Source organism: Oncorhynchus tshawytscha, linkage group LG11 (assembly GCF_018296145.1).
Source record: "Oncorhynchus tshawytscha isolate Ot180627B linkage group LG11, Otsh_v2.0, whole genome shotgun sequence".
NCBI lineage: Eukaryota > Metazoa > Chordata > Actinopteri > Salmoniformes > Salmonidae > Oncorhynchus > Oncorhynchus tshawytscha.
Genome location: NC_056439.1, coordinates 47,179,868 through 47,251,956, shown reverse-complemented (window position 1 = coordinate 47,251,956; position 72,089 = coordinate 47,179,868). Strand labels below are relative to the sequence as shown.

At 42.8% G+C, this 72,089-nt stretch overlaps 1 protein-coding gene across 1 annotated transcript; it reads left to right on the top strand.

The window, feature by feature from the left end:
• Positions 1 to 32,779: 32,779 nt before the first annotated feature.
• Positions 32,780 to 63,496, top strand: LOC112262222 (brain-enriched guanylate kinase-associated protein). The gene is made up of 4 exons (XM_024437922.2): positions 32,780 to 33,058; positions 52,176 to 52,283; positions 53,003 to 53,086; positions 60,414 to 63,496. Exons 1-4 carry the CDS (start codon positions 32,780 to 32,782, stop codon positions 61,989 to 61,991), a joined length of 2,049 nt encoding a protein of 682 aa, XP_024293690.2. The 3' UTR covers positions 61,992 to 63,496.
• The last annotated feature ends 8,593 nt before the right edge of the window (positions 63,497 to 72,089 follow it).

Sequence of the window (72,089 nt, the reverse complement as noted above, 5' to 3'; positions counted from 1 at the left end):
ATGACAAAGTGATTTTAAATTGGACTGTGTGAACCAACAGTATAGAGCTGCAAGTAGAAAACCACACAACTCTGAGACAGGAGCCAAGTACTTCCTGTAATTTCCACCCATTTAAAGCGCCTACCTCCAAGGCTCAACACTCAATCTGTGCCTAGCCATATGGAGATGGTTCCTCTAGGCAAGATGTTCAATCTTGCCATGGCATGAATGGCAGGGCCGCAGGGCAAACTGGTCTTGATGCTGTTAGAACGTTGACTCTTCATTGGAGAACTCTCCAGAGGGAGCATGTGGCTCAGTGAGATTGATTAGATTGGTTTTCCTTTAAGGTTTTCCAATCTAACCAATCTCATAGAGCCACATGCTTCCTCTGGAGAGGTGTCAGAGACTGATCCAGTTCTCGATGTGCTTGTCACAGCTCTACACACTGACACCTCTACACACTGACACCTCTACATACTGACACCGCTACACAATGACACCTCTACACACTGACACCTCTACACAATGACACCTCTACACAATGACACCTCTACACAATGACACCTCTACACAATGACACCTCTACACACTGACACCTCTACACAATGACACCTCTACACAATGACACCTCTACACAATGACACCTCTACACAATGACACCTCTACACACTGACCCCTCTACACAATGACACCTCTACACACTGACACCTCTACACAGTGACACCTCTACACACTGACACCTCTACATACTGACACCTCTACACACTTACACCTCTACATACTGACACCTCTACACACTGACACCTCTACATACTGACACCTCTACACACTTACACCTCTACACACTGACACCTCTTACTACACAGGGCGGTAGTCATTTAGGCAGGTTACCTTTGATTTCTTGAGCACAGGGACTATGGTGGTCTGCTTGAAACATGTAGCTATTACAGACGTGGTCCTGGAGAGGTTGAAAATGTCAGTGAAGACACTTGCCAGTTGGTCCAGGCATTCTCTGAGTACTGCCTTGATCAGCCTGTTGCATGATGAAGAGGAAGGTCATGGCCCGGTCCTAGATGACTTTGTAGAGTGGTGTGAGGAATCACACTTGGTCCTCAATACCAACAAGACCAAAGAGACGTACATAGACTTCAGGAAGCATACAACACCTACCTCTGCAACATCTATCAGAGGTCAGAATATAGAGATTGTAGAGGAATATAAATATCTGGGTGTCCTTTTGGACAATAAGCTTCAGTGGAGTAAATGTACAGACCTGATCTACAGAAATGGTACTTTCTCAAAAAGCTGGGATCTTTTAATGTAGACTATACTGACTGTGTTTTACAAATCTTTAATTGAGATTATTTTGAACTTTTTGTATTGTTTGTTGGTTTGGCAATGCCACTGTCAGCCAGAGAAATATGCTGAGAAGGATTATCACCACAGCAAGCAAGGTACTTGGAGTCAAACAGACAGGCCTGGATGAGATCTTTAAGGTCAGGGCCCTCCGCAAGGCTCACAAAATCATTTTAGACCCAAGCCACCCCCTGTACCCGAACTTTGAACTACTCCCCTTTGGGCGCAGGTATAGGGCACCCCTCAGCAGGAAAAACAGAACTAGACAATCATTTGAGCCAGGTGTGATATCCCTCCGAAATAGCTCGGGCTAATGTTCCTATCGACTCAGTAAGGCCAGCAGGCTAGTCTTAAAAAAAAGAAGTTTTATTGGTATGTAACTGTTATGAAAGTTGTATTGTCAATTTTGTTTTGTATTTAAAATCCACTTTAAATGTGTACATGACACTGCAACAAAATTTCCCCATGGGGACAATAAAGTCAGTAAGTAAGTAAGTACACGTCCTGGTAATAAAGTTTTAAAGGTCTTGCTTACATCGGCTACGGAGAGCGTGATCACACAGTCATCCGGAACAGGTGGTGCTCTCATGCATGCTTCAGTGTTGCATGCCTCGAAGCGAGCATAAAAGGCATTTAGCCCGTCTGGTAGGCTCGCGTAACTAGGCAGCTTACGGCTGGCTTTCCCTTTGTGTAGTCGGTGTAGTTGGATTCAATCTTAGTCATGTATAGTTGCTTTGCCTGTTTGATGGTTCGTCTGAGGGCCTAAGTGTCCTAAGTGTCCCGCTCCTTGAAAGCTGAAGCTCTAGCCTTTAGCTTGGTGAGGATGTTGCCTATAATCCATGGCTTCTGGTTGGGATAAGTACGTACGGTCACTGTGTGGACAACATCATCGATGCACTTATTGCTGAAGCCTGTGACTGAGGTGGTATACTCCTCAATGGCATTGGATGAATCTCGGAACACAGCCATGTGTTCTGGGATTACTCAGGGTCAGCCATAGGATTACTCAGGGTCAGCCATAGTAGTACTCAGGGTAAGCCATAGTAGTACTCAGGGTAAGCCATAGTAGTACTCAGGGTCAGCCATAGTAGTACTCAGGGTCAGCCATAGTAGTACTCAGGGTCAGCCATAGTAGTACTCAGGGTAAGCCATAGTAGTACTCAGGGTCAGCCATAGTAGTACTCAGGGTCAGCCATAGTAGTACTCAGGGTCAGCCATAGTAGTACTCAGGGTCAGCCATAGTAGTACTCAGGGTCAGCCATAGTAGTACTCAGGGTCAGCCATAGTAGTACTCAGGGTCAGCCATCACACAGTAGTACTCAGGGTCAGCCATAGTAGTACTCAGGGTCAGCCATAGTAGTACTCAGGGTCAGGGCCATAGTAGTACTCAGGGTCAGCCATAGTAGTACTCAGGGTCAGCCATAGTAGTACTCAGGGTCAGCCATAGTAGTACTCAGGGTCAGCCAAAGTAGTACTCAGGGTCAGCCATAGTAGTACTCAGGGTCAGCCATAGTAGTACTTAGGGTCAGCCATAGTAGTACTTAGGGTCAGCCATAGTAGTACAGGGTCAGGGTAAGCCATAGTAGTACTCAGGGTCAGCCATAGTAGTACTCAGGGTCAGCCATAGTAGTACTCAGGGTCAGCCATAGTAGTACTCAGGGTCAGCCATAGTAGTACTCAGGGTCAGCCATAGTAGTACTTAGGGTCAGCCATAGTAGTACTCAGGGTTAGGGTCAGCCATAGTAGTACTCAGGGTCAGCCATAGTAGTACTCAGGGTAAGCCATAGTAGTACTTAGGGTCAGCCATAGTAGTACACAGGGTCAGCCGTAGTAGTACTCAGGGTCAGCCATAGTAGTACTCAGGGTCAGCCATAGTAGTACTCAGGGTCAGCCATAGTAGTACTTAGGGTCAGCCATAGTAGTACTTAGGGTCAGCCATAGTAGTACTCAGGGTAAGCCATAGTAGTACTTAGGGTCAGCCATTGTAGCACTCTGGTAAGCCCCCCCCACCCCCCAGACAAACACATACACAACAAACACACAAACACACACTTACCCTTGGCCTCGTTGTGACAGGCATGCAGTTTCAAAGGCAGGGATGAGGCATGAGGGAGTATTAGTGAGTTTAGTGAGTTTAGTGATGAGTCACCACAGCAGGGGAGAACTATTTATTATGAACAATTTCCTCCCAATGAGCTTCAAGTGTTACAATAACACAATGTGAGGGATTCCCTCCTCGTTATGGTATACCTCTATGGTTTATCTCTATAATGCAGATGCTCATCAAGCATCATCATCCTCCACCTGATCCACAAGTAACTAAATTCAAACATGGCCGATACACTTGTGTTTCTTAAACAATATACCAGACCTGGGTTCAAGTAGTATTTGAAATATTTCTAATACCTTGATGAACGTTTGGTTAAACCTGCCTGGAGTGACAGATTGGGATAGTTTTGCACTTTTGGAACTATGCCTTTGGGTTCCATTGCATTTGACAAATGGATTTTTAAATACTATTTGAACCCAGGTATACAACTGGCAAATCAAGGACTATGATCAGATTAAACAGATGATGTGGGCTGCTTGTCGTGGCTACTCACAACATCATTAATGTTCTTCTTCTCGTGGATAGAGCTTGCTGTGAGGATGTGGTTTCCTCAGAGAACATTCGAAAAATAGAGAGCATATGAAAAAATGCAGATACTGTATGTATATTGCATGATTTATTTGACAATTAAAATAATAAAAATACAACCACACATGTGCATTTAAAAATAATCGAGGACAACAGAAAATAGTTTAGAAACGTATTTCCATTGTGGTCCTCAATGGAGCATCAGATAATCCCTTTTGGGATGTGAACTTTGAGTTGTATTTTTCCCCAGTCATTGCACAGTTCCCTAGTCTCATATTGTTGATTTTTATTTATTTAACTAGGCAAGTCAGTTAAGAACAAATTCTTATTTTCAATGACAGCCTAGGAACAGTGGCTTAACTGCCTGTTCAGGGGCCTTGTCAGCTGGTAGATTTGAACTTGCAACCTTCTGGTTACTAGTCCAACGCTCTAACCACTAGGCTACCCTGCCAATTAGTAATTACTCTGCTGACAAGATCCACAGTGTTGGTTATTGCCTTCGGTGAAGTACACGGGGGAATACACAAGAGAAATGTATATTTCTGGAGTGTTGCATCACAATCCGTTTCTGGAGTGTTGCATCACAATCCGTTTCTGGAGTGTTGCATCACAATCCATTTCTGGAGTGTTGCATCACAATCCATTTCTGGAGTGTTGCATCACAATCCATTTCTGGAGTGTTGCATCACAATCCGTTTCTGGAGTGTTGCATCACAATCCATTTCTGGAGTGTTGCATCACAATCCATTTCTGGAGTGTTGCATCACAATCCGTTTCTGGAGTGTTGCATCACAATCCATTTCTGGAGTGTTGCATCACAATCCATTTCTGGAGTGTTGCATCACAATCCAGTGTTTCAGGAGTGTTGCATCACAATCCATTTCTGGAGTGTTGCATCACAATCCATTTCTGGAGTGTTGCATCACAATCCATTTCTGGAGTGTTGCATCACAATCCATTTCTGGAGTGTTGCATCACAATCCGTTTCTGGAGTGTTGCATCACAATCCGTTTCTGGAGTGTTGCATCACAATCCATTTCTGGAGTGTTGCATCACAATCCGTTTCTGGAGTGTTGCATCACAATCCGTTTCTGGAGTGTTGCATCACAATCCGTTTCTGGAGTGTTGCATCACAATCCGTTTCTGGAGTGTTGCATCACAATCCATTTCTGGAGTGTTGCATCACAATCCATTTCTGGAGTGTTGCATCACAATCCATTTCTGGAGTGTTGCATCACAATCCATTTCTGGAGTGTTGCATCACAATCCGTTTCTGGAGTGTTGCATCACAATCCGTTTCTGGAGTGTTGCATCACAATCCATTTCTGGAGTGTTGCATCACAATCCATTTCTGGAGTGTTGCATCACAATCCATTTCTGGAGTGTTGCATCACAATCCGTTTCAGGAGTGTTGCATCACAATCCATTTCTGGAGTGTTGCATCACAATCCATTTCTGGAGTGTTGCATCACAATCCATTTCTGGAGTGTTGCATCACAATCCGTTTCTGGAGTGTTGCATCACAATCCGTTTCTGGAGTGTTGCATCACAATCCATTTCTGGAGTGTTGCATCACAATCCGTTTCTGGAGTGTTGCATCACAATCCGTTTCTGGAGTGTTGCATCACAATCCGTTTCTGGAGTGTTGCATCACAATCCGTTTCTGGAGTGTTGCATCACAATCCATTTCTGGAGTGTTGCATCACAATCCATTTCTGGAGTGTTGCATCACAATCCATTTCTGGAGTGTTGCATCACAATCCATTTCTGGAGTGTTGCATCACAATCCGTTTCTGGAGTGTTGCATCACAATCCGTTTCTGGAGTGTTGCATCACAATCCATTTCTGGAGTGTTGCATCACAATCCATTTCTGGAGTGTTGCATCACAATCCGTTTCAGCAGTGTTGCATCACAATCCATTTCTGGAGTGTTGCATCACAATCCATTTCTGGAGTGTTGCATCACAATCCATTTCTGGAGTGTTGCATCACAATCCGTTTCTGGAGTGTTGCATCACAATCCATTTCTGGAGTGTTGCATCACAATCCGTTTCTGGAGTGTTGCATCACAATCCGTTTCTGGAGTGTTGCATCACAATCCGTTTCTGGAGTGTTGCATCACAATCCATTTCTGGAGTGTTGCATCACAATCCATTTCTGGAGTGTTGCATCACAATCCGTTTCAGGAGTGTTGCATCACAATCCATTTCTGGAGTGTTGCATCACAATCCATTTCTGGAGTGTTGCATCACAATCCATTTCTGGAGTGTTGCATCACAATCCGTTTCTGGAGTGTTGCATCACAATCCATTTCTGGAGTGTTGCATCACAATCCATTTCTGGAGTGTTGCATCACAATCTGTTTCTGGAGTGTTGCATCACAATCCGTTTCTGGAGTGTTGCATCATAATCCATTTCTGGAGTGTTGCATCACAATCCGTTTCTGGAGTGTTGCATCACAATCCGTTTCTGGAGTGTTGCATCACAATCCGTTTCTGGAGTGTTGCATCACAATCCATTTCTGGAGTGTTGCATCACAATCCGTTTCAGGAGTGTTGCATCACAATCCATCACAATCCATTTCTGGAGTGTTGCATCACAATCCATTTCTGGAGTGTTGCATCACAATCCATTTCTGGAGTGTTGCATCACAATCCGTTTCTGGAGTGTTGCATCACAATCCATTTCTGGAGTGTTGCATCACAATCCATTTCTGGAGTGTTGCATCACAATCCGTTTCTGGAGTGTTGCATCACAATCCATTTCTGGAGTGTTGCATCACAATCCGTTTCTGGAGTGTTGCATCACAATCCATTTCTGGAGTGTTGCATCACAATCCATTTCTGGAGTGTTGCATCACAATCCGTTTCTGGAGTGTTGCATCACAATCCGTTTCTGGAGTGTTGCATCACAATCCATTTCTGGAGTGTTGCATCACAATCCATTTCTGGAGTGTTGCATCACAATCCGTTTCAGGAGTGTTGCATCACAATCCATTTCTGGAGTGTTGCATCACAATCCATTTCTGGAGTGTTGCATCACAATCCTTCTGGAGTGTTGCATCACAATCCATTTCTGGAGTGTTGCATCACAATCCATTTCTGGAGTGTTGCATCACAATCCATTTCTGGAGTGTTGCATCACAATCCATTTCTGGAGTGTTGCATCATAATCCATTTCTGGAGTGTTGCATCACAATCCGTTTCTGGAGTGTTGCATCACAGTCCGTTTCTGGAGTGTTGCATCACAATCCGTTTCTGGAGTGTTGCATCACAATCCGTTTCTGGAGTGTTGCATCACAATCCGTTTCTGGAGTGTTGCATCACAATCCGTTTCTGGAGTGTTGCATCACAATCCGTTTCTGGAGTGTTGCATCACAATCCATTTCTGTGCTTTGCCCACAGAAAATATTGAAAAAAGTTGTACGGAAACTTTTTAAAATTCATGCAATTCGTACAGCCAACATTTCATAATGTTGTTTTCACATTGATATACATATACATTGATTTACACCAGGTGCATGTACTTCTTTTTGGTTTGTTCTCATACTTACACCAGTGTCATTACAATGTAAGTACTGTAGATATTATTACCTAGTACAAGGGTTGGCAACAGGCAACCTGCAGGCCAAGTTCAACAAGTGCAAAAAAATGTGCTTCATTTTAGGAAATCTGTTCCTAAGTTGTCCCACAAACTAACAAAAAAGATAGATGTGTGATCATGTCTCAATGTAATCAAGGTATGAAATTATTGTTATTTTCAAATACAATCTCTTTTTTAAAAATAATTATGTTCTCACTCAATTATGTGCTGAACCCAGTTGACCTCTGACCTAGTACGTACTACAACTGTTATACTCCATCATGTAAAGTGGGACGGCTACTCAGCCAGTACGTTTTGTAGTCCTTATGAAGTCAATCTGGTTCCTTGAATAAGATTAGAACTGTTTTCGATGAAAGGCCCACACAGTCTCTAGGCTATAAACAGTGATTACATTACATTACATTGTGGGCATTAACATTTCAGACGTCCATTTGATCATTTATAAATATATCTGGGAGGTATAGCTCGATCTCACCTCCCATGGCTCATAGACACCAAATAACCTCCTGACGCTGGCACCAGGCACCACACTTAAGATGGATGGTGCATTGCAGACCTGTTCATCTGAAGTAAACAGCGTTTATATTTCATTAACACAAAGAACCACGAGAGCTGCTCTCTCTGAGAATAGAATGAGAACGTTATGATTTCACAAATGTCACAATAGCGGACACACAGGGAGGGAGTCACAATAGCGGACACACAGGGAGGGAGTCACAATAGCAGACACACAGGGAGGAAGTCACAATAGGGGACACACAGGGAGGGAGTCACAATAGCGGACACACAGGAAGGGAGTCACAATAGCGGACACACAGGGAGGGAGTCACAATAGCAGACACACAGGGAGGGAGTCACAATAGCGGACACACAGGAAGGGAGTCACAATAGGGGACACACAGGAAGGGAGTCACAATAGGGGACACACAGGAAGGGAGTCACAATAGCGGACACACAGGTAGGAAGTCACAATAGGGGACACAGAGGAAGGGAGTCACAATAGCGGACACACAGGAAGGGAGTCACAATAGCAGACACACAGGGAGGGAGTCACAATAGCAGACACACAGGGAGGGAGTCACAATAGCGGACACACAGGAAGGGAGTCACAATAGCGGACACACAGGGAGGGAGTCACAATAGGGGACACACAGGGAGGGAGTCACAATAGCGCACACACAGGGAGGGAGTCACAATAGCGGACACACAGGAGGGAGTCACAATAGCGGACACACAGGGAGGGAGTCACAATAGCGGACACACAGGGAGGGAGTCACAATAGCGGACATACAGGGAGGGAGTCACAATAGGGGACACACAGGGAGGGAGTCACAATAGCGGACACACATGGAGGGAGTCACAATAGCGGACACACAGGGAGGGAGTCACAATAGCGGACACACAGGGAGGGAGTCACAATAGCGGACACACAGGGAGGGAGTCACAATAGCGGACACACAGGGAGGGAGTCACAATAGCGGACACACAGGGAGGGAGTCACAATAGGGGACACACAGGGAGGGAGTCACAATAGGGGACACACAGGGAGGAAGTCACAATAGCACTGGGGAGTAAAGGGGAATGAGGGGGGGCGGGTAGCTACAAGCACAACTCCTTACTCCAGCAACAACCTAGTTCCGACCTCTCACACTGCAGCTGACAGATAAGCCACAGCTAGCGACCGTATTCAGCCTCTATCACAGCTCCTCTTTTTCTTCTACCCGGCAGTGTCAAAGCGAGATTAAAATACAATAAGTAGTGGTGTCTTTGGAGCGAATGAGGCAGGCGACAAACATTAATTTTGCCTTGGTGTTCTGCCGGGCCCCGATAAAGTTTTACTGCAGCCCTGTTAGTATTTACACTGAGGCTTTGGCTCTTTAAGCACAGTGATAACACTTTCCCAGGGATATGTAGAACTTCTTTGTCATGCTATTATCAGGTTAATAGGTGCCTGTAGTTGGCAGGAGTATCGTTTATCGGGTGAATTGCTAGACATTTACAGTATCTAAGCCTATTTTGTTAGTGCTGTTATTTCAATAAGATACTATCTGAGTGATGGGGAGTACTAAGTGGAGTCACAAATTTACACTTGACGTTCGTTTCGAAATTCCCTCTTGTATTTCAACTTCGTTTATGCCTTCAACCCCTTGAAATCTTGAAAAGAGACCATTAGTGGAGAGATTTCGTTTACTAACTGTCAAAAGCATACAATGGCGGAAGGTTCCTTTTGACTAATCACTCACCGTAGTCCAGATCCTGGAGTTGGGACGAGCATTAAGATTGGTGTCATTGTGAATTATCTACAGCCTGAAGTTTCTCTTTTATTTTCGAAATTGAATTAGAGTGAATTAGAGTTGGTACTGATCCATCACATTCTACTTTCAAATGTTTGAAGGACAGAAACCAGTGTTGAAAAAATCTGTGTTGAAAAATAATAATCTGTGAACGAAATCTGTTTAAAAAAAAAAATCTGTGTTACCTTAATAGAAAATTACTCAAATTCAAGTGAAAATACTAATTGAGTAAAAGTCTAAAAGTATTTGGTTTTAAATATACTTAAGTATCAAAAGTAAATGGAATTGCTCAAATAAACTTAAGTATCAAATTAAATCAAATTAATTTATATAGCCCTTCGTACATCAGCTGATATCTCAAAGTGCTGTACAGAAACCCAGCCTAAAACCCCAAACAGCAAGCAAGGCAGGTGTTGAAGCAAGTATCAAAAGTAAAAGTAGAAATAATTTCTTATATTAAGCAAACCAGAAGGCACACTCCAACACGTAATTGACAAACAAAGCGTTTGTTTTTAGTGAGGCCGCCAGATCAGAGGCAGTGGGGACAACCAGGGATGTTCCCTTGATAAGTGCGTGAATTGTCTTTCTAAGCATTCAAAACCTAACGAGTACCTTTGGGTGTCAGGGAAAATTAATGAAGTTAAAAATCCATTATTTTCTTTAGGGAAAAAAAAGACTACATAAGTAGTACTTCAAAGTATTTTTTACTTAAGTACTTTATACCACTGGAAATGAGTGATAGAGGAATCAGTGTTAGAGAAATGAGTGATAGAGGAATCAGTGTTAGAGAAATGAGTGATAGAGGAATCAGTGTTAGAGAAATGAGTGATAGAGGAATCAGTGTTAGAGAAATGAGTGATAGAGGAATCAGTGTCAGAGAAATGAGTGATTGAGGAATCAGTGTTAGAGAAATGAGTGATAGAGGAATCAGTGTTAGAGAAATGAGTGATAGAGGAATCAGTGTCAGAGAAATGAGTGATTGAGGAATCAGTGTTAGAGAAATGAGTGATAGAGGAATCAGTGTTAGAGAAATGAGTGATAGAGGAATCAGTGTCAGAGAAATGAGTGATTGAGGAATCAGTGTTAGAGAAATGAGTGATTGAGGAATCAGTGTCAGAGAAATGAGTGATTGAGGAATCAGTGTTAGAGAAATGAGTGATAGAGGAATCAGTGTTAGAGAAATGAGTGATAGAGGAATCAGTGTTAGAGAAATGAGTGATAGAGGAATCAGTGTTAGAGAAATGAGAAATGTGTTGAAATGAGTGATAGAGGAATCAGTGTTAGAGAAATGAGTGATAGAGGAATCAGTGTTAGAGAAATGAGTGATAGAGGAATCAGTGTTAGAGAAATGAGTGATAGAGGAATCAGTGTTAGAGAAATGAGTGATAGAGGAATCAGTGTTAGAGAAATGAGTGATAGAGGAATCAGTGTTAGAGAAATGAGTGATAGAGGAATCAGTGTTAGAGAAATGAGTGATAGAGGAATCAGTGTTAGAGAAATGAGTGATAGAGGAATCAGTGTTAGAGAAATGAGTGATAGAGGAATCAGTGTCAGAGAAATGAGTGATTGAGGAATCAGTGTTAGAGAAATGAGTGATAGAGGAATCAGTGTCAGAGAAATGAGTGATTGAGGAATCAGTGTTAGAGAAATGAGTGATAGAGGAATCAGTGTTAGAGAAATGAGTGATAGAGGAATCAGTGTTAGAGAAATGAGTGATAGAGGAATCAGTGTTAGAGAAATGAGTGATAGAGGAATCAGTGTCAGAGAAATGAGTGATAGAGGAATCAGTGTTAGAGAAATGAGTGATAGAGGAATCAGTGTCAGAGAAATGAGTGATAGAGGAATCAGTGTTAGAGAAATGAGTGATAGAGGAATCAGTGTCAGAGAAATGAGTGATAGAGGAATCAGTGTTAGAGAAATGAGTGATAGAGGAATCAGTGTCAGAGAAATGAGTGATAGAGGAATCAGTGTTAGAGAAATGAGTGATAGAGGAATCAGTGTTAGAGAAATGAGTGATTGAGGAATCAGTGTTAGAGAAATGAGTGATAGAGGAATCAGTGTTAGAGAAATGAGTGATTGAGGAATCAGTGGAAATAAGATGTCTGGTCACCTCCCACCCTTCAAGCTCCTCTTTGTCCTGTGTTAGTATCATCTCGTAAACCATGCAGTCAATACTGCCAACATTAGCCTAGCAGCAAAGCAGTAGGCCATCTCTACTTTCATTTACCTCCATCTCACAGTTAGTCAACCAGACCCATCCCTACTACTCTGCATTTCCAGGGTGACAGTGACAAGGTTAGAAACGCTAGCTAGCTCCTCCACTGATATAACAGTCAGCCCAGGTGGAGCGTGATGAATAGACACACAATACAGTAGGTTCTGTCAGCTCTGTAATGCTGATTTATAGGGGAATAACCTGCCAGGTCATTTCATCGATGCTTCATAGGATTTAGCTGTTTGTGGATGCATTCTGTTGATGATTATGAATTGGACAAAGGGAGAGATATAAAAGGGGAACTCATCAAGTGGCACATTGGAGCCTTTGGAGGAAGTACGAATCTTACCTTTGACCTTCGTCGATATCATCTGTGAAGAATGTGAGCTTGTTCAAAAAGAGCAAATGAATGCATGAGTTCACAGCACCTAAAAGCTAGTCGTAGTAATGTATAACATATACAATTTAATCTGTGACTGCAGCGCTGTTTCTGTGATCTGTTGGCAGGGTCAACACAGATAGACAACTGCTATCTGACTCCACAGGCAAGACTTATGGCCTGAGTGGTTGAGGTTAGACGTCACACTCTGCATCAGCATTATTGGGAATCGACTAGAAAACACATGAAAGTGAATGCAGAGCGAAGAATATGAAAAAGATATATATTGGGAAAACAGCACTCAAAGCCGGGAGAAATGGTTGCAAGCATCAGAAAAGAAGGTAAGATGGAAGTTTCCACTTTTAAAAGCCACCCTTTTCATTTCATTCGATCATATCCACTTCAAGACAAGAATCCACTTCATTCATTTGATTTCTTAACACCATTAAACGATTTAAAATGCTGTGGTAGAAAAAGTACCCAATTGTCATACTTGAGTAAAAGTAAAGATACCTTAACATAATTGTGAAAGTCACCCAGTAAAATACTACTTGAGTAAAAGTCTAAAAGTATTTGATTTTAAATATACTTAAGTATCAAGAGTAAAAGTATAAATTATTTCAAATTCCTTAAATATTGACGATTTTCTTGCTTTTTAAATTTACGGATAGTCAGGGGCACACTCCAACACTCAGAAATAGTTTTTCAAATGAAGCATTTGTGTTTAGTGAGTCTGCCAAATCAGAGGCAGAAGAGATGAGCAGGGATGTTCTCTTCATAAGTGTGTGAGTTGGACCATTTTCCTGTCCTGCTAAGCATTCAAAATGTAACTTTTGGATGTCAGGGAAAATGCATGGAATAGAAAGTACATTCTTTTCTTCAGGGACATAGTGAAGTAAAGGTAAAGGTGGTCAAAAATATAAATAGTAAAGTAAAGTAAAGATACCCCCCCAAAAACCTACTTAAGTAGTACTTTAAAGTATGTTTACTTAAGTACTTTAGACCACTGTTCAAATTTAATCTCAATTAAAAGCCATTGTCATGGTACCAATTTCATTACATCAGTCTCTTATTCATTTAACACCTTATTTCTGTGTCAACTATTCAGATAACGAAGACAGGCAACCTTGAAAGCTGATGTTGTGCTGTATGTTATCAAATACAGTCTATGCTATTTCACAATTTCAGGACACTAATTAGTGTTTTTTTTGCCACAGAAATCAATGCAATGTGCATATTATGCCTGCCAATCACTTACTGCTTTCAGTGACAGTCTTGTAAAGACTTTGTAGGAAATGCAAGGGCTAGCCTAGCATGTCAGAGTCTGGGTTTAACCCACAACTTAAGTCCCTAAGACACCTATCATAAAGTCCAGACTGGCAGGCATAATGTGTTTACAGTAGACTTAAAGCTGCAATATGTGACCCAACTAAATTCACATAGAAATGTGGGTTATAGATCTGTCATTCTCATTGAAAGCAAGTCTAAGAAGTGGTAGATATGTTGCTATTTCTATTCTCTTCCCGTTCTTAAGTTTCATTTTTGTACTCCAGCTTCAAACAGTTGAAAGTACAATCTTTTTGGTTCTGGGACATACATTTCCCAGCGGTTTAGATGGTACAGTGATTCTCTACACTCTACTTGCTTGTTTTGTCATATAAACTCAAATTAGGCAAACTATTTAAATTTTTGCAACCAGGAAATGGCGGAGCGATTCCTGCATAGCGCATCTATAACTGACGTATTTCCTACAACATCACTGCAGTTTTGAATACCATGCATCAATAATTTGTAAGCAGACAGAGTCAAGCCTTTGTCCTACATCATTCTAATGCACTGTAATGTCTTTAATCTTTCAAGCTGGTTAGCCGTGTCAATCTATTTCTGCAATAGCCAACCAGGCTGTGAGAGAGTCACATGATCCCTTAAAAGGGGCCGTCCTCTGAGTTTGGCGCTGGACTGCTGTGATATGAGACCAGTGTGGCACTGGCAGTGTGATAGTGAACATCTCCAGGAGTATTGTCTCTGAGCCAGAATCTAAATCCACAGAGAAAACTGCCCCCTGCTCTTCATTCCCTTTCCTACCTACTTCATTCCCAGCCTCTCTCTTTTTCTTTGTCTGTGTATGTCTTTGTCTCTCACACACACACACACACACACACACACACACACACACACACACACACACACACACACACACACACACACACACACACACACACACACACTCTCTCTCATTTACCATAGAAGGTCAGAGAAACTCATTACGGCAGAGAAACTTATTGACTCATGCACTCTCCAGATAAAAATGTTCAGTATTCTCCTATAGATACATACTGTACACAATCTATATAAAACCAAACGTATTCACCAACCAAGCCCCATAACCCCATTCACATCCTTCCTCCTACACACACACAAATCCCTCATGGTGCTGCATCTCGATAGAATCAGAATCTCTTCCTGGTTTGCCAGTGATTTCATGCTGGAGAGGTGTGTAACGGGAGTGACCCATTACAGAATTGTGAGCTGGTTCCTGTTCCCTGGCTGTCAATGGAAAATCATTCGCGCTCTAGCTTCCATCCATCAATACATACCCACAGGCCTTCCTTGGCTGGGGATTTTCACACCAGCTGAATTAGATTTCACCTCCATTTCATGCCTCTCTCTTTTGCTCTTATCTAAGAGCAAGAGATTGTATCTAAGAGATTGTGTTTTTATTTTTACCCTTTATTTAACTAAGTCAGTTCTGAACAAATTCATGTCATGCAACCATACTGTAAACAATTAATACCTTTTGAGAATGTCAAATGTATATTTTTAATCACACTTCAGAAGACAGTCAATATGTAGATGACATATTGTATAATTATCAATACATGTGCAGAAACATTTTGTTTAGGTCCTGAATATCTAACGTATGTTATGTCTAGTCATGAACTTGAATTTGTACATAAAGAATATTTAGCATTGCTCACATCCATGGTTGTGGAGTAATTGATTACAGTTACATGCATGAAAATATACATTATAACACTTTTCTGTTTTATCAATTACATTTAATTCAACATTGAAAAAATGTGGTAGTTTAAATTTGTTCGACCTTAGCGAGCCTGACCACAAGTCCGAGACCACTATGATGTCAGAGACCACTATGATGTCAGAGACTAGTATGATGTCAGAGACCACTATGATGACACACCAAATGCATTTGATGGATCTTTTTTGTTTTCTTCTAATGCCTCTTAAGGGGAAAGTAATCCAAAAGCAACTGAAAGTAATTAGATTACATTACTGATTTTGGGTAATCCAAAAGTTATGTTACTGATTACAAGTTCGGACAGGTAACTAGTAACTAACAGATTACATTTAGAATATAACCTCCCCAACCCTGCTCACAGCCTGAATTAAGACCTAATGATACCATGAGCTGTTTTGACCTCGTTGTCTGTCTACCTGTCACTCTACTTCCTGCCTAGTTCTCTACATGATCACAAGGATGATCTTCGCAAGCGTCTGTCTTACACCACCCACAAACTAGAGATGGTGGAGTCTGAGTTTGACTCCACCCGTCAGTACCTGGAGACGGAACTCCGTCGAGCCCAGGAAGAGTTGGAGAAATTCACTGACAAACTACGCAGGTATGTCAGTCCTGTTACACCATCTCAGTCCTGTTACAACATGTCAGTCCTGTTACAACATGTCAGTCCTGTTACAACATGTCAGTCCTGTTACACCATCTCAGTCCTGTTACAACATGTCAGTCCTGTTACAACATGTCAGTCCTGTCACAACATGTCAGTCCTGTTACATCATCTCAGTCCTGTTACACCATCTCAGTCCTGTTACAACATGTCAGTCCTGTTACAACATATCAGTCCTGTTACAACATCTCAGTCATGTTACAACATGTCAGTCCCGTTACACCATCTTTAGTATCTTACCACAGCTGTTGTGTCTAACAAATCGTGACTATGTCATCGTTCATCTTAACTCAATGAGTCAATGTATTTACACATCTACTAATTCAACTGATTCTGCATTGGGAATAATCTAATGCAAGGTTCTCCAACTGTTGTCTGTGATTCCTCCCTGCAGTAACATACCTTGATTCAACTAATCAATGTCTTCAGTCCAGACCATAACTAGCTAAATCATCTGTGTTACTGCAGAGCTGAATCAAAAGCCAAGTAACTATGAAAGGTAAAGCAATTTACAACCGAATTACTTATGTAGCCAGTGGCTTTTCATTTCCCTAAATTACTGGCCTCATCTGGGCCAGATACAGAGAAAAATACATTTTGATTTGGAAGTTACCATATTTACTTAAAGTAATAAACATAGCAAATTACTTAGGGGAGACGGGGACAATTCTAACACATTTTGTAGTTGTTTAAAATAAAATATGTATTTACTCTAACAGTGTAGATATTTCAAAATTTCACACAAACAATTTACATTTCTCTGCAAATTTTTAGAGACCTGTGTAAAATGTGGATTCTTCACAATTATATCTTGAAGACCCAAAGTCAGAAAATGTCCTGATGTTACAATTAACCAAAATAGCACGGTTAGCTGTAACAGTATATGGGACAGTTGTACCAATGTCTTTAATTGTCAAAATGACGGGTAGTTTAACAATACCACTGATATTTGGATGAAATTACACAAAAAAAATGTTTTATTTTTTAATTACTTTGATCTTTTAGGGATGTCATAGTTTAATATTACATTCTGTATTAGTTGTCAAAATGTTCTTAGTTGCACTGCCAAAGTTGCCATAAAGCAGTGGAAATGTGCTATAAATCTATGAATGTATCTCTATATTATATCATTCTAGATGAGAGTAAGTTGCGTTAACACGGCGTTAAAACCAACCACAAGCATAGGAGCCTTTACTTATTAATTAAAGTCAATACTAATCAAAAGATCATATCTTATTGATAAAAAATTATATATGTTTAGATACGTGGAGAATGTTCCACAGATCAAAAATCCAAAAAGAGAAATAACCTTATTTAAAAAAAAAAAAAAAAAAAAAATATATATATATATATATATATATATATATATATATATATATATATATATATATATATATATATATATATATATATATATATATATATAAAATCCAAAACAATTGATTAATTTGAAAAATTCTTCATAGACATGTGGAGACACTAATCAAGCATTGGCACATTGAATAAAACCTTTTGTTTCTAATTTGAGTTATTTAACCTGTTACAACTAACCTGTGTTACAATTGTCCAATGTATTCCCCTGCAATAGCAATATCAATTGAACTTGTGACAGTGAACAAATGAAGCATACAGAACATGAGAGAAATCATTGTTGACGTAACCTCCAGGCCCACTTCAGTTCTAGAGCGACGTCATTTCTTCTATAACAGATGTTTTTTTTTAACAATGGATCTCAACAGCTGCTTCCTCAATGGAGTCAAAAATGCTACAATGTATCCAAACCCCCCATGAGACCAGGGCCAGTGATAATGGATCTCCACAGCTGCTTCCTCAATGGAGTCAAAAATGCTACAATGTATCCAAACCCCCATGAGACCAGGGCCAATGATAATGGCATGCAGCACTGTGTGGTTTAAAAAAAAAGAGATAGTAGCCTAATGCTGGTAATGATTGAACTAATGGAAAGTGGAGATGGAAGAGCAGCTTATTCCATTAAAACCCACTAATGTTTTGGAAGCCGACCAGAAACAGTGTTTTGTGCAAGGAAACACACCTCGCTCTGAAACGTTGCCAAAATTCCTCCGCTCATTCATGAGTCATGCGTCAGTCCTATGGGTTTGATTATGCATTCTTCATCGGCTTTTCTCTCCCCCCCCCGCAAAAAAAAAGCACGAAAGGAATTCAAAATTCTGCTTTGATCACATGAAATTGTTTTTTCCATGCTTCCATTGTGAGGCTAGGATTCTCGTCCAAAAATAACTACTGTACAGTATAAATAGTGCAGTACAGACAACCAGAGATATCCATTGAATAATTTTCAAATCCAAATCCATTGCTTTGGATTTTCATATTCATCATCTTGAAAAAAAAAGTCAATGAATACTTGGTTTTGAAAGCATGTTCATTCTCTGACTTACATAGCCAATGTTTCACCAATATGTACTCTTTCCTGTCATGCAGGATCCAGAGCAGTTACGCAGCTCAACAGAGGATCAATCAAGACCTGGAGGACAAGGTGCACAGGACGGTAAGACACCTGTTTCAGCCATACTGTACACCACACTGCTTCAGCCGTACACCACACTGCTTCAGCCATACACTACACTGTTTCAGCCATACACCACACTGCTTCAGCCATACACCACACTGCTACAGCCATACACCACACTGCTTCAGCCATACACTACACTGTTTCAGCCATACACCACACTGCTTCAGCCATACACCACACTGCTTCAGCCATACTGTACACCACACTGCTACAGCCATACACCACACTGCTACAGCCATACACTACACTGTTTCAGCCATACACCACACTGCTTCAGCCATACACCACACTGTTTCAGCCATACACCACACTGCTTCAGCCACACACCACACTGCTACAGCCGTACATCACACTGCTTCAGCCATACACTACACTCCTTCAGCCGTACACCACACTGCTTCAGCCATACACTACACTGTTTCAGCCATACACCACACTGCTTCAGCCATACATCACACTGCTACAGCCATACACTACACTGTTTCAGCCATACACCACACTGTTTCAGCCATACACCACACTGCTTCAGCCATACATCACACTGCTACAGCCATACACCACACTGCTTCAGCCATACACTACACTGCTACAGCCATACACTACACTGCTTCAGCCGTACACCACACTGCTTCAGCCATACACTACACTGTTTCAGCCATACACCACACTTCTTCAGCCATACACCACACTGCTTCAGCCATACTGTACACCACACTGCTACAGCTATACACCACACTGCTACAGCCATACACTACACTGTTTCAGCCATACACCACACTGCTTCAGCCATACACCACACTGCTACAGCCGTACATCACACTGCTTCAGCCATACACTACACTGCTACAGCCATACACTACACTGTTTCAGCCATACACCACACTGCTTCAGCCATACACCACACTGCTACAGCCATACATCACACTGCTACAGCCATACACTACACTGTTTCAGCCATACACCACACTGTTTCAGCCATACACCACACTGCTTCAGCCATACACCACACTGCTTCAGCCGTACATCACACTGCTTCAGCCATACACCACACTGCTTCAGCCATACACCACACTGCTTCAGCCATACACTACACTGCTCAGCCATACACTACACTGCTACAGCCATACACCACACTGCTACAGCCGTACACCACACTGCTACAGCCGTATACCACACTGCTACAGCTATACACCACACTGCTTCAGCCATACACTACACTGTTTCAGCCATACACCACACTGCTACAGCTATACACCACACTGCTTCAGCCATACACCATACTGCTACAGCCATACACTACACTGCTACAGCCATACACTACACTGCTACAGCCATACACTACACTGCTTCAGCCATACACCACAGTGCTTCAGACATGCATTCATTTGAAGCCCACTCCAATACCACACAGTCAGTGGAAGCTAGTGGGAAGAGCTATAGGAGGACAGGCTCATTGTAATGGCTGGAATTAAATAAATGGAACAGAGATAAAACATGTGGTTTCCATATATTTGATGTGTTTGATACTGTTCCATTAATTCCATTACAATGAGCCCGTCCTCCTATAGCTCCTCCCACCAGCTTCCTCTGCACACCGTGTTGGCACCTTTGGGACTTTTCGATTGGTTCCGCCAGTCAAACTCAATCAGGCAGAACTAAAGTAACATCAACCTTCCCATTTGACATCATTGAGCTGATATGCATTGTGTAATGACTTAAAATCAACTCTATTGTTGCTGTCAGTTTGTTGCAAGTTGCCAGCAGCATGGTGTCAGCCTCTGACACTCTATACTGGTGTCAACGGAGCAGCTCAGATACACCATCTAATCTTAGTTCTCCTGGAAACAGACATCCAAGACCAGCCTACATCCGACAGTGTGGGTTGCCAATGGCTCTCCTACAGCCCTTTCCTAACTTATAGGCTATTGAACTAACGTGCATTCCATTTAGCCAGAATTGTGAAGGACTAGCCTTGTTTATACCAGAAAGACAATTTGAATTGGCAACATTCCGACCTTAATTGGCATTCCGACCTTAATTGGCATTCCGACCTTAATTGGCATTCCGACCTTAAAGTTACTGTGTGTTACATCACCTTATGCGCCCATAAAGTCCTGTCGCTTAAGCATCCACTTCTTTACCCCATCTCTTCACAGCTGGGATGGAGGGGCATTAATGAGATGCTGGTATTGACATTACTGGGATAGATTTGTTGTGTCCTAATGATCCCTGTAAGTACCTCAGCTCTCACTCACTTTGTTCTCATAAATAATGTAGGAGGTGTACAGAGGCTTGCTCTGCTCTCCCCGTCAGCCATTCCAGTCGTTCCCTGGGGTCCTGCAGCTCGCCACGTCAATAAAGCATCTAAGGAATAAGAGATCTATAAAGCAGCTGGCCAGGAATATCTTTATAAGGCAGCTGGACAGGCAGCTCTCTATAAGACAGCTTTCCATAAGACAGTCAGTCAAGTAGCTCTCTATAAGACAGTCAGTCAAGTAGCTCTCTATAAGACAGTCAGTCAAGTAGCTCTCTATAAGACAGTCAGTCAAGTAGCTCTCTATAAGACAGCTTTCCATAAGACAGTCAGTCAAGTAGCTCTCTATAAGACAGCTTTCCATAAGACAGTCAGTCAAGTAGCTCTCTATAAGGCAGCTTTCCATAAGACAGTCAGTCAAGTAGCTCTCTATAAGGCAGCTGTCTATGAGACAGGACTCCATAAGACAGTCAGTCAAGTAGCTCTCTATAAGACAGCTTTCCATAAGACAGTCAGTCAAGTAGCTCTCTATAAGAAAGCTTTCCATAAGACAGTCAGTCAAGTAGATCTCTATAAGACAGCTTTCCATAAGACAGTCAGTCAAGTAGCTCTCTATAAGACAGCTTTCCATAAGACAGTCAGTCAAGTAGCTCTCTATAAGACAGCTTTCCATAAGACAGTCAATCAAGTAGCTCTCTATAAGGCAGCTGTCTATGAGACAGGACTCCATAAGACAGTCGATCAGGCAGCTCGCAATAAGACAGCTGTCTATAAGACAGTTATCTATAAGCTAGTCGGTAAGGCAGATCTCTATAGGACAGCTCTCTTTATGACAGCTCTGTATAAGACAGTTCACAATTATTATTATTTTTTAACCTTTATTTACCTAGGCAAGACAGTTAAGAACAAATTCTTATTTTCAATGACGGCCTAGGAACAGTGGGTTAACTGCCTGTTCAGGGGCAGAACGACAGATTTGTACCTTGTCAGCTCGGGGATTTGAACTTGCAACCTTCCGGTTACTAGTCCAACACTCTAACCACAGTTCTCTTTAAGACCGTTCTCCATAAGACAGCTCTCCAAAAGGCAGTCATTCAGGCAGCTCTCTATAAGACAGTCCTCTGTAAGACAGCTCTCTATGAGACAGTTCTCTATGAGACAGCTCTCCAAGAGGCAGTCATTCAGGCAGCTCTCTATAAGACAGTCCTCTGTAAGACAGCTCTCTATGAGACAGTTCTCTATGAGACAGCTCTCCAAGAGGCAGTCATTCAGGCAGCTCTCTATAAGACAGTCCTCTATAAAACAGCTCTCTATAAGACAGTTGGTCAGGCAGCTCTCTATAAGGCAGCTCTTTAAAATGCAGCTCTCTATAAGACAGTTCTCTAATAGGCAGTCAATCAGACTGCTCTCTATAACACAGCTCTCAATAAGACAGCGCTCTAAAATACAGCTCTCTCTAAAACAGCTCTCTATAAAACATCTCTCGATAAAACAGCTCTCTATAAAACAGCTCTCTATAAGACAGCTCTCTACAAAACAGCTCTCTATAAGACTGCTCTCTATAAGACAGTTCTCTATAAAGCAGCTCTCTAAGAGGCAGTCGGTCAGGCAACTCTCTATACGACAGCTCTCTATACGACAGCTCTCTATGAGACAGATCTCTATAGAACAGCTCTCTAAGAGGCAGTCGGTCAGGCAGCTCTCTATACGGCAGCTCTCTAAAGTACACTTCCCTGTGTGGCAGCTCTCTATAAGACAGTTCTCTTTAAAACAGTTCTCTATAAGACTGCTTTCCAAGAGGCCGTCATTCAGGCAGCTCTCTATAAGACACCTCTCTATAAGACATCTCTGTTTATCACAGTTTTCTATAAACCAGCTCTCTATAAGACAGCTCTCTATGAGACAGTTCTCTATAAAACAGCTCTCTATGAGACAGCTCTCTATAAAACAGTTCTCTATTAAACAGCTTTCTATAAGTCAGTCGGTCAGACAGCTCTCTATAAGACAGCTCTCTATACAGCTGCTCTCTATAAGGCAGCTCTCTATACAGCTGCTCTCTATCAGGCAGCTCTCTATAAGACAGTCCGCAGGCATCTCTCTATATGACAGCTCTCTATAAGACACCTCTCTATAAGACATCTCTGTTTAGGACAGTTTTCTATAAACCAGCTCTCTATAAGACAGCTCTCTATGAGACAGTTCTCTATAAAAACAGCTCTCTATGAGACAGCTCTCTATGAGACAGTTCTCCATAAAACAGTTCTCTATTAAACAGCTCTCTATAAGACAGCTCTCTATAAGACAGCTCTCTATACAGCTGCTCTCTATACAGCTGCTCTCTATCAGGCTGCTCTCTATAAGACAGCTCTCTATAAGACAGCTCTCTACAAAACAGCTCTCTATAAGACTGCTCTCTATAAGACAGTTCTCTATAAAGCAGCTCTCTAAGAGGCAGTCGGTCAGGCAACTCTCTATACGACAGCTCTCTATACGACAGCTCTCTATGAGACAGATCTCTATATGACAGCTCTCTATGAGACAGATCTCTATAGAACAGCTCTCTAAGAGGCAGTCGGTCAGGCAGCTCTCTATACGGCAGCTCTCTAAAGTACACTTCCCTGTGTGGCAGCTCTCTATAAGACAGTTCTCTTTAAAACAGTTCTCTATAAGACTGCTTTCCAAGAGGCCGTCATTCAGGCAGCTCTCTATAAGACACCTCTCTATAAGACATCTCTGTTTATCACAGTTTTCTATAAACCAGCTCTCTATAAGACAGCTCTCTATGAGACAGTTCTCTATAAAACAGCTCTCTATGAGACAGCTCTCTATGAGACAGTTCTCCATAAAACAGTTCTCTATAAGACAGCTCTCTATACAGCTGCTCTCTATCAGGCTGCTCTCTATAAAACAGTTCTCTATTAAACAGCTTTCTATAAGTCAGTCGGTCAGACAGCTCTCTATAAGACAGCTCTCTATACAGCTGCTCTCTATAAGGCAGCTCTCTATACAGCTGCTCTCTATCAGGCAGCTCTCTATAAGACAGTCCGCAGGCATCTCTCTATATGACAGCTCTCTATAAGACACCTCTCTATAAGACATCTCTGTTTAGGACAGTTTTCTATAAACCAGCTCTCTATAAGACAGCTCTCTATGAGACAGTTCTCTATAAAAACAGCTCTCTATGAGACAGCTCTCTATGAGACAGTTCTCCATAAAACAGTTCTCTATAAGACAGCTCTCTATACAGCTGCTCTCTATCAGGCTGCTATCTATAAGATAGCTCTCTATAAGGCAGCTGTCTATAAGGCAGCTCTCTATACAGCTGCTCTCTATAAGACAGCTCTCTATAAGACAGCTCTCTATAAGACAGCTCTCTATACGACAGCTCTCTATAAGGCAGCTCTCTACAGGACAGCGCTCTATCAGGCAGCTCTCTATAAGACAGCTCTCTATAAGACAGCTCTCTATAAGGCAGCTCTCTATACAGCTGCTCTCTATAAGGCAGCTCTCTATAAGGCAGCTCTCTATCAGGCAGCTCTCTATAAGACAGTCCGCAGGGATCTCTCTATATGACAGCTCTCTATAAGACACCTCTCTATAAGACATCTCTGTTTAGGACAGTTTTCTATAAACCAGCTCTCTATGAGACAGCTCTCTATGAGACAGTTCTCCATAAAACAGTTCTCTATTAAACAGCTCTCTATAAGACAGCTCTCTATAAGACAGCTCTCTATACAGCTGCTCTCTATCAGGCTGCTCTCTATACAACAGCTCTCTACAGGACAGCACTCTATCAGGCAGCTCTCTATAAGACAGCTCTCTATAAGACAGCTCTCTATAAGGCAGCTCTCTACAGGACAGCGCTCTATCAGGCAGCTCTCTATAAGACAGCTCTCTATAAGACAGCTCTCTATACAGCTGCTCTCTATCAGGCTGCTCTCTATAAGACAGCTCTCTATACAGCTGCTCTCTATCAGGCTGCTCTCTATAAGACAGCTCTCTATAAGGCAGCTCTCTATACAGCAGCTCTCTATCAGGCAGCTCTCTATACAGCTGCTCTCTATCAGGCAGCTCTCTATACAGCTGCTCTCTATAAGGCAGCTCTCTATAAGGCAGCTCTCTATATGACAGCTCTCTATAAGGCAGCTTTCCATAAGACAGTTCTCTATAAGACAGCTCTTTATAATACAGGCGGTCAGGCAGCTCTCTATATGCGTCACACTCTAGTGAGTTGAGAAATCATGTTTACCTCCCCTCTCACCATTCCAATTAGATTTAAATTCCGCTTGGTAAATAAACAAGTCGATGGCTTGATAGTTATTGGTTCACAGGTCTCCACGGCACTCCTTATGTGACATTTACAATGGAGTTCTTTGAATATTTTATAGCGTTTAAGACGAAAAGGCTATCAAATATTAATGTTGATGATAAGGCTGACCTGTTGCTCAGGGTCAAGCATGAGTGCATTAAAAAAAGGAGAGCTCCATCTCTGTCTCACTGAGCAACACACAGAGCATAGAGAACACCACACACACCCTAATCTCTCGTGGACAGACTACATAACATAAATGGTATCTTTAACATCAGTCAAAAGATTGCTGGTTGTGACAACTAACGAGCGACAGTAGTTCTAGTGCTTTGATGTTCCGTCACTGGTTACACATTTGGATGTATAAGGTTTGGTGGAGGTGGTGGGTGCGGCGTTTCAAGCAGAACGTTTTTGGAAAGGGGGTGGGGCTTTGGCTGAGTTTCTGTTTTAGGCTAGTGGAGACTTAGCTAATCTCATTAGTGTATTTTCTCATGCATCTTCTCCAGAACCTAATCGAGCATCTGATGTAATTACGCAAGATTTTTGGGGTGGTTTCCGAGATTACACACACTCAACCACCCATCACACACACACGCACGCACACACACACACACACACACACACACACACACACACACACACACACACACACACACACACACACACACACACACACACACACACACATACATACATCATCTATAAGCATATGTCACACTCTAAATGGTGTCTAACGAGTGACATAACAATTACCACAGTAGGGTGAATTGTCAAATGTGACATAACGCACTATGTATGTTTATACCCCATTTATAGAGTGTGACTTACGCTCATTAGATGATTTGTGAAGCATTCATGTAGTGCTTATGAAGCCTTTATGTATGCTATATAAAATCGTTATAAGGTGTACTTTGTTTAAAGTAGGACCCATTATAACATATGCATAATAACCAACAACAACTATCATGTAAAAAAAAAAATATCCAAAAATTTATGAGGAAAATGATAAGAGTAAAAACACCTGAGAAGGGTTTAATGATTATTCCATACTCCTGCTGAATTGAGGTGGGGCGGTCTCTCTCAGTGATCGGCTACTGTATGTGGTCTTTGGTGTGAGATCTTAGATGAGAACTCCGGTATAAATCGATCGAAACACACGCAGTCTCATGGTGAGAGGCCCCTCTCTTGCCACTCTCAAAGTAGTTACATGATCAGAGACGCAGCGCAATCAATGTCCAAAGTGATTGCCCTGCCATGGAACCTTGTTAGAAAACTATTACTCCCCCTGTCTCCCCAGTCGAGAGCTCCCCTTTCCCATTCGTTCCTCCTTCAGACACCGAAGACAATGTCATTACTGTTCAAGATGAGACCGCGGCCACGCTACAGGTCCATATTTAAGACGTATCATGATTAAAACTATATTTATTTTTTTATCTCATCAGAATAGAAATTTGAGTCACCATGGCTCCCTATCTGTGAGGACGTTTTAATAGAAGACGACCGTGTGTGAAATTAATTTATTTTCCCAATCACCTCTTCTTAGATGATTAAAGACAAAGTGATTTCCTCAGGCAACTGTTCATACAGAAGATAGTGATTTGACTAGTTCCAAAAGTATGGCCATCAAAGCACAACCAACGTGCAACATTGTCTCAACGTTGATTCCAGCCATCCCTATTTGTGGGCTACATGTTTTGTACTCTATCCATTGGTGCTGAGGTATAAGACGACATGACCGATTTTGAACATTGATCTAAGAAAACTTAGTTTTAATTTACACCAATTCTATAGTGTTTGTGTATTATTTGTTGTTTCTTCACCCATCGCTTAGCCTGGATTTTTGTAAGGTCTGAGTAATCCTCATTGGATTGTCATACGGAGAAAAGAGAAGAGCCGAAAAATTAATCACAAATCATATTCTGTCACGCACACTTCTTTTGTATTCCAGTTGTGAAATTATTGGTGGTTGGCTTTTCAAAATAATAGTCTGTCTTAGCGACCTTGGTGTAACTAATCACTGTTCATGACAGGAAATAGTAAAGGATTTCCTCAGAAGTATGCCTGATTCTGATTGCCATTCCTTTATTATGTCTCACAATGGTATTTTCAAGTGGAAAATATTTATAGAGCAGGAAACGGTCTTAGATAGACACTGCGAGAAAATAGGTTCAAGCAAATCAAACATGCAATTAAGAAGTTCTGAGCAGAAACCAAGAAGGTCATAAAAAAAAAATACAAACCAAACAATTGAACCAACACCCTAGAGAATGTAGAAGGTAGAATGTAGAATGTAGTGTAAGCGGGTTGTCCGAAAGTGTTTACATTATTTTATGTAGCGACAGGAGTTGTTTCTAAACGTGTTACCTGACTAGGGCCCAGAGATTTTCCTGGTCAAGTCACCTGGTCAGGGAACAACTCCTGGCCCTATTTGTGTGGAATGCAGCCCTCCCTGGCTGTGCTGACTGTAGTGTTGACAGAGGATTCTTGTCCATTGCTACTTCCCATTCTGAGATGGCTACCCCCTTCTGGGACGCCCCCTTAGGACGACCCCCCCCCCACCCCCTTCTATAGGCAGACACTTAAACAGGAAGTACCCGTAGTAAGGACTGTTCAACATTGGTCTGAACTCTGCCCTGTGCAACTGGGTCCTGGACTTCATGACGGGCCGACCCCAGTTGGTGAAGGTAGGCTACAACTGCTCCGCTATGCTGATCCTCAACAGGGGGGGCCCCACAAGGGTGCGTGCTCAGCCCCCTCCTGTACTCCCAGTTCACTCATGACTGCATGGTCTCTTTCTCCATCATCAAGTTTGCAGATGACACAACAGTGGTAGGCCTGATTACCAACAACGATGAGTTAGCCTACAGGGAGAAGGTGAGGGCTCTGGCGGAGTGGTGCCAGAAAATAACCTCTCCCTCAACGTCAGCAAAATGAAGGAGCTGATCGTGATCTTCAGGAGACAGCAGAAGGAACACGCCCCATCCACATCAATGGGCCGCATTGGAGAGGGTGAAAAGCTGAAAATTCCTCGGTGTTCACATTACTGACAACCTGAAATGGTCAATCCACACAGACAGTGTGGTGAAGAAGACGCAACAGCGCCTCTTCAACCTCATGAGGCTGAAGGAATTTGTCTTGGCCCCTAAGACACTCATAAACTTCTACAGATACACCATTGAGAGCATCCTGTTGGGCTTTATCACTGCCCAGTACAGCAACTGCACCGCCAATAACCGCAGGGCTCTCCAGAGGGTGGTGTGGTTAGCCGGGGCACACTGCCTGTCCTCCAGGACATCTACAGCACACGGTGTCACAGGAAGACCAAGGAGATCATCATGGACATCAGCCAGCCAAGCCACGGCCTGTTCACCCCCCTACCATCTAGAAGGTGGAGACAGCACAGGTGCATCAAAGCTGGGATCGAGAGACTGAAAAACAGATTCTATCTCCAAGCCATCAGACTGTTAAACAGTCATTTTTCAGCCACTCCATAAAAAGTATTGTAAAATAACTATAGTTTTGGCAAGTCAGTTAGGACATCTACTTGGTGCATGACACAAGTAATTTTCCCAACGATTGTTCACAGACAGAATATTTGTCACGCCTTGGTCTTAGTATTTTGTGTTTTCTTTATTTATTTGGTCAGGCCAGGGTGTGACATGGGTTTATTTTGTGGTGTGTTTTTGTATTGGGGTTTTAGTAGGTATTGGGATTGTGGTTGAGTAGGGTTGTCTAGCATAGTCTATGGCTGCCTGAGGCGGTTCTCAATCAGAGTCAGGTGATTCTCGTTGTCTCTGATTGGGAACCATATTTAGGTAGCCTGGGTTTCACTGTGTGTTTGTGGGTGATTGTTCATGTCTCTGTGTGTGTTTGCACAAGATAGACTGTTTAGGTTTTCACGTTACGTTTGTTGTTTTGTTTTGTTTGTTTTTTCTTCATCATTAAATATGTATCTAACTTACCACGCTGCATTTTGGTCCGACTCTCTTTCAACGGAAGAAAGCCGTAACAATATTTCACTTATCATTCACTGTATCACAATTTCAGTGGGTCATAAGTTTACAGTTGACTGTGCCTATGCATGGCTTTAGAAGCTTCTGATAGGCTAATTGACATCATTTGAGTCAATTGGAGGTGTACCTGTGGATGTATTTCAAGGCCTACCTTCAAACTCAGTGTCTCTTTGCTTGACATCATGGGAAAATCAAAGGAAATCAGCCAAGGCCTCAGAAAAAAAATTGTGGAGCTCCACAAGTATGGTTCATCGTCGGGAGCAATTTCCAAACGCCCAAAGAAACCACGTTCATCTGTACAAACAATAGTATGCAAGTATAAACACCATGGGACCCCGCAGCTGTCATACCGCTCAGGTAGAAGACTCGTTCTGTCTCCTAGAGATGAACGTACTTTGGTGCGAAAAGTGCAAATCAATCCCAGAACAACAGCAAAGGACCTTGTGAAGATGCTAGAGGAACCAGGTACAAAAGTATCTATATCCACAGTAAAAACGAGTCATATATCGTCATAACCTGAAAAGCCGCTCAGCAAGGAGAAGACAGTGCTCGAAAAACCTCCATAAAAAAGCCAGACTACGGTTTGCAACTGCACATGGGGACAAAGATCATACTTTTTGGAGAAATGTCCTCTGGTCTGATGAAACAAAATTATAACTGTTTCGCCTTAATGACCATCGTTATGTTTGGAGGAAAAAATGGGCGGCTTGCAAGCCAAAGAACACCATCCCAACCGTGAAGCATGGGGGTGGCAGCATCATGAAGTGGGGGTGCTTTGCTTCAGGAGGAACTTGTGCACTTCAAAAAATAGATGGAATCATGGGAATGGAAGATTATGTAGATATATTGAAGCAACATCTCAAGACATCAGTCAGGAAGTTAAAGCTTGGTCGCAAATGGATCTTTCAAATGGACAATGACCCCAAGCATACTTACAAAGTTATGGCTTAAGGACAACAAAATCAAGGTTTTGGAATGGCCATCACAAAGCCCTGACCTCAATCCTATAGGAAATTTGTGGGCAGAACTGAAAAAGTGTTTGTGACCAAGGAGGCCTACAAACAAATTTTCCCATGATGTAACTGGAATAATGAGAGATATTCTTCTTCTCTATTTTTGTTTTATTATTTCACTGCCATACTTTGTTCGATCTTGTCTAGCCATCTTGTCTCAAGAGGACCACAATGGAAATAAGTCCCAGACTTTATTGTGTGTTATCCTCAATGATTTTATTCATGTGCATGTATGGCTTTTACGATTTATGTGTTCTTGTTTTATAAAATGGTCGAATTAATAAACTAAACTAAACTAAACCTGACTCAGTTACACCAGCTCTGTCAGGAGGAATGGGCCAAAATTCACCCAACTTATTGTGGGAAGCTTGTGGAAGGCTACCCGAAACGTTGGACCCAAGTTAAACAATCTAAAGGCAATGATACCAAATACTAATTGAGTGTATGTAAACTTCTGACCCACTGGGAATGTGATGAAAGAAATAAAAGCTGAAATAAATCATTCTCTCTACTATTGTTCTGACATTTCACATTCTTAAAATAAAGTGGTGATCTTAACTGAGCTAAAACAGGGAATTTTTACTGGGATTAAATGTCAGGAATTGTGAAACACTGAGTTTAAATGTTTTTGGCTAAGGTGTATGTAAACGTCCGACTTCAACTGAACACTGGTCACTTAATGAATGTTTACATACTGTTTTACCCACTTTATATGTATATACTGTTTTCTAGTCAAGTCTCATCCTATATAACTACTGCTCCTTTACACACCTTTTCTATTCATATACTATCCATAATGTCTATATAAAACATCATATACATACATTTACATTTTAGTCAATTAGCGTCTTACAGTTAGTGCATTCATCTTCAGATAGCTAGGTATGTAACAGTCTTCTTCCTCCTCTGACGAGGAGTAGTAGGAAGGATCGGAGTACCAATGCGCAGGACCAATGATACTTTTAATAGAACACAGAAAAATACAAAATAACAAAGTGAAATAACAAAAAACGAAACAGTTCAGTGTGGAACACACAGACACAGAAAAAAATCACCCACAACTCAAGGGTGAAAACAACATCCCACAACCTAAGGTGGCAAAGCAGGCTGCCTAAGTATGGGTGTGATTTGGGTGGGCATTCTATGTTCTTTATTTCTAGGTTTTGTGTTTCTATGTTTTGGCCGGGTATGGTTCTCAATCAGGGACAGGTGTCATTAGTTGTCTCTGATTGAGAATCATACTTAGGTAGCCTGGGTTTCACTGTTTGTTGGTGGGTGTTTGTTTCCGTGTCTGTGTTTGTTTCACCACACGGTACTGTTTCGGTTATTCACGTTTCGTTTATTGTTTTGTAGTGTTTCGGTTAATTTCGTTAAAAACAACTATGGACACTTACCACACTGCGTTTTGGTTCAATCCCTGCTACACCTTCAGACGAAGAGGAGGAAATCAGCCGTGACACGGAGGGAGTACCGTTGAGGACAGTGGTGTCTCTCTATCACAGGCGAAGGATTTTTTTATATGAAAAAATTGTTCTACAAGCAGTTGTTACAACAGCAAGAAAATAGCTTCAAGTGTTGTGTCCAATTACTGGTGGAGTCAACTAATAAAAGAATGGATGACTTGACCAGAGAGGTCCAGGACCTGAAGAACAGTTTGCAATTCTCCCAGGGTCAACTCGATGAGTTGAAACAGGAGAACGGCAAGATGACACCAATCTGTAAGTCATTGAGAGAGGACGTCAGTTCTGCATGTGTCACGTTCGCTAGAATAAATGTTGGACCAAGGCACAGCGGATGTTGAGTTCCACATTATTTAATAGAAAGTGAAAACCAAATAAAAACAAAAAACAATTAACAATAAACTAACAACAAACCGTGACAACAGAGATGCTACGTGCACAAACTACAATATCCCATAAACACAGGTGGGAAAAACAGTTACTTAAATATGATGCCCAATTAGAGACAACGATTACCAGCTGCCTCTAATTGGGACTCATACACAATCACCGACATAGAAAAACAAACCTAGAACCCCATATAGAAATAATAAACTAGACTAACCCCCCAGTCACACCCTGACCTTCTCTACCATAGAAAATAAGGACTCTCTATGGTCAGGACGTGACAGTACCACCCCCCAAAGGTGCGGACTCCGGCCGCAAAACCTGAAACCAAGAGGGAGGGTTAGGGGGGATGTCTAGTGTCGGTGTCTAGTGTCGGTGCAGGACGAAGTACACTCTCATCCCGCGGATCCGCCAGCATCGGAGGCGGCTCTGGTGCGGGACGAAGAACCCGCTCATCCCGCGGATCTGCCAGCATCGGAGGTGGCTCTGGTGCGGGATGAAGAACCCGCTCAGCTTGCAGATCCACCATCTTTGGTGGCGGCTCTGGTGCGGGCCGAAGAACCCGCTCATCCTGCGGATTCAGCCATGGACCCAGGCTGAACACTGTGCCTAGACTGGACCTAGATGCTGAGGAAGGCTCCTGCCATGGAGCGAGACTGGACACTGACCCTGGCCTGGACATCGGTGCAGAGGAAGACTCCTGCCATGACGCCAGCTGGGACTGAAGACGCCATGGTCTGGACTGGACATCGGTGCAGGGGATGGCTCCCGCCATGGAGCTGGAGGTTCCGGACCGTTGACCATCTCAGGAGCTTCCGGACCATGGACCACCTCAGGAGGTTCTGGACCGTGGACCATCTCAGGAGGTTCCTGGCTGTGGACCGTCTCAGGAGGTTCCGGACTGTGGACCGTTGTTCGAGGTTCTGGGCTGTGGAATTGTCGCCGGAAGCTCTGGACTGGGAAATGTCGCCAGAAGCTCTGGACTGGGAACTGTCGCCGGAAGCTCTGGACTGGGAACTGTCGCTGGAAGCTCTGGGCTGGGAACTGTCGCCGGAAGCTCTGGGCTGGGAACTGTTGCCGGAAGCTCTGGGCTGGGAACTGTCGCCGGAAGCTCTGGACTGGGAACCGTCGCCGGAAGCTCTGGACTGGGAACCGTCGCCGGAAGCTCTGGACTGGGAACCGTCGCCGGAAGCTCTGGACTGGGAACTGTCGCCGGAAGCTCTGGACTGGGAACTGTCGCCGGAAGCTCTGGATTGGGGATCGTCGCAGGAAGCCTGGTGCGTGGAGCCGGCACTGGTGGTACCGGACTGGTGACACGCACCTCAAGGCGAGCGCGAGGAGCAGGCACAGGACATACTGGACTGGGGAGGCGCACTGGAGGCCTGATGCGTGGGGCCGGTACAGGTGGCACCGGACTGGTGACACGCACTTCAGGGCGAGTGCGGGGAGAAGGAACAGGACGTACTGGGTTGTGAAGGCGCACCGGAGACCTGGTGCGTATAGCCTGCATCAATGGTACCGGTTCGATGACACACCTCACACGGCAAGTGCGAGGAGCTAGCACAGGACGCACTGGGCTGTGGAGGCACACTGGAGACCTGGTGCGTAGAACCGGCACAAATTGTACCGGAACGATGACACACTTCGCATGGCGAGTGTGAGAAGCTAGCATAGGACGTACTGGGCTGTGGGGGCGTACATCTGGGCGAGAGCGAGGAGCAGGCACAGGACGTAGGGGACTGGGGAGGCGCACTGGAACCAGCATGTAATTCTATGAATCTTACCGAGTTGATTAACTCACCCACTCGCCCAACTCTTAAATGCCCAGATAAATCTACCCTGATTGATTTGATATTGACAAATGTTCCACATAAATATTCTGCGGTTGGTGTTTTTTGTAATTTTTTAAGTGACCATTGTGCTGACCATTGTGCTGAAATACTAAGGTTCCTAAGACAAACCCACGTTTTATTCGTAAGATAAATTTTAAGTGTTTTAATGAGCAGGCTTTCTTTCATGATTTGTTTTATTTTGACGGGAGTAAGATTGAGTTTATCCCTGTTGTGGAAACTGCCTGGAAATTCTTTCATGGTGGTTTTTTCCAAACAGTAAACAAACATGCCCCATTCCGCAGGTTCAGGGTTAATGGTGGGATAATCCATGGTTTTCTTCTGAGCTGTCTTGTATTATTCACGACAGTAATCTAGCCTGGGCTAAAGCAAGGAAATCATGTTCTGATGCTGATTGGCTTATTTTTAGGCAGTTACGAAACAATTGTTCTTTTCTTCTCAGGAAGGCCAAGTCTGAGTATTTTATGTCTGTTACCACTGATAACCTGAATGACCCTAGAAAGTTTTGGAAGGCTACTAAGCCTATGTCTGGTAACAGTAATGTTAATGAATTACCGTCATGTGTTTTGAAGGACTATGTTGCTGTATATGACAAAACTGAAATGCTGAATTATTTCAATGAGCACTTTGTATCATCTGGTAGGCTGTTTGATTCAGTGTCCTCTGTCTCTGTACAACCCCGTGTGGTTGAACCAGTGAGAGCTGGTCAAACTTTCAGCTTTTTGCCATTCTCAGTGCAGGTGGTACATAAAGCCCTGAAATCCTTAGAACAGAGAAAGCCTGCAGGTCCTGATCTTTTGGATCCCTGCTTTTTAAATCTGGCAGCTGATTTCATAGCTGAACCACTTACATATCTGTTCAACCTAACCCTGGAATGTAATGAAATTCCAAAGATCTGGAAATCAGCATTTGTCCAACCACTTTTAAAAGGGGGAGATCCAACTCTTTTAAATAATTATAGGCCATTCTCAAAGCTGTCACCCCTGGTGAAAATACTTGAAACCCTTGTGAGTGAACAGCTAAAATAGTTTTTATTTACTAACTCTATTTTATCAATGTACTAATCGGGCTTCAGGAAGGAGTTTTAAAGGAGATCACTAAAGCCCTTGACAAAAAACAGCACTGTCTCACTTTTTATTGATCTCCCTAAGGCTTTTGATACAGTTGATCATGCTATACTAAGGCAGAGATTGTCGAGTGTAGGTCTTTCAGAGCATGCAGTTGCATGGTTTGCTAACTATCTGTCTTATAGAACTCAGTGCCCTCAATTTGATGGGCTTATGTCTGTTAAATTGTCTGTCTTTAATGGTGTGCCCCAAGGCTCTGTACGTGGTCCTCTCTTATTCACTATTTATATAAATTATTTAGACAAAAATTTCCAAAATGCGCAACTTCATTTTTATGCTAATGATACTGTTATTTACTGTTATGCCTCGTCTCTTACCAAAAGCTTTCCAGAACTTGCAAACTGCTTTTTATACTGTTCAACATACCTTGTGTCAATTGAAGCTTTTCCTCAATACTGACAAAACTAAACTAATGGTGTTTTCTAAAGCAAGAAATAGACTTCTGAACCTTTCACCTATTACTACCTGTCAGGGCAAGGAGATTGAGGTTGTAACCTCATATAAATAAATATAATTTTAATGGATGACGGCCTCTTTTAAATTGCATATTCAACAACTTACAAAAAAATTGAAGTTGAAATTGGGATTTTATTTTAGGAATAAGGGCTGTTTTTCTTTTGAAGCCAGAAGGAGGCTAGTGTCAGCTCCATTTATACCTTTACTAGACTATGGGGATATTTTATATATGAATGCTTCAGCTCAGTGTTTGAGATCAATTGACACCCTTTACCATGGCACTTTGAAAACCCTTACGCACCACTGCACTTTGTATACCAGGGTTGGCTAGCCTTCTCTAGTCACTCGTAGGCTCAGGCACTGGTATATTTTTATTTACAAAGCCATTTGGGGTTTACTACCTTTTTATCTGGGCATTTTTATTGTTCAGAAATGTGGTGGGTACTCTCTTCGTTCGCTGGACTTCATCCTGCTGTTCCGAATGTCCGAACTGAATTTGGTAAAAGGGCTTTTATGTACTCTGCGCCATCGTCTTGGAACGCCTTACAAAATACTTTTAAACTGGAAGAACTTGTCCCGATTGGTATTTTTAAATCACTGATGAATGATCTTGAGACTGATTCCCTGACCTGTCAAATGTTTTTAATTTGCTGTTTTTGATTTTGTTATACTCTTGTGAATTCTATGGTTTTTACTAGATTGCTTGTAGTTTTTCATGTTATTTGTCTGTAATTTTTGTAATGACTTGGTGCTGCCTATCTTGGCCAGGACACTCTTGAAAAAGAGATTTTAAATCTCAATGAGCCCTTCCTGGTTAAATAAAGGTTAAATGAAATAAATACTCCTTGCCAACTCCATTCTCCGTTATCCCTCCTCGCACTGTCCCACTGACTCCCAGGCAGGTTCTGGCACTCTCCCTGGGTCGACCGACCACCTCTCTACCTCCTCCCATGTTGTCACTGGTTCCCACCTCTGCTCTGCCGACCACAACGTGTACCACCCCATGTGCCCCCCCCAAAATGTTTTGGGGGGGGCTGTCTTTTGGGCTTTCCTTGTGGCCGCGAACCCCGGCATCGTCGCTGTTCTCCCTTCTCTCCTTGCGTCTCCCGCCATGGAAGGTGATCCTGTCCTGCCAGGATTTCTTCCCAAGTCCAGGATCCCTTCCCGTCCAGAATCTCCTCCCAAAGTCCATGTTACTCTCTCCTCCTGGGCACGCTGCTTCAAATCAAATCAAATCAAATCAAATTTTATTTGTCACATACACATGGTTAGCAGATGTTAATGCGAGTGTAGCGAAGTGCTTGTGCTTCTAGTTCCGACAATGCAGTAATAACCAACAAGTAATCTAACTAACAATTCCAAAACTACTGTCTTATACACAGTGTAAGGGGATAAAGAATATGTACATAAGGATATATGAATGAGTGATGGTACAGAGCAGCAAGGCAAGATACAGTAGATGGTATCGAGTACAGTATATACATATGAGATGAGTATGTAAACAAAGTGGCATAGTTAAAGTGGCTAGTGATACATGTATTACATAAGGATACAGTCGATGATATAGAGTACAGTATATACGTATGCATATGAGATAAATAATGTAGGGTAAGTAACATTATATAAGGTAGCATTGTTTAAAGTGGCTAGTGATATATTTACATCATTTCCCATCAATTCCCATTATTAAAGTGGCTGGAGTTGAGTCAGTGTCAGTGTGGAGGGCAGGTAGTTTGCCCCCGGTGATGCGTTGTGCAGACCTCACTACCCTCTGGAGAGCCTTACGGTTGAGGGCGGAGCAGTTGCCGTACCAGGCGGTGATACAGCCCGCCAGGATGCTCTCGATTGTGCATCTGTAGAAGTTTGTGAGTGCTTTTGGTGACAAGCCGAATTTCTTCAGCCTCCTGAGGTTGAAGAGGCGCTGCTGCGCCTTCTTCACGATGCTGTCTGTGTGAGTGGACCAATTCAGTTTGTCTGTGATGTGTATGCCGAGGAACTTAAAACTTGCTACCCTCTCCACTACTGTTCCATCGATGTGGATAGGGGGGTGTCCTGTTGAGACGGGATATTCTGTTACGTTCGCTAGAATAAATGTCTGATCAAGGCACAGCAGATGTTGAGTTCCGCATTATTTAATAGAAAGTGAAACTAAGCAAAGACAAAAACAAAAACAAATAAAAAATAAACTAACAACGAACCGTGACAACAGAGATGATATGTGCACTAACTCAAAACAATATCCCATAAACACAGGTGGAAAATACAGCTACTTAAATATGATACCCAATTAGAGACAACGATTACCAGCTGCCTCTAATTGGGAATCATACACAATAACCGACATAGAAAAACAAACCTAGAACCCCACATAGAAATAATAAACTTGTGTCGTGTCTTTGGCTATGCCGGATTACAGTGCCTTGCGAAAGTATTCGCCCCCCTTGAACTTTGCGACCTTTTGCCACATTTCAGGCTTCAAACATAAAGATATAAAACTGTATTTTTTTGTGAAGAATCAACAACAAGTGGGACACAATCATGAAGTGGAACGACATTTATTGGATATTTCAAACTTTTTTAACAAATGAAAAACTGAAAAATTGGGCAAAAGGTCGCAAAGTTCAAGGGGGCCGAATACTTTCGCAAGGCACTGTAAGTGATATGACATGCTATTCTATAAAATAATGTCTCCGTAATTAATATTACCTGATTGAGCTAATCATGTAAATGTAATTAACTAGAGAGTCGGGCACCACAAAATAATATTCATAGAGCTGTTATCTTCCGAATAAACTCTTAAAGACCTAGTAATATTTTACATCAATAGTAGTCAATATCAATCGTCGTCTTAATTCAGTCTCATCTGAAAGTTGCACGAACCCTGGCTCACAAGTTGAATCAGCAATACAAAATTGGGTTTAATTATTTATTTACTAAATACCTAACTAATCACAAAGAATTACACATACACATAATGAAATCATAACTTGATTACAAATGACTTCATAAAGGAAAACGTCCCTAGCGGGCGGAACAGATATGACAGCTGGTTACACAAAAGAAAAGGGGCTGGGTTTGAGTGAAAGAGCAGGAAGACTGAGGAACAAAGTGCGAAGCTGTGCTATCGCAAATACAGTATCTTATGCATTCTAAATTACCGCCCATTTGGAAAAGGAAAATGCAATAAATATTTACTCTGAGCTGCGCTTCTGTAGGTTGGTGGTAGATGGAAGGCCGTGTTGCCCAACCGTGTCCTTTGAAGAATGTCTCTGCTGGTAAATTGAATGCGTTGTAGTAACATTGGTGTGTGGTAGACGGGATACTCTGTATGTTCCTTCCTAACCCTCGTTTGCAGCGGCTGTTGCTAACTCAACGGCTAGGAGGTATCACTTCTGTAGTGAATAAGAGTTCAAAGTTCATACCATTCACAACCAAAGTTCACTCTGATGTTGGCTTCGTTCTGTAGTTATTATCAGAACCTTTCTGATATAGGACCGTCGTCCTCACGTCCTCGGAACAGGAGGATATATTGTCGTCAAGGGCTTATATAGGAAGGGAGAGGAGGGCGTGTTTGAAAAGTTTTATAGCCCATGTCCCTTCACTGGGGCGGGCCACTGATTGAGCAGAGCCCTATCTTATGAAAACCCAAATCTCACATTTTAGAAGCTAAAATCACATTTTATCCCATCACGAATAATTTCATATTCAAACATTTAAATTGAACAACAATTCCATGTGAATCTGATAACTCTGATGTGTAGACTTTCCACTGTAGAGTTTATGTCATCTTATCATCATATTCATTAAGTACCACCGCATATGTTCAATTGGTCGGATTACCAGAATATAATTAATTTTCCCCCACCTTCTGATGTTCCCAAAATCTCTATGTTAACCAAGGATTTTGCAAATGTAACATCAGTAGGGTAGAGAGAGGAAAGAGGGGGGAAAGAGGTATTTATGACTGTCATAAACCTACTCCCAGGCCAATGTCATGACACTAAACTAACCCCCCAGTCACGCCCTGACCTACTCTACCATAGAAAATAAGGATGGGCAGGACGTGACAGCATGTGAATCTATGATATAAATGATGGAGAAATCTGATTATTTTGATGCACAGTCAAAAAGGAACAACATTGCTGTGGACAGAATTGCAGAATCTCCACATGGACGGAGTCTGAGGACAAAGTGAGGGAAATTATCTCTGAGAAACTGAAGAGGTGGAGCGCTCCCACAGGACTGGTAAACCCACCACCTGCCTAGGTGACAGGCCCAGGCTGATAGTGGTCAAGTTCCTGAGGTTCAAGGACAAGGTAGCGGAACGTACATCTTCCTCAACGAGGACTATCCTGAAACTGTGCTCCAAAAGAGGAAAGAACTCACCAGTGAAAGCCTCCAGAGCGATTGGGAACATTGCTTACATCTGCTATGACAGCCTCATTGTCCACCCTCCCTCCCAAAAGCCAGGAAGGGATGAGAGAGCCAAGTCTATGGGTTCGTAGCTTCAACCCCAAAGCACACACACACTTACAACTGATTAATGGACTGCTGAATGTTTGTTTTTTATCTTTCCTGGTTTGCTCTTTACCATATTACTTCAATCTCTGAGAAGCTTCAAAGGAAAGGGCTAAAAATAGCCCATAGTAATATACAGTATGTAGCCTTAGAAATAAGGTTCATGAAATCAATAACTTGCTAACATCAGATAACACTAGTACATTAACCATTTCTGAGACTCATTTACATAATCCCTTTGATGATACAGCAGAAGCAATACAAGGATATAACATCTAAAGAAGAGACAGTAATGCTTATGGGGAGGTGTTTCTGTATATATTCAGAGCCATATCCCTGTAATGCTTAGAGAAGATCTCATGTCAAGCATTATCAAATTGTTGTGGTTGCAGGTTCACCTGCCTCATCAAAAGCCTATTATTTTGGGGTGCTGCCATAGGCCACCAAATGCTAACAGTCAGTATTTAAATAATGTGTGTGAAATGCTTGATAGTATATGTGATGTAAACAGAGAGGTCTACTTTCTAGCTGTCCGCTCAAGAGGAAGCTTCTCACTGTAACCAGTGCCTGTAATCTGGACCAGGTTATTAATCAACCTACAGTTAAAGTCAGAAGTCTACAAACACCTTAGCCAAATACATTTAAACTCAGTTTTAAATTCCCCCCCATTTAGGTCAGTTATGATCATCACTTTATTTTAAGAATGTGAAATGTCAGAATAATAGGCGAGAACTTTATTTCAGCTTTTATTTCTTTCATCACATTCCCTGTGGGTCAGATGTTTACATACACTCAATTAGTATTGGGTAGCATTGCCTTTAAATTGTTTACCTTGGGTCAAAAGTTTCAGGTAGCCTTCCACAACCTTCCACCAATAAATTAATTTTGGCCCATTCCCCCTGACAGAGCTGGTGTAACTGAGTCAGGTTTGTAGGCCTCCTTGCACGCACACTCTTTTTCAGTTCTGCCCACACATTTTCTATAGGATTGAGGTCAGGGCTTTGTGATGAACACTCCAATACCTTGACTTTGTTGTCCTTAAGCCATTTTACCACAACTTTGTAAGTATGCTTGTGGTCAATGTCAATTTGGAAGACCCATTTGCAACCAAGATTTAACTTCCTGACTGATGTCTTGAGATGTTGCTTCAGTGTATCCACATAATTTTCCTGCTTCATGATGCCATCTATTTTGTGAAGTGCACCAGTCCCTCCTGCAGCAAAGCACCCCCACAACATGATGCTGCCACCCCCGTGCTGAACGGTTGGAATGGTGTTCGTCAGCTTGCAAGCCTCCCCCTTTCTCCTCCAAACATAACGATGGTCATTATGGCCAAACAGTTCTATTTTTGTTTCATCAGACCAGAGGACATTTCTCAAAAAAGTAAAATCTTTGTCCCCATGTGCAGTTGCAAACCGTAGTCTGGCTTTTTTTATGGTGGTTTTGGAGCCGTGGCTTCTTCCTTGCTGAGCGGCCTTTCAGGTTATATCAATATCGGACTCGTTTTACTGTGGTTATAGATACTTTTGTAACTGTTTCCTCCAGCATCATCACAAGGTCCTTTGCTGTTGTTCTGGGATTGATTTGCACTTTTCGCACCAAAGTACGTTCATCTCTAGGAGACAGAATCGTCTCCTTCCTGAGCGGTAGGACGGCTGTGTGGTCCCATGGTGTTTATACTTGCATACTATTGTTTTTACAGATGAACGTGGTACCTCAGGCATTTGGAAATTGCTCCCAAGGATAAACCAGACTTGTAGAGGTCTACAATGTTTTGTCTGAGGTCTTGGCTGATTTCTTTTGATTTTCCCATGATATCAAGCAAAGGGGCACAGCGTTTGAAGGTAGGCCTTGAAATACATTCACAGGTAAACCTCCAATTGACTCAAATCATGTCAATCAGCCTATCAGAAGCTTCTAAAGCCATGACAACATTTTCTGGAATTTTCCAAGCTGTTTAAAGGCACAGTCAATTTAGTGCATGTAAACCTCTGACCCACTGGAATTGTGATACAGTGAATTATAATTGAAATAATCTGTCTGCAAACAATTGTTGGAAAAATCCCTTCTGTCATGCACGAAGTAGATGTCCTAACCGACTTGCTAAAACTATAGATTGTTAACAAGAAATTTGTGTAGTGGTTGAAAAACTAGTTTTAATGACTCCAACCTAAGTGTATGTCAACTTCCGACTTCAACTGTACCAGGTTGTTTACAAACACTACAGGAACAAGATCATCCATGTGTATTGATCACATTTTTACTAATACTGTAGAACTTTGTTCTAAAACTGTTTCCATACCCATTGGATACAGTGATCACAATATAGTGGCTATATCCAGGAAAGCCAAAGTTCCCAAAAATATTTTTCTGTGACTCTTATGTGGATGATGTTAAACATATTTGTTGGTCTGATGCTAGTAACAAGGAGCATGCACTTTGTGAATTTATGATATTGCTTCTTTCAATTATTGATAAACATGCACCTGTTAATTAATAAACTGGCTGTTAGAACTGTTAAGGCCCCATGGATTGATGAGGAATTGAACAATTGCATGGCTGCACATCTTACTGCAAATTGAAAAATTATGTGACAACAAAAAGAAAAATAAACTGTATTATGAAGCCAACATCAATGATATAAAGAATGAGGGAAAAACCATTTTGGAGTACTTTAAATGAAATTACGGGCAGAAAGACAAATTTAACTCCATCGTTCATAGAATCAGATGGCTTATTTTAATCATTACTTAATTGGCAAAGTGGACAAACTTAGACAGGAAATGTCAACAACGAATAATGAGCCATCATATTAAGGCATAAAAAAATAAAAAAATTAAAGATAGGCATTATAATTCTGTATTTTGTAAAGTAGTGTGGGAAAGGTGGATAAATTGATATTGATCAATAATGACGAACCTGGCATTGACAACTTAGATGGAAAGCTACTGAGGATGGTAGCTGACTCTATAGCTACTCCTCTCTATCATATCTTTAATCTGAGCCTGGAGGAAAGTGTTTGTCCTCAGACCTGGAGGGAAGCCAAAGTCATTCCGCTACTCAAAGCGGCCTTTACTGATTTTAACAGCAGACCTATTCACTTGCTAACAGCTCTTAGCAAACTGTTGGAAAAGATGTGTTTAACCAAATACAATGCTATTTCTCGATAAACAAATTAACAACAGACTTTCAGCATGCTTATAGAGAAGGGCACTCAACATGTACTGCACTGACACATATGACTGATGATTGGTTGAAAGAAATTGATAATAAGAGGATGGTGGGAGCTGTACTGTTAGATTTCAGTGCAGCCTTTGAAATTATTAACCATAACCTGTTGTTGAGAAAAATTACACTACCGGTCAAAGGTTTTAGAACACCGACTCATTCAAGGGTATTTCTTTACTTGTACTATTTTCTACATTGTAGAATAATAGTGAAGACATCAAACTATGAAATAACACATATGGAATCATGTAGTAACCAAAAAAGTGTTAAACAAATCAAAATATATGTTATATTTTAGATTCTTCTAAATGTCCACCCTTTTTCTTGATGAGAGCTTTGCACATGCTTGATTGGAGTCCACCTGTGGTAAATTCAATTGATCGGACATGATTAGGAAAGGCACACACCTGTCTATATAAGGTCACACAGTTGACAGTGCATATCAGAGCAAAAACCAAGTCATAAGATTGAAGGAATTGTACGTAGAGCTCCGGGACAGGATTGTGTCGAGGCACAGGTCTGAGGAAGGTTACCTATTTATTTATGCAACATTGAAGGTCCCCAAGAACAGAGTGGCCTCAATCATTCTTAAATGGAAGAAGTTTGGAACCACCAAGACTCTTCTTAGAGCTGGCCGCCAGCCAAACTGAGCAATCAGGGGAGAAGGGCCTTGGTCAGGGAGGTGACCAAGATCCTGATGGTCACTCTGACAGAGCTCCAGAGATCTTCTGTGGAGTTTTGAGAACATTCCAGAAGGACAACCATCTCTGAATCACTGAGTGCCCAGACGGAAGCCACTTCTCAGTAAAAGGCACATGACAGCCTGCTTGGAGTTTGCCAAAAAGGCACATAAAGGACTCTCAGACCATGAGAAACAAGATTCTCTGGTCTGATGAAACCAAGATTGAACTCTTTGGCCTGAATGCCAAGCGTCACCTCTGGTGGAAACCTGTCACCATCTCTACAGTGAAGCATGGTGGTGGCAGCGTCATGCTGTGGGGATGTTTTTCAGCTGCAGGGACTGGGAGACTAGTCAGGTTTGAGGCTGAATGGGCAAGAAAAAAGATTTAAGTGCCTTTGAACAGGGTATGGTAGTAGGTGCCAGGCGCAACGGTTTGTGTCAAGAACTGCAACGCTGTTGGGTTTTTCATGCTCAGCAGTTTCCCGAAAAGATATCCAGCCAACTTGACACAGCAGTGTTCCAACAGTTGTCTCAAGTTGGCTGGTTGGCTGGTACTCACAAAAAATCATTCTTTAACCTGTCTCTTCTCCTTCATCTACACTGATTGAAGTGGATTTTACAAGTGACTTCATTGCAGTGAATATAGGCCAGCATCCCTGTGGAATGCTTTCGACACCTTGTAAAGTCCATGCCCCGATGGAATTGAGGCTGTTCTGATTAAGGGTGTGTGTGTGTGCTTTCCTAGACCTCGACTAAGCAGGCAGCTCCCGGCCCTACTCACACTGCAGTGGGTGGTTCAGAGACACTTCATCCATAATAACAGTTCTCATCAGTGTGTGTTGCATTTCTGCCATGCTCACTAGTATGCCAGAAGTGCATGTTTTCTGAGTCACAGATTTCTCAAGGTGCCATTCACTGTGTTCTCATTAGTCAAAGCTTTTCAATGAAAACAAAGCATCATTCTGCTTTGTTCAGCGAAAAAAGTCACATGCTAGTTGAGTTTCCATTGTATTGATGTTGCTACTCGAGGTGCCAAAAATATCAGAGAGGATTTGATGATATGCTGAAATGTTTGACTTGATCTTCTTAAATCATCCTGTTGTTTTTTTTCCCCCGAGCCTCTTGCTCATCTTCCCATCTTCACATTTGACCTACCAGAATGCGTTACCCCTCATCCATTAACTGGGCTTGTCGTCGATTGATGGAAATATCTCAAACAGCTATCAAACTGGACCTAGATAAAGACATGAACTTCTTCAAAAAATACTGTCTCTCAACCTAAGAATTGAAATTGTGCCAAAAGGGGAAAAGAAAACCTTATGTTCAGTTGAAGCACATCAAACTTTAAATTAAATTACTTTTATGTCAGATATGGCCAGCCCTCTCCTTTAGGGACTTGTAGATATTTCACAAAATATTTCACCGATTGAGCATTTAAAACTTTAGGGCAGGTGGTTATTTATGAGACGGTTGGAAATCCTTTTTCTTAAGGTTAGAATTTGTATTTTTTTCCACAGAAGCATATATAACCTTGTGTGTTTCTCTCCCCTTTCTCAACTTGGGGTGGCAGGTAGCCAAGTGGTTAGAGCGTAGAGGGGCGGCAGGTAGCCTAGTGGTTAGAGCTTAGAGGCGGCAGGTAGCTTAGTGGTTAGAGCATAGAGGCGGCAGGTAGTCTAGTGATTAGAGCGTTGGGCCAGTAATCAAAAGGTTGCTAGATCAAACCCTCAACTGACAAGGTAAAAATAGGTTGTTCTGCCCCTGAAAAAGGCAGATAACCCACTGTTCCTAGGCCATCATTATAAATAAGAATTTGTTCTTAACTGGCTTGCCTAGTTAAATAAACAAAAATGTTTTCTCCCCTCCCCCAACTTCAGTGTTTGTTGGCCTGGAGAAGATAGCAGTTCAGCGGAGACAGACAGACAGCCTAAACGGCATGGGGGAAATCACAATACCGCAGTCATTCACAAACCAGGTTCTTTCTCACCCAACACACATTTGTACTTATTTCGACCCTCTCCTCTCAAAATCATTACAGGAAAACAGAACCCGGAAGTCAGACCTTGTTTATCTTACTATTCCATTAGAATTTTACATCATACGGCGAGAGGAATCAATATCTTTTGGGTTTGTGCAAAACAGGGTACCATTTTGATTTGAAAGGTTGTCATGGAAACCACTTCGCCCAATCCTGCGGCAGTGGTTGGATGGGAAGGTGAGGGGAAATGTCTAATTGCCCTGTGCTCTGACCCTAATAACAGTCAGTCACAATTCGTGTCAATGTGACCTTCGGCATCGTTATATTGTACAGTAGGAAATGGAGCAGGACACGACTCAATCTAGGAGTAATTCTCGCTTCATTGTCACCCACGGAGCGTTCTATTCAGCAGAGAGGACAAAATGTAACCTTGGTCATTACAAATTGTTTGGTTGTTACCTTAGTCTATACAGAGCCAATCTGGATGTAGATACAATAGCAATTTAGGAGTGAGGTTGGTGTTATCTATTCTCATCATGTTTCCTCATCTCATGGTTTACGCAAGGAATGGCTGACTCAGATTTGATTAAAATGACGGTGCGTGAGCCATTTGTCAATCTGATGTCAAGAGATAAAAGTTTTCATTGTTCCCTTGGGAGTGTAATATATAAATAAACCCACTGAAAAACACAGTTTAGCTACAAATTGACAAGAATATCACAAGTGAGGGAGATAGATTACATCTGCATGTCAGAATACAATCTTTCGATATTCATCTATAAACCCAGTAGTATTCTGGATTTGTCATATATGGGGGATTCCAAGGCAGCGGGAGTGGAAAGTATTTTGGGGTATCAGGTTGTTTTGGCAACTTTCACCAAAAAAAATAATTGGGAGGAAGGATGTTTGAAAAGCTTTTAAGATTTGTATGACAAATCAATTTTGAGAAAATCATGATGAAAGTGGACATTTTAGGCCCTTTTTAGATACAGTACATGCCTCCTGTAAGACCATATGATCTTTGAACTGTACATGAAACAGACAACATCTTGGTGTCCAGACTCCTTATAGTGTGCTCTAAAATATGGACTGTCTTGATTATTAAATACAATTTCCCACATTCATTTATTAAACATTAACCCTTTACACTCATGGGAATTGGTCTATATGGATAGGGCTACATTGAAATGTTTCTTCCAGAAGAACTATGGAAAGCATATGCATACCCATGGTAGCAATCAAAAGACAAAGGTTTGGAGATTACAGCAATGAATGTTATTCTTACTGTGCTTTTCGACACATTTGTTTATTACTAAATCTGAAAATACTCTGGATACATTCAGTAACATGCTAAGAATATTCTTGGGAAATTTGGGGTAGATGAAACATAAGAGAATAAAATGACAAGGGTTTGAGTGAGAGGTCTAACAGGAGTCTTCAAGTGGCCACACAACTCTCCAAAGTGTGCACAGTTTCTGTGTAATTTCAATGCAATTTTATGACTCAAAGAAGAGTCTTCAACTGTAAGGTGCTATTTTTTTCTTAGCTGTGCCATTGAGGAACTAGATAAAGCAAGCACACTTGAAGTTGTTTTCTTTTGAAAACAGCCCTGCATCCCCACTTTCACACAATGTTTACACATTCCAAAAATGGTCCATTATAAATCGCAATCAGCGGGTGGACATCATTTGAAAGCATGTTCTATTGCCAACATGGAAGTTACAAGATGGGATCTCAAAGTGTTAGGCAATTCAGAGAAGCAGATCGTCATTTTAGTGCACATAGAATAGTCACGACTTGTGCATTCAGATGTGCGTTCCCGCCAAATTTCTCACAATACAACAAACATAGACTCATTCTGTTCAGAACAACCCAGGGTATGACGCTGTGTCATATTGTAACTGTACATCAAACACAGTGATCATAAACGTTGACATTGTACTGTATATGACATGAGTTTTATGATATGGACATGTGAAGTGCACATTTGGACTGATGGATGTTTGGCTTGCTTGTGTAACAGTATAACTTTAAACCGTCCCCTCGCCCATACCCGGGCGCTAACCAGGGACCCTCTGCACACATCAACAACAGTCACCCACGAAGCATCGTTACCCATCGCTCCACAAAAGCCACGGCCCTTGCAGAGCAAGGGGATCCACTACTTCAAAGTCTCAGAGCAAGTGACGTCACCGATTGAAACGCTATTTAAACTCTTAGAGGTTAATGTGAAAATGTGCATTTTAGAATCCAGACATACTCCATATGTTAGAGAACACGATAAGGAGGATAATGACACCAAGATGTTGTCTGTATCATGTACGGTTCACAGATCATAGGGTCATACAGGAGGCATGTATAGGTCTAAAAAGGGCCTACAATTGCCAATTTCATCCCGATTTTCTCAAAAAATGCAGTAGTTTGTGATGGGCTTTGGGGGACACCTACAAGCTAATGAGCAGTCATTCTGACTGCAACGTTCTAACAGTATTATTAATACATTTCAGATACGCTAAAAAATAAATAATTTGGTTGTGTTTATGAAGGCCTTGGGTAACAGAATGCGATTTGTATTTTATTTTACATAACACAATAGTATTTTCATTCGTTTATGTTACTGTAGGCTGCATGTAAAAACAAAACAAAAAAAACAATTCAAGGGTTCAATCAATTTTATTTGTGGAGGGTTTTTGTTAGAATTATGAAACCGAATGCATATGTTTGGAACACGACAACTGCTCCTTTTTAAAACAACAAAAATCCAAATAAATACCCCAACCACAAAGACGCACGGTCAAGACACGTGTTCAAATTATGAAAACATCAGTAGCCTAAACAACATTATAAGCGCCAAGTGGTCTTGATAAATAGTGAAACTCAGCACGAAATCAATAACGGCATTATGATGAATATACAGTGGGTATAGAAAGTCAAAATGTTCACCATTTGTTGCCTAACAGCCTGAAATGAAAACACATAAAATGATTATTTTTCCGGCATTATTTACACACAGCCCGCCCTGTTCTTCATTCACAATTGATGATTACATAATAAGGCTTCCATCACACATCAACTCACCCATTCTCCCCATTCATTTATTTAATCTGTTGCTTTACAGTGCCTTAGGAAAGTATTCAGACTCCTTGACTTTTTACAAAAAATCCTAAGCAATCTACACAATCTACACAATCTACCCATAATGACAAAGTGATGAACAATTTTGTAGAAATGTTTGCACATGTATTAAAAGTAAAGAAATACCTTATTTACATAAGTATTTGGACCCTTTACATTGAGACTCGAAATTGAGCTCAGGTGCATCCTGTTGCCATTGATCATCTTTGAGATGTTTCTACTTGATTAGAGTCCCCCTTTGGTAAATTCAATTGATTGGACATGATTTGGAAAGGCACACACCTGTCTATATGAGGTCCCACAGTTGACAGTGCATGTCAGAGTAAAAACCAAGCCATGAGGTAGAAGGATTTGTCTGTAGAGCTCCGAGACGGGATTGTGTTGAGGCACAGATCAGGGGAAGGGTACCAAATTCTTAATTGGAAGTAGTTTGGAACCATCAAGAATCTTCCTAGAGCTAGCCGCCCGGCCAAACTAAGCAATAGGGAGGTGACCAAGAATCCGATGGAGCTCCGAGACACATCTGGAAGAAACCTGTCACCATTCCTACGGTGAAGCATGGTAGTGGAAGCATCATGCTGTGGGGATGTTTTTCAGCAACACGGACTTAAAGACTAATCAGGATTGAGGGAAAGATGAACAGAGCAAAGTATAGAGAGATCACTGATGGGAACCTGCTCCAGAGTGCTCCGGACCTCAGACTGGGGTGAAGGTTCACCTTCCCACAAGACAGCGACCCAAAGCACACAACCAAGACAACGCAGGAGTGGCTTCGGGACAAGTCTCTGAATGTCCTTGAGTGGCCCAGCCAGAGCCCGGACTTAACCCCAATTACCCCCTGAAAATAGCTGTGCAGCGACGCTCCCCATCCAACCTGACAAAGCTTGAGAGGATCTGCAGAGTAGAATGAGATAAACTCTCCAAATACAGGTGTGCCAAGCTTGTAGCCTCATTCCAAAGAAGACTCGATGCTGTAATCACTGCCAAAGGTGCTTCAAGAAAAGTACTGAGTAAAGGATCTGAATACTTATGTAAATGTAATATTTCAGTTTATTTTTTATTTTTTATAAATTAGCCAAAAATGATAAAAAACCTGTTTTTGCTTTGTCATTAAAAAAACTATTTAATCAATTTCTGAATAAAGCTGTAATGTAACAAAATGTGGAAAAAGTCAAGGGGTCTGAATACTTTTAGAAGGCACTGTATGTGTGAAATTAGTTTTTATATATAGTTTATGTTCACTTTCGAGGCAATTATCGGGGAAAGTTCTGTTTGTGAAATTAAGATTCTAACACTGACCGTGTGTTATACAGACTTATTTAGGAAAAGTCAAGGAAATGGCAGAGTAATAAAAAAATAAAAATGATGACCAGTCAAAATGACTGCTTTGGTCGTTCTAGTGTTAAGTTCCTACTTGAGAATTGGACTGAATGAGACTGCCAAAGACCATCCAGAGTGAAATATGATTACAATGTGGAACATCATAGGAATGAATGAGACTGCCAAAGACCATCCAGAGTGAAATATGATTACAATGTGGAACATCATAGGAATGAATGAGACTGCCAAAGACCATCTAGAGTGAAATATGATTACAATGTGGAACGTCATAGGAATGAATGAGACTGCCAAAGACCATCTAGAGTGAAATATGATTACAATGTGGAACGTCATAGGAATGAATGAGACTGCCAAAGACCATCTAGAGTGAAATATGATTACAATGTGGAACGTCATAGGAATGAATGAGACTGCCAAAGACCATCTAGAGTGAAATATGATTACAATGTGAAACGTCATAGGAATGAATGAGACTGCCAAAGACCATCCAGAGTGAAATATGATTGCAATGTGGAACATCATAGGAATGAATGAGACTGCCAAAGACCATCTAGAGTGAAATATGATTACAATGTGAAACGTCATAGGAATGAATGAGACTGCCAAAGACCATCCAGAGTGAAATATGATTACAATGTGGAGCGTCATAGGAATGAATGAGACTGCCAAAGACCATCTAGAGTGAAATATGATTACAATGTGGAGCGTCATAGGAATGAATGAGACTGCCAAAGACCATCTAGAGTGAAATATGATTACAATGTGGAACGTCATAGGAATGAATGAGACTGCCAAAGACAATCCAGAGTGAAATATGATTGCAATGTGGAACATCATAGGAATGAATGAGACTGCCAAAGACTATCCAGAGTGAAATATGATTACAATGTGAAACGTCATAGGAATGAATGAGACTGCCAAAGACCATCCAGAGTGAAATATGATTACAATGTGGAACGTCATAGGAATGAATGAGACTGCCAAAGACCATCCAGAGTGAAATATGATTGCAATGTGGAACATCATAGGAATGAATGAGACTGCCAAAGACCATCCAGAGTGAAGTATGATTACAATGTGGAACGTCATAGGAATGAATGAGACTGCCAAAGCAACATCCCAGAGCTGATTAATAAGAGGCTTACAGAATGAATTTGGATATCAATACCAACTAATTGCTCAAACTGACATTAATTGACTTGTATTAAATTTATCTCCCACCCCTGAATTTCAAAACAATTATGACTATTGTGCGTCGGGGACATGATGATGCATCTTTTGTCAAATCCTGCCACACAATAGGATGTTGAAAATGATTGGGTGAGGGGAGAAAGCATCTAGTAACCGTTTACTGTTTGAGGCTAAATCACAGGAAATACTAAGGTGTCAGGTTTCGGGGTAAAAATGACAGTCGCTGCAACCGCAATACAAGAAGCTTTAATTTCTCAGGACTCCAAGATTCCTACTTTCTCTCACCCTGGCAGCGTAATTGATTTGATATGGGCACTGGCCAATGTAATCTTCCTTTAATTACGACCTGCGTGAACCCCTGACTGACTGCTCTCCACCTCTTCTCTCATTCGTTTTCTCCTGCTTTCCTTTGACTTTCTCTTCATCTCCTTTCACTTCCCCTTCTCCCTCTTCTTGGTCTCTCAATTCCTAATTTCCTCTCTTTCTCTCCTCTTTCCACCTTTCCTCTGTGATTTAGTCCCAGCACCATGAGGATGAGAAAAGAGCGCTGAGTCGAGAGATTATCGTCCTCAACAATCACCTCATGGAGGCCAAGATCACCATTGAAAAGCTCAGAGAGGACAATGTGAGTATATAGCCAGCCATTGCGCAAAATCCTTACTTCATGAGTTTTTGAAGGGATTCACTGAAAAAACTACACACCCAATTAGACCAAAGCCTGGTGATGGCCTTGCCTACCATGCCAACTCTAACATTAACATAAAAATCTCAGTACATTTTCATCATCACAACTTCTTTATTCTTTAAATTGCTAGAGTAAGATGTACTGTAGTGACCCTCAAATCAATAGGGGCCTGATCAGAAAAACTAACACAATTTTTCTCTGGGCAGATGAATTTGTTCGGTAATTGATAGTGTGTTCGTTCCTTTGATTGTGTTCTCCCTAAGTGGAGGCTTGCCTTGTGAGACCCTCAACTTTAAATGGAAGTCAACTTTTGGGTTGTCACAAGAGACTCGAGGGAGAAGAACAGATAAAGACTAGTAGTCAATTTGTAATATCTTTTTTGAGGACACAATTTTTTGTTTGTCGAGCATTGGTGTGTACGCGAATGCCACACGCTGAAATTACTGTTTGGTCCCATTCTACTCTGATGTGCAAATACCATGAAATTACATGGAATTGACATTTATTTGTACCTTTAATATAACTGCAAAGCAATTATTGTAGTAACCCATTTTAAATAGATTTAGGTCAGTTACTCCCATTACAATTAATACTGTTCTTAAGTTTGCATGGCACCCCAACCTATGACTCAACAACAGTGTCTATCTTTCCCATGCCAGGACCTGTACAGAAAGGACTGTAACCTGGCAGCACAGCTCCTACAGTGCTCCAAGTCACACCACAGAGCCCACAAGCTATCTGAGGTGAGTTCTGATCTGCTGTACACTCACTCACTGCTAACAAACAGCCCCGTCTCAAATGCTGTTCTGTCAGGCTCTTGATGGCCACTTAATTCTCCCCCTGTTGATTTGACCATACAACTGAGCACAACAGAGGACAAACTGTCTCCAACAACATCTAGACAACACAAAGGGGAAGTAAGAAGTGAAGCATGAGCGAAAATCCTCATCAATTCTCTTAGAAATGCCTCACAGACATGGGACGATTTCTTCAACATAATGTCAAGCATATATGGGCCAAGTAGCAAAGCTGCTACGGAATGAAATTGAAGGAGTTACTGAAATACAGTAAGATAACAGGGACCACAGCGGTTGTTATCGATTGACACATTCAGCTGTCAATAATAACACTCATATTTTCATACTGAAATAACAGTGATTGTTTTTTGAAAGCACATCCCTCTGAGTCAACTGAAAATAAGACGCAGCAATAGTAATGAATGTCAATGACCAATTCCCGGAGCATTGATGATCCGTAAAAAACTGCAGCGGTGAATATGGCTGAGCGCGATCAAAGGGATGCTGCATGATTCTCATTGGGACTTAACTCTGCTAATTACCAGCCAGATAAATTGATCGGTGTGCAGATGAGCCCCTCAGGAAAGCTGCTGAACACGGCATTTTGGAGGCGCTAGTTAACCCTGCAGTCTCACCTGCTTCCCCACTCAATTCTCAATGGGGTAGGCAGGCTGCTAAAAATACAGCTGAAGTCGGAAGTTTACATACACTTAGGTTGGAGTCATTAAAACTAGTTTACATACACTTAGGTTGGAGTCATTAAAAGTCATTTTTCAACCACTCCACGAATTTCTTGTTAACAAACTGTAGTTTGGACAAGTCGGTTAGGACATCTACTTTGTGCAAGACACAAGTCATTTTTCCAGACAGATTGTTTACAGACAGATTATTTCACTAATAATTCACTGTATCACAATTCCAGTGGGTAGAAAGTTTACATACACTAAGTTGACTGTGTCTTTAAACAACTTGAAAAATTCCAGAAAATGATGTCATGGCTTTAGAAGCTTCTGATAGGCTAATTGACATCCTTTGAGTCAATTGGAGTTGTACCTGAGAATGTATTTTAAGGCCTACCTTCAAACTCAGTGCTTCTTTGCTTGACATCATAGGAAAATCAAAAGAAATCAGCCAAGACTTCAGAAAAAAATGGTAGACCTCCACAAGTATGGTTCATCCTTGGGAGCAATTTCCAAACACCTGAAGAAACCACGTTCATCTGTACAAACGATAGTACGCAAGTATAAACACCATGGGACCACCATGGGACACTCGTCATACCGCTCAGGAAGGAGACGCGTTCTGTCTCCTAGAGATGAACGTACTTTGGTGCGGAAAGTGGAAATCAATCCAAGAACAACAGCAAAGGACACTTGTGAAGATGCTGGAGGAAACAGGTTCAAAAGTATCTATATCCACAGTAAAACGAGTCCTATATCGACATAACCTAAAAGGCCGCTCAGGAAGGAAGAAGCCACTGCTCCTAAACTGCCATAAAAAACAGACTACGTTTATGTTTGGAGGAAAAAGGGAGAGGCTTGCAAGCCGAAGAACACCATCCCAACGGTGAAGCACAGGGGTGGCAGCATCATGTTGTGGGGGTGCTTTGCTACTGGAGGACTGATGTACTTCACAAAATAGATGGCATCATGAGGTGGAAAATTATGTGGATATATTGAAGCAACATCTCAAGACTCAAGACATCAGTCGTTAAAAGCTTGGTCGCAAATGGGTCTTCCAAATGGACAATGACCCCAAGCATACTTACAAAGTTGTGGCAAAATGGCTTAAGGACAACAAAGTCAAGGTATTGGAGTGTGTTACGGTTTTCTTCCGTTGAAAGAGAGTCGGACCAAAATGCAGCGTGGTTAATTCGATACATCTTTAATGAAGACGAAACATGAACAATACAAAAACAATAAACGTAACGTGAAAACCGAAACAGCCTAAACTGGTGCAAACTAACACAGAGACAGGAACAATCACCCACGAAACACTCAAAGAATATGGCTGCCTAAATATGGTTCCCAATCAGAGACAACGAGAATCACCTGCCTCTGATTGAGAACCGCCTCAGGCAACCATAGACTATGCTAGAAAACCCCACTAAGCCACAACCCCAAAACCTACGAAAAAAAACCCATACATAAACACAACACAAAATAAACCCATGTCACACCCTGGCCTGACCAAATAAATAAATAAAACATAAAATACTAAGACCAGGGCGTGACAAACCCCCCCCAAGGTGCGGACTCCCGGCCGCACACCTAAACCCATAGGGGAGGGTCCGGGTGGGCGTCTGTCCAAGGTGGCGGCTCCGGCTCGGGACGTGGACCCCACTCCAACCAAGTCTTAGTCCCCTTGTAACGCGTCCTTAAATTAGCGACCCTCGCCGCCGACCTAGGCCTAATAACCCTCACCAAGGACCCCACTGGAACGAGGGGCAGCTCGGGACTGAGGTAGAAGCTTGGGACTGAGGGGAAGCTCGGGACTGAGGGGAAGCTCGGGACTGAGGGGAAGCTCGCGACTGAGGGGTAGCTCGGGACTGAGGGGTAGCTCGGGACTGAGGAGTAGCTCAGCACTGAGGGGAAGCCCAGCACTGAGGGGAAGCCCAGCACTGAGGGGAAGCCCAGTACTGAGAGGAAGCCTAGTACCGAGAGGAAGCCCAGTACTGAGAGGAAGCTCAGGCAGGTAGTAGGCTCTGGCAGATCCTGGCTGGCTGGTGGTTCTGGCAGATCCTGGCTGACTGGCGGTTCCGGCAGATCCTGGCTGACTGGCGGATCCTGGCTGAATGGCGGATCTGGAAGATCCTGGCTGACTGGCGGATCCTGGCTGACTGGCGGATCTGGCTGCTCCATGCAGACTGGCAGCTCTGGCTGCTCCATGCAGACTGGCAGCTCTGGCTGCTCCATGCAGACTGGCAGCTCTGGCTGCGCTGAACAGGCAGGAGACTCCGGCAGCGTTGGAGAGGAGGAAGGCTCTGGCAGCGCTAAACAGGCGGGAGGCTCCGGCAGCGCTGTAGAGGAGGAAGGCTCTGGCAGCGCTAAACAGGCGGGAGGCTCCGGCAGCGCTGTAGAGGAGGAAGGCTCTGGCAGCGCTAAACAGGCGGGAGACTCCGGCAGCGCTAGACAGGCGGGAGACTCCGACAGCGCTGGAGAGGAGAAAGGCTCTGGCCGCGCTGAACAGGCGAGGCGCACTGAAGGCCTGGTGCGTGGTGCTGGCACTGGGCCGAGGACACGCACAGGAAGCCTGGTGCGGGGAGCTGCCACCGGAGGACTGGTGTGTGAAGGTGACACAGGATGGACCGGACCGTGAAGGTGTACTGGAGAGCCTGAGAGCAGGGCTGGCACAGGACGTGCAAGGCTAGGTAGGTACACAGGAGGCCTAGTGCGTGAGGCTGGCACAATCTTCACCAGCCGACTAACACGCACCTCAGGACGAGTATGGAGCACTGACCCAGGTGCCATCAAATCCCCGACACGTTCCATCGGACGAATATCGTACCTAAAGCACCAAACTAGCAACTCCCTCATAACTCTCTCCTCCACTTTCCCCATTAACTCCTTCACAGTCTGTGCTTCACTCACCTCCAACACCGGCTCTGGTTCTGGTCTCCTCCTTGGCTCCTCACGATAAACAGGGGGAGTTGGCTCAGGTCTGAACCCTGACTCTGCCACACTCTCCCTGAGACCCCCCCCCCCAATACATTTTTGGGGCTGACTCTCGGGCTTCCATCCGCGTCGCCGTGCTGCCTCCTCATACCAGCGCCTCTCCGCTTTCGCAGCCTCCAGTTCTTCCTTGGGACGGCGATATTCTCCAGGCTGTGTCCAGGGTCCTTTTCCGTCCAATATCTCCTCCCAAGTCCAGAAGTCCTGTAATCGCTGCTCCTCACGATAAACAGGGGGAGTTGGCTCAGGTCTGAACCCTGACTCTGCCACACTCTCCCTGAGCCCCCCGCCAAGACATTTTTGGGGCTGACTCTCGGGCTTCCTTGCCAACCGTGTTCCCTCGTATCGCCTCTTCAACTCCATTCTCCTATAACCCTCTTCGCACTGCTCCAGCGAATCCCAGGCGGGCTCCGGCACTCTCTCTGGGTCGACCGCCCACCTGTCTATTTCCTCCCAAGTCGTATATTCCAAACTTCGTAGCTCCTGCTGCCGCTGCCTGTCACCACGCCGCTTGGTCCTGGTGTGGTGGGTGATTCTGTTACGGTTTTCTTCGGGTGACAAAAAAACACAGAGACAGGAACAATCACCCACGAAACACTCAAAGAATATGGCTGCCTAAATATGGTTCCCAATCAGAGACAACGAGAATCACCTGCCTCTGATTGAGAACCGCCTCAGGCAAACATAGACTATGCTAGAAAACCCCACTAAGCCACAATCCCAAAACCTACGGAAAAAAAAACATACATAAACACAACACAAAATAAACCCATGACACACCCTGGCCTGACCAAATAAATAAAGAAAACACAAAATACTAAGACCGGGGCGTGACAGAGTGGCCATCACAAAGCCCTGACCTCAATCCTATAGAGAATTTGTGGGCAGAACTGAAAAAGTGTGTGCGAGCATGGAGGCCTACAAACCTGACTCAGTTACAAAATCACCCAACTTATTGTGGGAAGCTTGTGGAAGGCTACCCAAAACGTTTGACCTAAGGTAAACAATTTAAAGGCAGTCCTACCAAATACTAATTGAGTGTATGTTAACTTCTGACCCACAGGGAATGTGATGAAAGAAATAAAATCTGAAATAAATAATTCTCTCTACTATTATTCTGACATTTCACATTCTTAAAATAAAGTGATGATCCTAACTGACCTAAGACAGGTACATTTTACTATGATTAAATGTCAGGAATCGTGAAAAACTGAGTTTAAATATATTTGGCAAAGGTGTACGTAAACTTCTGACTTCAACAGTTGCTCCGTACTTTTAAAACAACAATGTTATTTTTCTGCCGAGCGTCTATTGTCAACCAAAAAGCAACATTGGGTACATCATCTTTTTCTCTCTTGTTTTTAACCTGTAGCTCTATGTTTGATAGTGGAGGGACGAAAGGGAAGGGAAGCGACAGGAGACACAGAGAGTGGGGGAGAGGAGACACAGAGAGTGGGGGAGAGGAGACACAGAGAGCGGGGGTGAGGGGACACAGAGAGTGGGGGAGAGGAGACACAGAGAGTGGGGGAGAGGAGACACAGAGAGCAGGGGAGAGGAGACACAGAGAGCGGGGGAGAGGAGACAGAGAGAGCAGGGGGAGAGGAGACAAAGAGAGCGGGGGAGAGGAGACAGAGAGAGGGGGGGAGAGGAGACAGAGAGAGCAGGGGGAGAGGAGACAGAGAGAGCAGGGGGGAGAGGAGACAGAGAGCGGGGAGAGGAGACACAGAGAGCGGGGGAGAGGAGACACAGAGAGCGGGGGAGAGGAGACACAGAGAGTGGGGGAGAGGAGAAGGAGAGAGTGGGGGGAGAGGAGACACAGAAAGTGGGGGAGAGGAGACACAGAGAGTGGGGGAGAGGAGACACAGAGAGCGGGAGAGAGGAGACACAGAGCGGGGAGAGGAGACACAGAGAGTGGGGGAGAGGAGACACAGAGAGCAGGGGGAGAGGAGACAGAGAGAGTGGGGGAGAGCGGGGGAGAGGAGACACAGAGAGCAGGGGGAGAGGAGACAGAGAGTGGGGAAGAGAAGAGAGACACCCTCCCCACAGAAACAATCTCCATTTCCCCCTGACCCCCAATGCTGTAATTAACTCAAGAGAAAATTAGAATGAAGACAAGCCTAAACATTTGTTCTTCTTGTGGCTGTCCAGTGAATACAAGGGGAGTTCTATGTAATGTTAGCAGAGGAGACATTCGTATGTACTGTTAGCAGAGGGGGCAGTCGTATGCACTGTTAGCAGAGGGGGCAGTCGTATGCACTGGTAGCAGAGGGGGCAGTCGTATGTAATGTTAGCAGAGGGGGCAGGATGCACTGTTAGCAGAGGGGACAGATGTAATGTTAGCAGAGGGGAGGGGACAGGGGCCATGTACTGTTAATGCACTTAGCAGAGGGGACAGTCAGATGTAATGTTAGCAGAGGGGACAGCCAGATGTAATGTTAGCAGAGGGGACAGTCAGATGTAATGTTAGCAGAGGGGACAGTCAGATGTAATGTTAGCAGAGGGGACAGTCGTATGTACTGTTAGCAGAGGGGACAGTCGTATGTACTGTTAGCAGAGGGGACAGTCGTATGCACTGTTAGCAGAGGAGACAGTCGTATGTACTGTTAGCAGAGGGGACAGTCAGATGTAATGTTAGCAGAGGGGACAGTCAGATGTAATGTTAGCAGAGGGGAGAGTCGTATGTAATGTTAGCAGAGGGGACAGCCAGATGTAATGTTAGCAGAGGGGACAGCCAGATGTAATGTTAGCAGAGGGGACAGTCAGATGTAATGTTAGCAGAGGGGACAGTCAGATGTAATGTTAGCAGAGGGGAGAGTCGTATGTAATGTTAGCAGAGGGGACAGCCAGATGTAATGTTAGCAGAGGGGACAGTCAGATGTAATGTTAGCAGAGGGGACAGTCGTATGCACTGTTAGCAGAGGAGACAGTCGTATGCACTGTTAGCAGAGGGGACCGTCGTATGCACTGTTAGCAGAGGGGGCAGTCATATGCACTGTTAGCAGAGGGGACAGTCATATGTACTATTAGCAGAGGGTGCAATCACATGTACTGTTAGCAGAGGGGACAGTCATATGCACTGTTAGCAGAAGGGACAGTCGTATGCACTGTTGGGAACAGGGAACAGTTGTATGTAATGTTCGCAGAGGAGGGAGTTGCGCGCGCGTGTGTGTGTGTGTGTGTGTGTGTGTGTGTGTGTGTGTGTGTGTGTGTGTGTGTGTGTGTGTGTGTGTGTGTGTGTGTGTGTGTATTGATGTACCTGTGTCCATGCTGGTGGATGTAACCTAAAACTCAGCGACATTAACAACTGAGGTATAAGAAGACAAGCTCCTAAATAAAGCCCAGGAGTGGAGGGGTTGTGAAAGTCCCACCGGGTGTCCGAGCTGGACTGAGTAAACACACGAGAATAAATTACTTCTCTAAACTCAAACTCTAGATTGGAGCCTAGGGAACAGCGTTGATAAAACAGCTGTGCAGATGTGGCGAGCATGAATCAACTTCTCTTCAATGAACTCCCATTTATTCATGTTTGTCTATCCATGTCTTTCTCCTTTCTGTCGTTTAATATTTCTCCTCAACGCCCCTTTCTACTTCTCTCTCTCCAGCTGCCCATTGACTTCCAGGAGCGGGTGAGCTCCCACATGGAGAAGCAAGGCCGTGGCGTCACCATGGCGCTGTGCCACTCGCCCTACTCCGACGCTGTGCCCACCGCCGTCATCGCCAAGGTGCTAGAGAAGCCGGAGCCGGGCAGCAGCTGCCCCAACACCCGTTCGCCCAGCCCCCAGCCATTGGAGGATGAGGGCCATGACCATAACTTTGTGCCCACTAGCGCGGGCGGCGGCACCGAAAGCCTCCGGCGCCGCACAGCTTACCGCACATCGGACCTGTACTGCAGCGACACAGCCCTCTACTGCCCCGAGCGCTGGCAGGAGCGCAGACAGAGCGTGGATGTCCATGCCCGCCCCATGGGTCTCCTCCTCCAGTCCCAGAACTCCACAGACTCCAACCCTGAGGAGGAAGCCTTCCATTCGGGTAACTTCTCGCATCACGGTGCCCACTCCTTCCATGGAGAGTTTGCCGCGGGCTCCTTGAGGGCCTCTAGCTCCTACTCCAGCTTCAGCCAGGCATCGGAAGACGAGAAGGGCGGGGAAGGCTGCGGCGGTGGCCCCAGTAGCACCATGTCCTCCTCCCACCATGGGCTCTACATGGACTGGCGGGATGGAGGTTACGGCGAGCGAAAGAGCACCTCATCCTATGAGAAGGACAGCCCTCCTGGCCACAGCGTCTTCCCCAAATCCCACAGCTTCCAGCACATGGCAATGCCACCTTCCCCCAGCCTTGCGAAAGGCGGCGGTGGCTCTTCACCGGCTTACGTTTGCACAGCATCCTGCGGCTACAGTGAGCCCTACCACTCACCGCTCATCGCATCGTCACACAGTGTGGGCTCAGCCCAGGGAGGACGACCCCGGGGTGTGGAGCGCTCCGATAGTCAGGCCAGCATGGTCAGCATGGGTGTCCCCACCGAGGAGGAACTGACTGGACGCTGGAGGCAGCTGAGCGTAGAGGACATCAACTCGTACTCCTTCAATCGCAACCCTGGCCGTGTGTCTCCCTACAGCTTCTCCGAGCAGCACTTTGCCATGGGCCCGGCCAAGATTAAACTGGGGCCTCTCTACAGCAGCTTCCATGAGGGGGACGACAACGTCTTCCTCCACAGCCATGTGCTGGACCAGTGCTTGGCTGCTGCCGCCAGTGGTGGCCTCTCACCCAGCCCCAGTCCCAGTCCCAAACACCCCAGCCTGGGCCTGCGGGGCAAGCCGGACAATCCCCCGCCCCTGTACAGAGCCAATGTAGACAGCCAGGACTCAGAGTGCAGCCTGCAGTTCCTCTCAGGGAGCCTTAAGGATAAGGAGAGCGGGGCTGCTGGAGCAGCAGGGGGGAGCATGAACAAGGAATACGTGGACGTGAGCCCCAACAGCTCAGCTGAGTCCTTACACCACCAAAGCTCCCTGGAAGCCTCCAGTCTGCAGCACTGCCAGAGGGAGAGAATGAGGCCCAGCCCTAGCCCGGCACTTCCCAAAAAGAGTTCTCAACAATACCAAAAATTTGGAAGCACAGGAACAGGACTGAGCAGGAAGGACAGTCTGACCAAGGCCCAGCTGTACGGCACCCTCCTGAATTGAACCGCTCGGTAACACTTTACTTGGACTTGACAGGTATAATGCATCATGATGAGGTTATAATGCATTGTAAGACTTGTCATAAGCACGTATGACCCCCCTTAGAAATTCTTAATATTATCTCAATGACTAGATGATAGCAATTTTGAAAATGTGTTTCATAAAAGGACATAACAAACTGTAAACCTTGTAATAAGACATGAAAGCTCATACGTGCTTACAACAAGTAATGAAGCATTATACCTGCCGGCTTCAAGTAGTGTAACCAACAGCTTCTCCTCTTATGCATGATGATTGTGTAGGTCTCCATGTTTCCGGTGACAAACACACAGTTGGTGTGGATGTGAGATGTTCTTGTATTCCGGCGAAGGCACGTTTCAAGCTGTATGAGAAGCTATACAGCTGTTGTTGTTGTTTTGGCTGTTTGTTTATGTCATGATATGGTGTAGTTATCAGAGATAACAGCCACTAGATTTCCGTACCGTTTCTTACAGTATATCATCCCCTTAGTCTCTCAGACAGCCATTCAGCAAGCTCAGAGCTATTTTGTGGAAGGCTCATAAGTTAAATTATCCCTTAACCTTAACAATGACAGCATTGAGGCAGTAACTACTGTACATGCACTATTAGCATTTGAAGTATGTCAGTAAAACATGCCATTTAGTACCAGGCACATTGGTATCCTTTAGTACCAAGCATAACGCGTCCCATTCATTTGGGCAACAGACTGACTATTAGAACTTCATTAGCATGGCATAACACCAACTAAAGGCTATCCATTATGTATATGATGTCCTGCTTCCAAGGCCTCATTTTCTCATCGACAAACTGCATGTTAATTATGCATATATGAATGGACTGGTTCTTCTAGGCAGAAAGTCATGGATATCTCCTGAACATTAGAGAGGCACTACAGAAATAAATGTTTATTTCTCTCACTCAATTCGCATATTGATACTTAGGAGGAACACGTCTGAAAAATAAATTCGGTGTGTATTGGAATTAGATAAATCAAAGACAGATTTAAAATACATATACTGTCGGTAACACAATATCAAAGACATTGTAAATACAACAACTGTAAAGTTGGTGGCACAGTATGTGGTATTTTCCTGCAGATAATACTTACAATATGAAGGAATATATTTACAATATGATTGGCAGGAATGTACCCCCACAGAGCAGACATTGACAAGAGATAAATGATTTAAAAAGTTGCACAGCAGGTCGTCCAATATTCCATGTATCCAGGCTAGTGTTACTCTGTATGAATATTACATGTAGGAATTTGGCCCAAAGCACCCAACGTTTTAATGCCCAAATTGGAAAAAAAGCATGAATTCAAATGCTGTTGCTTGAATTTATGAATACCCAACAACTAGTAAGTACATTTTGCCTTAATTCTGTTCAGTAGCTAGTCTACTCCTTTACTACAAGTCTGACAGTGGTATTTGTGTGTGTGTATCTACAGTATATCACAAAAGTGAGTACACCCCTCACTTTTGTTGCCAGCGGTTTAGACATTAATGGCTGTGTGTTGAGTTATTTTGAGGGGACAGCAAATTTACACTGTTATACAATCTGTACACTCACTACTTTACATTGTAGCAAAGTGTCATTTCTTCAGTGTTGTCACATGAAAAGGTATACTCCAATATTTGCAAAAATGTGAGGGGTGTACTCACTTTTGTGATATACTGTATACATATATACATATACATGTGTATATATATATATATATATATATATATATATATATATATGTGTATATATGTATGTGTGTGTGTATATATATATATATGAATGTTTGTGTGTGTATATATATATATATATATATATATGTGTGTGTATGTATGTATATGTATACAGTGCCTATAGAAAGCCTTACAACCCCCCTTGGATTTCATCACATCTTATTGTCTTACAAAGTGGCATTAAAAATGATTTAATTGTATTTATTTGGTCAACAATCCACACAAAATACTCTCATCTCAAAAGTGTTTTTTGTTGTTGTTGATGATTAATGGGGGAGGAAAAACCCCCACTAATATACCTTGATTGATTGATTGATAAGTATTCACTCCCCCCTACCTTTGGCAGTGATTACAGTTGTGAGTCTTCTTGGGTTCGTCTCATAAGAGCATTGCATACCTGGACTGTGCAATATTTGCAAATTTTTTCTTTTCATAATCCTTCAAGCTCTGTTATGGTGTTGGGTATCATTGCTAGACAACCCTTTTCAAGTCTTGCCATATATTTTCCAAAACTATATTCTTTCGCCGTGTTTTTGTTGTTGTTGCAGTATTACTTTAGTGCCTTGTTGCATATATATGCATGTATTGGAACATTTTTATTCTGTATATTTGTATTCTTCTTTTTACTCTTTCATTTAGAGTTGAAGCCGGAGGTTTACATAAACTTAGGTTGGAGTCATTAAAACTCGTTTTTCAACCACTCCATAAATTTCTTGTTAACAAACTGTAGTTTTAGCAAGTCGGTTAGGACATCTACTTTGTGCATGACACAAGTGATTTTTCCAACAATTGTTTACAGACAGATTATTTCACTTATAATTCACTGTATCACAATTCCAGTGGGTCAGAAGTTGACTGTGCCTATAAACAGCTTGGAAAATTCCAGAAAATGATGTCATGGCTTTAGAAGATTCTGATAGGCTAATTTAAATCATTTGAGTCAATTGGAGGTGAACCTGTGGATGTATTTCAAGGCCTACCTTCAAACTCAGTGCCACTTTGCTTGACATCATGGGAAAATCCAAAGAAATCAGCCAAGACCTCATAAAACAATTGTAGACCTCCACAAGTCTGTTTCATCCTTGGGAGCAATTTCCAAACACCTGAAGGTACCACATCTGTACAAACAATAGTACACAAGTATAAACACCATGGGACCACGCAGCCATCATACCGCTCAGGAAGGAGACGCATTCTGTCTCCTAGAGATGAAGGTACGAAGAGTGGTGCGAGAAGTGCAAATCAATCCCAGAACAACAGCAAATGACCTTGTGAAGATGCTGGAGGAAACGGGCACAAATGTATCTATATCCACAGGAAAACGAGTCCTATATCGACATAACTTGAAAGGCCGCTCAGCAAGGAAGAAGCAACTGCTCCAAAACCGCCAAAAACTAGCCAGACTACAGTTTGCAACTGCACATGGGGACAAAGATTGTACTTTTTTGAGAAATGTCCTCTGGTCTGATGAAACAAAAATAGAACTGTTTGGCCATAATGACCATTGATATGTTTGGAGGAAAATGGGGAGGCTTGCAAGCCGAAGAACACCATCCCAACCATGAAGCACAGGGATGGCAGCATCATGTTGTGGGGGTGCTTTGCTGCAGGAGGGACTGGTGCACTTGACAAAATAGATGGCATCATGAGGATGAAAAATGATGTGGATACCTTGAAGAAACATCTCAAGACATCAGTCAGGAAGTTAAAGCTTGGTCACAAATGTGTCTTCCAAATGGAAAATGACCCCAAGCATACTTCCAAAGTTGTGGCAAAATGGCTGAAGGACAACAAAGTCAAGTGGCCATCACAAAGCTCTGACCTCAACCCTATAGACAATCTGTGGGCAGAACTGAAAAAGCGCGTGCGAGCAAGGAGGCCTACAAACCTGACTCAGTTACACCAGCTCTGTCAGGAGGAATGGGCCAAAATTCACCCAACTTATTGTGGGAAGCTTGTGGAAGGCTCCCCAAAACGTTTGACCCAAGTAAAACAATGTAAAGGCAATGCTACCAAGTACTAATTGAGTGTATGTAAACTTCTGACCCACTGGGAATGTGATGAAAGAAATAAAAGCTGAAATAAATCATTCCCTCTCCTATTACTCTGACATTTCACATTCTTAAAATAAAGTGGTTATCCTAACTGACCAAAGACAGGGAATTTGTACTAGGATTAAATGTCAGGAATTGTGAAAAAATGAGTTTAAATGTTTTTGGCTAAGGTGTATGTAAACTTCTGACTTCAACTGTAGGTCATTATTGTGGAGTCACTCCATTGTTGTTGTGCCATCGTCAGTTTTCTTCCATCACAACCATTGAACTCTGTAGCTGTTATAAAATCACCAATGGCCTCATGGTAACATCCCTAAGCAGTTTCCTTCCTGTCCTGCAGCTCAGTTCAAAATGACGAATGCATCGTTGATGTGTCTGAGTGGTATAATACATCATCCATAGCATAATTACTAACTTGACCATGCTTGAAGATATATTCAATGTCTGATTTGTTATTGCTACACATCTACCAATCACTGTGCTTTTTATGAGGCTTTCAAAAAGCTCCTTGGTCTTAGTAGTTGCATCTGTGCTTGAAATTCCACACTTGACTGAGGGACCTTACAGATGTTATATGGGGGAAAGAGGAAGGGGTTGTCATTTAAAAATCATGTCAACCCCTATCATCTCACACAGAGTGAGTCCATACAACTTATGATTTGTTAAGCCACATTTTATTTCTGAACTAATTAAGGCTTGCCTAAACAAAGGGGTTGAATACTTATGCAATGACTATATTTTAGTTCAGTTATTGCATATTATTATTGGTAAAAAAAAAATAATGTAGAATCAAATGTTAACTTTGACATTTTGGAGTATTTTGTGTAGCTCAATTACAAAACATTACAATTAAATCTATTTCAATCGCACTTTGTGACGCAACAAAATGTGAAAAAAGTTCAAGGGGGTGTACACTTTCTTTAGGCCCTGTATGTTGTTAATAATATTTCAAACAGACCATTAATATACCAGACAGATTTTCTACTCTACAATCTTGAACATTGTCGGCAGCAGCCACATTGATCTCAAACCAAAACAAAGCACTTCTTGCTCTGACAAGTCCTCTCACTGTGGCGATTTATTTTGGGAATTAACTTCCCCCAAAACTTTATGACCGAGATACATTGTTCATGCCCTGGTCTCAGGATACCATCTGGGGGACGTGAACACCTCCAAAATACTGCTGAAGCCAGGGACAGAGAGGGCAAAGAGGCGATGCCTCCCCTCTGTGCACTGGCGTCACTGTAGCTCTTCCACCAGGCGTCCATTTTGGTTCTTTGTGTCCATTTTCGCAGAGGTGACATTGTGAACAGACCTGATGATTTCCCTAAAGAGCAACAGTACTTCAATCTTAACTGCTGTACAGAAGGGTACGAGATTCTGACCCCGATAGACAGAGTATTTTTGTTGTGGATGTAACATAAGAAAATATAAATATATGTCATCATTACTATTGATATTTTTATCCTGGTTAAGTTGATGCTCTTTACTTTGACCCCTGAATAAATATCCACCTGTCCTGTTCTACCTCAAACTCCATACGACAAATTACTTTTCAAGGAACAACAGGGCAGCTGGTTGTTTGATGCATGTTTCTATATTTTTGTTGTATGTTTATTTACCTAATAAAGAGGAGTATTGGACTGACACTTTGTGATCACCTATCATAATTATACACTGGGTGTACACAACATTAAGAGCACCTTCCTACTATTGAGTTGCACCCCCCTTTGCCCTCAAAAAACATCTACAAGGTGTCGAAAGCTCTCCACAGGGATGTGTTGAAACCAGTGCTTCCCAAAGGTGTGTCAAGTTGGCTTGATGTCCTTGGGGTGGTGGACCATACTTGAAACACACTGGAAACTGTTGAGCGTGAAAAACCCAGAAGCATTGCAGTTCTTGATACAAATCGATACGCCTGGCACCTACTACCAGTGGTTTAAAGTACTTAAGTAAAAATACTTTAAAGTACTACTTAAGTAGTTTTGTGGGGTATCTGTACTTTACTATTTATATTTTTGACTACTTTTTCTTGACTACATTCCTAAAGAAAAGAATGTACTTTTTACTCCATACATTTTCCTTGACACCCAAAAGTACTTGCTACATCTTGAATGCTAAGCAGGACAGGAAAGTGGTCCAATTCACACACTTATCAACAGAACATCCCTGGTCATCCCTACTGCCTCTGATCTGGAGAACTCACTAAACACACATGTTTCATTTGTAAATTATATTGGAGTGTTGGAGTGTGCCCCTAGCTATCCGTAAATTTAAAAAAAAACAAGAAAATGGTGCCTTAAGGTTTGCTTAATAAGGAATAACAAATGATTTATACTTTATTTTATTTTAGTAATTATATTTACTTTTGATACGTAAGTATATTTTAAACCAAATACTTTTAGACTTTTACTCAAGTAGAATTTTATATGGTGACTTTTGCTTTTACTTGAATCATTTTCTATTAAGGTATTTTTACTATTACTCAAATATGATAATTGTGTACTTTTTCCACCACTGCCAACTATCATACCCCCTTCCACCACCATACCCCCTTCCATTACCATACCCCCTTCCACCACCATACCCCCTTCCACCACCATACCCCCTTCCACCACCATACCCCTTCTACCACCATACCCCCCTTACCACTACCATACCCCTTTCCATCACCATACCCCCTTCCACCACCATACCCCCTTCCATTACCATGCCCCCTTCCACCACCACCATACCATACCCCCTTCCACCACCATACCCCCTTCCACCCCCCTTCCACCACCATACCCCCTTCCACCACCATACCCCCTTCCATTACCATACCCCCTTCCACCACCATACCCCCTTCCACCACCATACCCCCTTCTACCACCATACCCCCTTCCACTACCATACCCCTTTCCATCACCATACCCCCTTCCACCACCATACCCCCTTCCACCACCATACCCCCTTCCATTACCATACCCCCTTCCACCACCATACCCCCTTCCACCACCCCTTCCACCACCATACCCCCTTCCACCACCATACCCCCTTCCACTACCATACCCCTTTCCATCACCATGCCCCCTTCCACCACCATACCCACCTCCACTACCATACCCCCTTCCACCACCATACCCCCTTCCACTACCATACCCCCTTCCACCACCATACCCCCTTCCACTACCATACCCCCTTCTACCACCATACCCCCTTCAAAGGCACATGCATTTTCTGTCTTGCACACTCACCCTCTGAATGGCACATATACACAATCCATATCTCAATTGTCTCAAGGCTTAGAAATCCAACTTTAACCTGTCTCCTCCCCTTCATCTACACTGATTGAAGTGGATTTAACAAGTTACATCAATCACCAATAATACACCTGCATATGTAATCAATGCCACCTGGTACAGAATCTCTGGCCTTTGGGAATATTTCTTCAGATTGACAAATTGGACTGTGACAGGCATTGACATTCCTTTGATACGTGTCTCTTTAATATTCTACCTGTAGCCGGGTCGGGTAGGAGCGTTGGCCCAGTAACCGAAAGGTTGCTGGATTGAATCCCAGAGCTGACAAGGTAAAAATCTGTCGTTCTGCCCCTGAACAAGAAAGTTAACCCACTGTTTCCCAGGCGCCGAAGACGTGGATGTCGGTTAAGGCAGCCCCCCGCACCTCTCTGATTCAGAGGCTGGGTTAAATGTGGAAGACACATTTCAGTTGAATGCATTCAGTTGAATACATTCAGTTGTACAACTGACTAGGTATCCCCCCTTTCTTTCTCATACAAAGCTTTTTTGTTGTGTTGGAGCCAGGCGCTTTACTTGCAGGGGGGGACATGACCCCAATATTAGAAACTGGCTAATTTGACTCCCTCCCCCCTAAGTAAAATACCCACTCTAAGTGCCAGGCAACTACTGGCTTTGCACCGCATTGACTCAGCACCAAATTTTCAGTTGCGCTCGGTCACCCAGAGCTAGTTTGTGATAAAGGGAAAAAGAGCTGAGCACGGCTTGTAAGGAGAATAAAGAAACAAGCAATTTCTCCTCTCTTTCCCATTTCATCGGTCTGCAATGTTTTAGCTTTGGTCTGCAGTTAGTTTAGCAGCTCACACTACATGCTCTCTTTCTTTCTTTTTGTGGTGTTTGCTGAGGAGAAGTAGCTAGCTATATTCACAAGCTCTCCAATGTATAAATGTTTTTAAAGTTTATAACATGTAACCATTTCATAAATGTATTCCTATGTTGTTGTGTAACTAGCGAACTATAGGTGATATTGTGTAAAAAATAGTTTTATACAGTGATGCAATGCTAGGTTGGCTATTTTAGCGAGGCTAACATTAGCTAGCTAGCTAAGCTAGCACCAAACCTAGCACAGTATCTGGATCATCCCCTTTTCTACTTCACTTTCAGATGAGCAGCACTCAGTGAGTCAGTGGTCACCCTTAGTGAAAAAGTAGCTAGTGCCCTTAATGTAGGGACAAATGCCAAAGAGGAGAAAAGACAGAAGATCTAGCTGGTCTGTCATAATATAATAGAGACAGTAGATGTAGCTGGTTCTTCATAATATAATAGAGACAGTAGATCTAACTTGTAAGTTGTAAAATAATAAAGACAGATGTAGCTGGTCTGTAGTAATATAATAGAGACAGTAGAACTAGCTGGTCTGGCATAATATAATTGACAGGACATAAGATTTCTTTAGGGGGAGTGCCGAGGACTAAGTAAATGAGTAAATGTCTACATAGCTAGCTAGCTTGCTATGTTCACTCCAGGGCCTGAAACTCCCAGCAACGATTGAACATCCACTAAGAAAAGTCAGCAAAAACTTCAAAACAACATCAATGGAGAAGTGTAAGTAAAAACTAATTTAAATAAGTTAGAAATTGTGCTACTAATGCACATGACGGCACTAACGAGTCTCGTAAAAAGTAAATATGTTTTTGTTTGGTTATCTTTTGGAAATTGTTGAAATAAAATATTTTCCTTCTTCAGAATTTCCAGCTAGGCAGGCTAACGTTAGTTAGCTAATGAATTAATTTTCTAGCTATCATACAGTAAGCGTATATTAATATAAGTAGACATGCACTCATAATTGACTGTAGCGCATATAAAAGCACACAGAGAGAGAGAGAGAGAAAGAGAGAGAGAGAGAGAGAGAGCACTGCCAGGATTGCCATTTCAGTGGTTTTCCCGCCAAATTGGGCTACTTTGAAAATTACATTGTGGGTGAAAATGTATTGGTCACGGTTTGAGGATTTTTGGGCTACTTCTAAGTTCCACTGTGGCCGGCATGGCATTTCTCTTTTATATATATTTCACTGTGACCTGCTGCTGCTGACTATCAGGCAGTGAGGCTGGCTGTTGCTGAGTGAGTGGTGTGGAGGGCCGGAGAGGTGTGTGTTGAGAGTGCACTGCAGCATAGTCCACTATTGGCTGACTCACATGAGTGAGAGGAGACCTAGCAGCACAAGCTGTGAACTTTTTACCAGTTGTAGGTAGGCTAATTCACTATTCATTACTCGTGAGTGGACATTTGAAATGGAAGGTATGGAACTCCCCTGCATGCTTCTGTTATGGGGAAAAGTCCTCAATGAAACTGACATTAAATGTGGAGAATGATACATTTGCATCTGTTGGCCATCAAGTACATCATTTATATGCCATTGTAGGCTTCTGTAGGCCAGAGTTTCCCAAACTCGGTTATTTGGATGAGCTGTGTAGTGCTAGTGGGGGGGGGGGACCCTGCTGCTGCACCATCTCCATTGGGTTGAGGTCGGGTGATTGTGGAGGCCAGGTCATCTGATGCAGCACTCCATCACTCTCCTTCTTGGTCAAATAGCCCTTACACAGCCTGGAGGTGTGTTGGGTCATTGTCCTGTTGAACAACAAATGATAGTCCCACTAAGCGCAAACCAGATGGGATTGTGTATCTCTGCAGAATGCTGTCGTAGCCATGCTGGTTAAGTGTGCCTTGAATTCTAAATAAATCCCGACAGTGCGATTTATTTGATTCAGTGATTGAAATTACGACCCTGTCCTCAGTAGCCTATTCCAGCAGGCTATTGGGAAAAATAAGCACTTCTTACCTCGAAATACACCAAGCTATTCATGTTGAAATAATTAGTCTGTTAATTTGAACTAAGCAATCCGCTAAATCGTTCAGGTAACATCTTTCAGCCTGAGCACTGCCGATGTTGAGGTAGGCCATCATTGTAAATTAGAATTTGTTCTTAACTGACTTGTCTATTAAATAAAGTTTAAATTAAATAAAACATTAAATTAAAAGGTACAGGGAGAGGA

Bases quoted from the DNA above. Each gene is read 5' to 3' on its own strand.
- LOC112262222 (XM_024437922.2), top strand. From the start codon at position 32,780: ATGCTGAGGAAGGCTCCTGCCATGGAGCGAGACTGGACACTGACCCTG. The intron at 33,059-52,175 runs GTGGACCGTTGT...TCTGTGATTTAG, and splicing joins GTCTCAGGAGGTTCCGGACT to TCCCAGCACCATGAGGATGA. The intron at 53,087-60,413 runs GTGAGTTCTGAT...CTCTCTCTCCAG, and splicing joins GAGCCCACAAGCTATCTGAG to CTGCCCATTGACTTCCAGGA.